Source organism: Lepus europaeus, chromosome 8 (assembly GCF_033115175.1).
Source record: "Lepus europaeus isolate LE1 chromosome 8, mLepTim1.pri, whole genome shotgun sequence".
Taxonomy (NCBI): domain Eukaryota; kingdom Metazoa; phylum Chordata; class Mammalia; order Lagomorpha; family Leporidae; genus Lepus; species Lepus europaeus.
The window spans coordinates 107,665,892-107,730,339 of NC_084834.1; the positions used below are offsets into that span (position 1 = coordinate 107,665,892).

General features: G+C 36.5%; 1 protein-coding gene across 5 annotated transcripts; it reads left to right on the forward strand.

Annotated features, from left to right (window-relative positions):
* Nucleotides 1–3,331: 3,331 nt before the first annotated feature.
* Nucleotides 3,332–56,775, forward strand: LOC133765125 (UDP-glucuronosyltransferase 2A1). 5 transcript variants are annotated; one of them, XM_062198740.1, is made up of 7 exons: nt 3,332–4,045; nt 10,998–11,628; nt 44,020–44,168; nt 47,301–47,432; nt 50,104–50,191; nt 51,015–51,234; nt 55,637–56,775. In XM_062198740.1, the coding sequence occupies exons 1-7, from the start codon at nt 3,332–3,334 to the stop codon at nt 55,914–55,916; spliced, it is 2,214 nt and encodes a 737-aa protein (XP_062054724.1). In that variant the 3' UTR covers nt 55,917–56,775. The 5 variants fall into 5 exon arrangements, with proteins under 5 accessions (XP_062054724.1, XP_062054727.1, XP_062054725.1 ...); XM_062198743.1 differs by lacking the exon at nt 10,998–11,628 and having other exon boundaries at nt 3,332–4,046; XM_062198741.1 differs by lacking the exon at nt 47,301–47,432.
* The last annotated feature ends 7,673 nt before the right edge of the window (nt 56,776–64,448 follow it).

Below are 64,448 nucleotides of genomic sequence, written 5' to 3' on the forward strand. Positions count from 1 at the left end.
CTGCTATGGTCTGTAAGATGACATGAATGTAAGAAAATCCCTGATGCTAATCTTTGGTGCTACTTTTTTTCCTCGATAAATGTACAAATACTTATATTTAAAATTTATACACCTTATATACATATTGAATACATCTTCTGCAATGTCAAATTTATTTATCAAAAGACGACATAGGAAACTATGCTTCTCTAAATAACATTCTGTTGTGAATGCATTAACCAACTTTAGTAATATAAATATTATGCCTGCTCCCTTTGTGTGCAGCTAAGCAAAGTACTTCTTTTATTATCAGTGTTTGTGATTAAAATATTTGAATATGCTAGCTTATTCTCAAATATATTAGTTTTTTTCTTGGAACTCATCAGATTTCATAAATATATTAAGTGCAATTCAAGTTAAAGTCCCATTCAGAAATTTTCTGGAAAGAGCATTTGAGTTCTTCAATAATCTCCTGGGTGGAGTAATTAAAATCACAAGAGCAGACTCTCTCTTTTGGCAAAATATGCTTCACAATCACTGTAAAACTTTCTTGTAAGCATAATCTCTTCATTTAGTTTCCATTAAATTCAAAAATACAAATAAATATGACATATCACCTTAGGTTTTCTAAATAGTCTTAATACTTTTCCTATTTCGGAGGCTTTTAAAAAGTCAGTTTATTTTTGGCATAACACTGGTTGTCTTTATGCACCATTTATCACTTCCCTACCCTCCACCCTTCCCACAGCATCCTTCAAAAGCTAGAAGCCATCTCAACACTGTGGGGCTCTGAAAACCCTTTAGCTGTGTCATTTCATGCATGCCATCTCATCTGAAGGCTCTCATCATTTTCTTTTAATAGGAGAAAGACAAGAGATTGCATGAGAAAGATACTAAAATTTAAATATCTCTTGTACATTCTAGTAGATTTGTTGCTTAATAAATAAAATTATACTTTCACTTATTTAAATTCATAATTTCATGTTGTATGCATCATTATGTAACAATTCATGGTATTCACTGCATATATGTTCATTTTTCATGTATTAGCCAATATTTTGTTTATTGTATCATTACTTTATGCTTACAACAGCATCACAAGCTATCTTTTTAAATTTGAGAAGCAGAGAGATGAGAGCTTCCTTCTGTGATTTCATTCTTTAGATGAGTTCAACAGCCCCACATAGGACAGATGCTGGCAGCTGGGACTCAATGCAGCTCTCCTGTCAGGGTGACAGGAACCCAATTAATTAAGTCATCACTGCTGCCTCCCAGGGTCTGCATTAGCAGGAAGCTGGAGTCAAGAATCAGGATGGATGTTGAACCACCAATGTGGGAAATTGATATCTTAACTGGCATTTTAAACACTAATACAAATGCCCACCCTGTCATTTATTTTTAATTTCCATTTTACAGATAAGAAAACTTAGTCTCACAAGTGTTAAGGAACATGATATTAAACTTTCCTTCTTGGCCTAAGTAATTCTTAAATTTAGGTTATTTTTATAATATCATGGCAAATTCTAATATACTATGCTGGTTTTTATTATATATACACATATATGTGTATACATGCATATATATATATATATATTCTTACCTTCTGTAGACTATAAAATGGATATGAGAGTGATGCCTTGGATACATCTTCCATCAAACAGGGAGTGCAGTGTATAGTTGGTACCTACTAAACATGTAGTAACTGAATAAAGGACTATATTTGAGATCCCTAATACTGGACCTGATTTCCTGCTAGAACATAGAATGAATAAAATGATAACAGTAAATCATGATCAGTTGCCCATTCTACTGGATCAATACAACTACTTTAAATTCTCCTCCCAAATAAACATGAACCAGGCTGACATCAACAGGCAGACATTTTTTTCATGCCATAAACTTTTCTTCAGAGAGCCTTGAATGGAGACCCATCCACAGGAATTATATGGATCAGTCTGCTAAATTTTGAAGAGTATAATGTAAAAGTAACAGTTTTAGTGAGATAGCCAATGTTTCACTTACAGATCATCTTTGATGATAAGAGAGCTCAGAAGACTTTCTATGACATTGCTAAAAATACAGAATTTCTAATTTCTGCCAATTTATTAACAAAAAAATCATCTCCTTGTAATCATAGAACCATGCAGGTATATTCACAAGCTTCACAGAGACAATTTTACTTAGAGAGCATGATCCTATATTATCCAACGTGTGTTACAATTTCACATTGTGTCGGCATGTTTCTGGCAGTCTGTGGTTCATTCAGATGTCAAACAGTTGATACATTCTGAGGGACTATCTATCCTAATGGATAGTACAATAGACAATGACACACAAAGATCCTTAATGTTTTTTCCACCGATTTGTTTTCTATCTTGCTGAATAAATTTGACAAGTTACTCAATCTTTTTGGGCAGTGATTCCTTCCTCGTTGATGGGGGAATAATTTGCCTACCTAATTTGTTTTTTTTAAAATGAGAAAGTAATGAGATTAATGCATGTGAAACACTTTGCATAATGTCTGATTATACGAGTAGCCAGGGCTTAATAAATGCCAACAGTTGTTAAACACTAAATCTACAGGTAATACCGTTGTTATTCACACAGACTAGTTGGTTTTGAGCAGCACTAAAACAAACTGTGCTTGAATTAGCTATCCTTTTCATGGAGTCCTATTCACTTGTAACATTATTGATCATCTCTTCCATATATTACTTCACACATTTTCTTCATCTACTTAAAATGTTTCTCTCAGTGATTAACATTACTTTCCTAGACATACTATTAAATTCATAATAGATATACTTACTATATATGTTTGTACTTCACATTTTAATAACTATATCATGTTTTTATTTGTTAATAATCATTATAGTAACATTTTAAAAATTACTTGTGGAGCTATATGAATGCATTAAATATAAAACAAAAAACTGATAGCATCATCATGCCTACATTTTTGAGTTATTCTAGTCCTATCTAAAGTCTTCTAGTCCTATCTAAAGTCTGAAAGGGTAGGCCTGCATGTACACTTGAGATACACAGCAGCTTCAAGAAACTCAATGGTAAAAATTTAACGGTTATAAGATATAGAGGAAAGGTTGAAAGATCAAATTGAAGAGAAGAGTCAGAAGACAGTACTCAAAGCTCAAGCATTAGTTTGAATGGTAAGACTCAATATCTCCAAATCTATAAAATATGGCACTGCTATAACTAAGAACATTTGGTGGAGAGAAGATTCTTAAGAGTAAAGTGGATTTCACTGAAACTGAAAAATATTTTTATCTTTCCTTTTTGCTTGAAAAAGATATTTGTTTCACTTCTCATCAAATCTTCTGCACCAAGCCACATCATGTTAAGCAACATTCTACTATTGTCTCTTCAGATAAGTCTCCTAGGAACCACTCTTGGTGGGAATGTTCTGATTTGGCCAATGGAAGGCAGTCATTGGCTAAATGTTAAGATAATTATAGATGAACTAATTAGAAAAGAGCATAATGTGACTGTGCTAATGGCCTCTGGTGCACTTTTCATCACACCGACCATTAACCCATCTCTGTCATTTGAAATATACAAAGTACCCTTTAACAAAGAGAGAATAGAAGGAGTGATCAAGAACTTTGTTTTGACATGGCTGGATCACAGACCATATCCTTCAACAATTTGGAGATTCTATCAGGAAATGGCCAAAGTCATTGAGGACTTCCACATGGTGTCCAGAGAGATCTGCGATGGTGTTCTGAAAAACCAAAAGCTGATGGAAAAACTGAACAAAAGCAAGTTTGAAGTCCTGGTATCAGATCCAGTGTTTCCCTGTGGTGATATAGTAGCTCTAAAACTGGGAATTCCATTTATGTATTCCTTGAGATTTTCTCCAGCCTCAACAGTGGAAAAGCATTGTGGAAAGGTCCCATACCCTCCCTCGTACGTTCCTGCTGTTTTATCAGAACTCACCGACCAAATGTCTTTTGCTGACAGAGTGAGAAATTTCATTTCCTACCGTCTACAAGATTACATGTTTGAAACACTTTGGAAATCATGGGATTCCTACTATAGTATAGCTTTAGGTATGTATCTATCTATTATTGATTGCTTAAGTATTTGAATTTGAACAAACAAAATTTTGAATTAATTTGTCTTTAATTCCTTATGCCTATTCAATTTCAATTGTACATATTGTTGTAATTTCTATTGCTTTGATGACCGGAAAAAAGATAAAATATATTATACTTTCTGTTGGCCATTTGGCACAGGGGTTAAAATGTCACTTGGACTGTCCACCACCAGTGTTGGGTTTTAATGACAGCTCCACTGCCAGTTCTATCTCCCTGTTACTGTACTCCCTGGAAAGCAGCAAATGTTTGCTCATATACTTGGGTACCTATGACCTTTGTGGAATACCTGGATTGAGTTCCTGACTCCAGGCTTCATCCTGGCCCAGTTGAATATCCATCAAGCAGGTGTAGACATTTGGGAGTGAACCAGTATATGGACGATTTGTCCCCTTATCTCTATTTTTCTGTCTTTCAAATAAATTCAAAAGGGGCTGGCGCTGTGGTGCCAGCATCCCATATGGGTGCCAGTTAGTGTCCCTGCTACTCCACTCCCAATCCAGCTCTCTGCTATGACCTGGGAAAGCAGTGGAAGTTGGCCCAAGTCCTTGGACTCCTGCACCCACATGGGAGACCCGGAAGAGGCTCCTGGCTCTTGGCTTCAGATAGGCTCAGCTTCAGTTGTTGCGGAAGACCTTTCTATCTCTCCCTCTCTCTCTCTGTAACACTACCTCTCAAATAAATAAAGAAAATCTTTAAATAAAAAAAAGTAAAAATATTAAAGTTATACTTCAGAATCACATTTTGTTGTTTTCTAATCTTAGGGATTTAAAAAAAGTAACTAAGTTCTTTTATGAATAAAATATAATGACAAATACTTATGTTTAAAAATAGGATTGGATCTACTTTAGCTATTACACTGAAAATAGTGCATTGAAACTATGGTGATGTGTGGAAAAGACTTAAAGAGATTAAACTATCTCTGCAAGTCTATAATTTATATAAACATTTGAATCTGTGTATTTTAATAATATGCATATATATATGAATAATCTCTGGTCATTGCTTAATGCAGATTAATGTTAAAAGATAAACCAAAAAAACCTTGAAAGATTTATCATCTTTATTTTTTAGACATGAACTTAAGAGAAAAAGCATCATTGATTAAGATGATTAACCATGTTAAACTTCTTTGAATTCCTTAAGCATAATAGTGTTTACATGATGAAGACAATGTAATCAATAGTTATTAACATCAATGTATGTTGATCATATTGATATATTTATGAATGTATTGGTCAGAAAATCATATGTACTTTTTTCCATTTTCATGTTTTTGAATAATATTATTTATTTTTAACTAAGTATAATTTTCCTAACTTCTACTAGACATTCTTTTAAATAGAGGGGCTTACTGTAATCACTGATAGGAAATCCTCAACTTCAAAGATTTCAGTCATGATGGAAAACCAGATATGGAAAGGAACACTTACCAGGTGAATGATGTGGGAATTATATGTAAAAATTGTGAGGCTAATTCAGAGGAGATAGGCATTATGTGAAAAAGAGAGAAAAATATACTGAAAACATTCAAAGTCCTGATATTGCATAAGGAAATGTTTGAACAGTGAATACGCATTTTCCTGCAAAGTTATGTGGGGAAAAAATGATATGCCCAAATATAGAGACTTGAAATAGCATAGTTGTGCTAGGTATTACTGATGATTTAATGTTTCTGAAGGTCAAAGTATAAGGTGAGGAATTGTGGGAAAAACACTGATGATGTCAGGATTATTAAGAATGAATTAAATTAATATTTTCAAAGACTATTTTATGACATACTAAGTAGTTAAGTTTTTATCTAATATAAAATCAGGAACTATTTAAAGGGACATATTGTGACTAGATTTGCAATTCATAAAAAAGAGGGGGACTGTTATGAAAACAGAATAGGGGATGCGATGAGGCTACTACATTACTATAGGAAAGATATAGTAAGAAATATACTATGAAAGTAGCCTATAAATAGAGAAAAGTTAAGCAACTAGAGACTATGTATTAACACGATTAAGAGGGCAGGCTCCAGACAATTTTGGTTTACTATTGTGTGACTATGGAAAAGTAATGCAGTTTCATTTCACCTGTATTTCATTTATTTCCTCTCATTTAATAGGGTACTATAAGGAACGTATTTGTTAACCAACATAAGGGAGGGATTTTGGATTCATGTGTGAGGATCCAATTGGTGTTATCTGTTTATAGAGCATAATCAAGTAAAGCTGATGGTTGCTTGATGATGACTGTTAAGAAGGATGAAGAAGAGATAAAAATGATTTCAAGATTTCTGACTTCAATATGATAGTCAGCTTAGACAACGAGTATGGGGGAAAGTCACCATGTCCTCTAGGTGTGTTAACTAGACGCCTCTGATTTCAAAAATGTGTTTATCTCCTGGAATGTAAAGGGAGACCTAGAGATTCTATTATTCCAAGAAAACAAAGGTAACTACAATAATTATATAAAAATGCAAATGTCTATGAAGAGAGAAACGAGAGGGCAACATCATTGGGTTATAACTGGATCTTCATAAATATGAAATATGAAGAGGAATAAATGGAAATTGTGTAATGCAATGGAGCCATCGAGATGGCAAAAACTCCTCATGGCATCTTACATGTAGTAAACTAACAAAGACATGAATATGTGCGACATTTTAGTTAATGTAAGAGCAAAACATACACGGAGAGTTTCTTTCCAGGATGTATGTTTCTATTTTTATTCTATCTCTTGTATTTTTATCAACTCAACCATAGAATTATACTTTTCATGATGATGATGCTCTTCATTTTTATTTGTGAGACTTCTCTTCTCCAGGCTAGCAGTCTCAGAATCACATGCTCCATTGTATTTTGCCTGTAAGATAATTCGGAAAATAAAGCTCACTGTTTTCCCAGGCTTAAAACATGAGACTAATCGTTCTTAACAATTTGTTCAAGGGGACATAATGAAAATGTATAAAGATGTCCTTATCCTCTGATTTTGATAAACAGTATCATGTTTCTAATTGAATTACACTCTTCCGACTTTGAATGACTATTTAAGTTTGCCTTTACCAAAAAACAATATTCTTAATGATGTTGGAGATGTGACCACCTACATTCAAAAAACCAGGTAAGAAGTGAAAATACTGACTAGATGGAGTAATTCATTGTGTAAGACTGTATATGTGGAATGATAAATTAGAGTGACAAATGGGACTGACTTGTAAAATACATGTCTTTCCGAATTGTAAATTTGAATTTATATTCTACTCTTGTTTAAATGCTCTCATAAAAATCATTGCAATGAATCTATATTCACTCAGGTTTCCATTTGTCACACCTAAGGAAATAAATACACCAACTTTCTGTAAGGTTACTTCTCTGCAGTGGAATGCAATAAGAACCGGAGAGGGAGTCTTTAATCTCTGCTAATTGCCAGTAACTAAATATTACAATGTTGAGTTTACTGGTTTGTTTTGAGTCATGGATATTTGGCTCTAATACATGGATATTATCATAGTCATCACAGTTAGCATTTATTGATATATTCTTGTCTACTAGATAATGTGATAAGTACTTCACATATATTTTTCTTGATCTTTACAAATGAACTGCAAATATTATCAAAGTTGAAAATATTGAGACCTGGAAAGATTATACGTGCTAAAATAAAATCATACAGCTAGTATGTGAAAAAATAGTATTCATACTAAAATCTATCTCATACTAAAATTTTTATTCCTTATTTCCTAGCTCAAGAATTTTTTTAATCTCCTTTTAAAATTTTAAGGGGAAATCAATACATTATTGAGAATATATTGGGTTTAAAATTTCTTGGCTTCTTTCCATCGTTTCAGTATATTAATTTTGAAATCTGCTCTTCCATTTCTTGCCTGATTTTATTTTGCTGAGTGGAGACTAACAGGGCCATGTTATCCCTAGGGAGCTTATGATCCCTTAAGGCATAGGTCTCCATGTGACCCTGCTGCCTGGGTTGTATTGCGTCATTATTTCTTTCCAGCTGTACGAGAGCTTCATAAGCAACCTGTGTGTGAAAGTAAGAAAAGGCACTTTTTAAAATTGTATAAGGTAAATTTTATTTTTATTTTCATAGTAACAAAAAAGTTGCCAAAATTGTGGACACATTTAAGGAGAAAGTAGTGTAACACTTTCATGAGAGCAGAAATATTCATAATCCATAAATACTATTATCCATAGTTTTACTCTTTGAACATTATAGAAATAAGAGGGCTTTTCAAGGGGTAATTTTAATCTATTAGATTTATATATAGTCAAGTTATATAAATGAAATTTACATAATATACAAAATCTATAATATTACATTATTATACATGAATAATTTCTAAGACCTAATGCCATCAGTAATAACAATAGACTAGCTTAGAAAAGAATGCCCACATTATCCAGATCTTTGCATGAACTGTGCCCTCACTCAGCACAAATAATTAACAAAATGAAGTGCTAGAAATGAAAGACATTTGAATGGTGCCTGATTTCCAGTCTTAATATTAAAGAAGAAAAAAATACATTGAAGTTGCTTTCCATAAGAGTAAAAGATTTCTAGTTTTTTTTTTTTTTTGTAATTAATCTTTATTGGTTAGAATCTTTCAAAGACTCTTCTGGTAGTATTCTCTTTTCTACAGTGACTTATAAGCAGGATGACAGCCACAGACATCACATGGGAAATGGATTAGCGGTGGAACATTGCAAATTCCTAGGGATTGGCCGCACTCTGTATTTTTGCATCTGCTTTTAAAAACCATTAGAGTGAAAGAGAGTGTTTATTTTTATGCATAAAATTGTGAGCTTTCTATGAGTTTAATTTTGGACTAAACTATACGTGAACTTTGGTATCAGTAAATTCTTCAATATATTTCAGTACAGATCATTTGTGATATGCCACAAGGCTAAGCTTGACTGACTAAATATTACTAAGCATGACTCTTGTAGTACAACTCACAATGTTCAGGAAATTTTTAACCAAAGTGTCCCAGGTTGCCTGTGCAGGAGGTAGGAAAAGGAGGTGATTCAAAGTGACGAGATCTGCTTAATTTGATCATGTGAAAGTAAGATTCTCTCTCCGCAGTATATTGAACATATTTTGTGATAGGGTGCTATTCTGAATGACTGACAGGTATTATGTCGCTCAGCCCTCACAACTGTAGGAAATAGGTATTTCCATCCTCATCACCTCGAGAAGGCTGAGTTTCTTGCCTGAAATTATAAGCTAGGAGGTAGTGAATTATTTGATGCCAAATTGTGCTAAATAGAAAGCACTAGGAGAGATCTGAGTTTCTATGCCAAAAAGGATTAAAATGAAAGAGAATTTACATTTAAACTTTCAAAGAAGTAAATCCCCATAAAAGAACTGAAATGAAGTAGAAGTACTGTTGTCAGACTACAACTGAAGGGGACTAAAGTGTAACTGCTCCTGTTCCTGAAGGCTAGGAAGGCCAGCTTCAGGGTTTTTATAGCTTCTGGGACCACCGAACAAGGACACAGCGTGATTAACTCTGGGCCACCTAGTGCAATGCTTTAGGATCAACAGGAAAACAACAGTGGGCAGGGCATGTCTCTGGGTGAATATTTTCTAAGGAAACTTCACACAAATATGTTGTTTCAAGGATTCTCACTTCAAACTAATAGGATTATCAGCAAATTAATCAACTTTAGTGCTTACTTAATTTTATGTAGATAAACTAGAAATTCTCCAGGAAGTGTTATATACAAAATCTTATTAAAGGTGACTCTGAGAATTTTATCTCAGTTTTATTATCTTTTGGAATCATCTCTTTCAAAGTAACAGATTGGAGACAAAATGAGAACCAGAGTTAGAATATGAAGACAGTATTCAAACTGGTACAAATTTTTCTATGATTGACATTTTTCAACCATGGTCTTTTGCCTTGATGTTTCTTAAACATTTAAACATTATTATTTGTGAATCCCTAGCATCTTTAGTTATATTTAAGATTATGTTATCAAATATTCACATTTATTAATTCTAATGTTTTTATTGTTATAAAATGTACCTCAACTATTTGAAATAGAAGTAGAACAAGGAAGAAAGAATGATGGACAGGACCAGGAAACTCCTGTAAACATCCAATCTGACCCTGCCTGTGAGGAGATCACTTAGAACTCCTTTGACCCATTTCTTGCCTATCAGATGATGGGGATGGACAAGCTGGACCTCGGCTCTCTTCAGAGAGGCAACCTCTCTCTGTTGTCCTTCAAAACTTAGAATGACTATAAGTGAACTTATAATGTCAACAAATATTTGATAATTTAGATTACTAAATTTCATTTTGTCATTAAATCAGGCGTATTTGCCATGAGCTACTATTTTTCCTTTTATTAAAATTTAAATACAATAGCTACATATGTCCCCAAGTATAATTTTTAAGTATTCTTAGAGTTTTTGAATGTGTGATTCTGAAACATTTTAGGCATACAGGAAACCAAAGGATGAATATAATAGGTACCTACAACACCACCACGATGGTTTCCTTTAACATTGAAGTATAATTTTTAAAACTAGATAAACCACCTTTTAGTTGGTTACATTTACTATTACTTTTCACTAAATTAGATCAATATTTTATTGTCCTGTAGAGATCACATAAGAGTGGCAAATTGACTCTTGGAACTTTTTCATTTTTTTAAATTCCAGGTAAATTAGGAGTGTCTAAAATACATTTGTAAACATCATACCAAATATTATTTTATTTGAAAAAATTTGAAAAATAAACATACTTTGAAGGATTCATCTTCATTTTAAAAGCTCTACAGTAGGATGATTTCCATGGATACCACAGTGCCTAAAAAGTTTGTCCAGCTTCTTGCTTTTAATTTGACTCTGGCTGGAATTGTTCTAAGTGGAAATGTGCTAATTTGGCCTACTGATGGTAGCCATTGGTTAAATATTAAGAACATTCTGGAAGAGGTGATTCAAAGAAACCACAATGTGACTGTACTGGCTTCACCAGCAACACTATTCATCAACATCAATGCAAATTCTTCAGTGAATTTTGAAGTGATACCTGTTTCCTACAAGAAGAGCAACATAGATTCTTTAATTGAACACATGATAATGCTGTGGATAGACCACAGACCAACTCCTCTCACAATGTGGACCTTCTACAAAGAACTAGGAAAACTCCTAGATACTTTCTTTCGAATTAATGTACAAATATGTGATGGTGTATTAAACAATCCCCAGCTAATGGCAAGGCTTCAGGAAAGTGCTTTTGATGTGTTGGTAGCAGACCCAGTAACAATCTGTGGTGATCTAGTTGCTCTGAAGTTAGGAATTCCTTTCGTGTACACATTGAGGTTCTCTCCAGCCTCAACAGTGGAGAGACACTGTGGGAAGATCCCAGCACCAGTCTCCTATGTGCCTGCAGCCTTGTCAGAGCTCACTGACCAGATGACCTTTGGTGAGAGGGTTAAAAATACCATATCTTATTCTCTGCAAGACTACATATTTCAATCCTACTGGGGAGAATGGAATTCATACTACAGCAAAGTTCTAGGTAAGTCTATCAAATTTCCTGTTATATCTTTATTCTTATTGCTCACTAAGTAAAATATTTCTATTCCATTGCATGTGTAAAATTGAAGTAAATGTAATTAAAATATACCAGCATAATTCCTTGAATATTCTGTTTGGATAAATTCCTAAAAAATGAAAAGCAGTTTTAACTTGTATGCTACTGTCTCCTAATGCAAATAATTTTGTGCCTGTTTAGGCAATAAATGTTTGATGCATAAATTAATCTTCAAGTATTGGTTTAAATAGCAGTATATATCTTACATATATATGACACAGTCAAAAAACTCTTAAATATTTTGAGGAAATGCATGATTTATTTTTACTACCTTCTTTTCTAATTTTTATTGTGATATTAACATAAAGAGAATAGATTTTATGTAGTCCATAGACACAATTCTAATATACTGATACTGCCTTCCTCCTTCCCGTCCTCTTTCTCTCTTCCTTTCTTCTTTCTCCCTTTTTTCCTTCTTTTTTCTTCTATTTTAACTTTTGCATATTTTTAATTTATATTATTGTCAAAGGCTTATTATTCACCTTTTTCTTTGTTTGCAAAATGTTTAAAAAACCTAGACATATGAACGAAAACCCTCCTTCTCTATGCTTAGGTTTCTCTGAACACTTGGGCTAGCATCATCATTCAACTTTTTTGCTTCCTTCAGCAAGCTTCACATTTTCCTTGTCTCACAATTTAATTATAAGAATCAAACAAAATGACACAAACTGTCAAGGCCAATTCTGATTACTTGTATTACTTCTCTTTCTGACTCTAATAGTCTTGCTTTATTTTTCTATTTTCTTTCTCCTGATTTGCTGTCCTCAGTTGTGTCAGTTATATCCAGGGGGCATTAATTAACACCTGGGGTTCACAAATGATGCTATAAATTGTAGCATATGCAAACAACTTTTGTTTTACACAGTTTTCAGCTTCTCTCTCTCTGTCCCTCTCTTCTTCCCTCTTGTCTTCCTTCCTTCCTTCCTACCTATCTTCCTTCCTTCCTACTCTCCTCTCTTCTTTCCCTCTTGCTTTTTGTGTAAAAAAAAATATCCATTGGACACCAATACAATGTCTGCTGTTTTTCTAGGTATTAGGAATACAATGAGCAAATTAAATCAAAATCCCAACTTTAACCTCATAGAAGTTACATCCTAAAGAGAAAACTCAGATATTAAATAAAATAAATACTTAAATATATATATTAGACTTTGACATATGCTATAATATTGTGGTAAAATAAGAAGAATGAATAGTTCTGGGAAGAAGGATCTGGGAAGGCCTCAAATGAAAGGGGGGCATTTGAACAAAGACCTGAGGGAACTGAGTGTGAGATCCAAGGGGATTCCTGGAGGGTAAGCGTTTCAGGTAGAGGTCAGAACAAGTACAATGACCTATGGCAAGGCATAGATGTGTGAACATCTGTACTCTAACCTGTCTTTAATCTTACCTTTCACAAGCAAATTTTGTGTTTTTTTTCTTTTGGTGTTAGAATAGTCTTTATCAAATTTCTATCACTTAAACTTTTAAACTTCTTCATATAATTGGTCTAGAGAGAAGATAGTGAACATGCAATAGATATAAAAATATAAGATATTAACATTTTCATATGGTTTTGATGATTGCATAATTGAAATTCTGTAAGTAAAAAAATCTGTGTTTTTATATTTTATTGTGTAATTGAACCATGTATTCTATTTTCCTGGATTTCAAATTTCACATGACTCAACAAAATCTCCTTTTTGCTTTAAATTAGATATTATTCACACAATTATTTCTTTGAAATATTTTCTGTAACCACTATCATAGCCCATGTGCACAGCACACTGACTGTTGAAGGTATGAAATGAAACTATAGCTTTTGTTCCTTAGGTAAGAGGATTATGAAATATTTGCTATAAAAACAATCACAGCCAATGTGCATAGCACACTGACAACTGAAGGTATAAAATGAGATCATAGCCTTTGTTCCTTAGGTAAGAGGATTACAAAAATAAGATAATGAAGGGCCTTGGAAAGCACATGAGGTTCTGGTTTCAGGCTGTACTTGCCAACTGTGCTCTTTTGCAAGTAGCTTAAATGCTGAGTCACAGTGTTTGCTCCTCTTTCAAATGGGGTTCATCATTTCACTACTCTAACAAGCTCATAGAACACCATCTGTGCAGATATACCAGGACAAAGATAAAAAAGTTTTAATCATAACAAGTATTATTTAAACCAACCAACTCAGAAGCTATGTGATGACAAAGCCATGAATACACTATCATAGAACTTTGTGGATAGGCAGTAGTCAATAAATGCCTGTAAAAATAAATGGCTCTGGTAGGTACTAAATCTTCTTTCCCAAAGAAAGCCACAATGAGTTATATAATGTGTGAAAAAGCCTTTGTAAAGCAAAAACTTCCCAATGTCTCATATTTCCAAGATAATAATCCAGTTTCAAATCTCACCTTGTGAGAAATTAAATAGCTTATTTAGTTAAATCCTTAATGCTCACGTTAGTAAACATATCAAAACAATGAATAATCTCACTATTTTATTTCAAATGAAGGTAAAAATCAAATTGTTCTTTTTTTGCAATTACTTTCTTAAAGTATTAAGAACATCTGGTGACTGTAAATTGATACTAAAATAGGGACGGTACCTTATACTTTATATTAATTATATTTCAACACGGCGGATTTAATAATAGGACAGATTTCTGTGGACTGTCCACTACAAAACTCTTTTTCCGTTAGGTGTGGAAAAAAATAGACAGGACAAATTGCACACTGATCTGTTGTAATGAAAAACCCAAATATGAAGAAATCTTAAATATTACAGTTAAAGTAAATAAAAAGAATCATTTTTCCCAAAAGACTCATAATTTTTAATTGATAATAAAGTAAAGCAATGTAGTGTTCTGAAATAATATTCTATTTATGACATAGGCAAGGAGGCCCTGAGGTGTTGGGGGCATATTCAGAGACAATACTTAGGGAATACAGATGTCTATAAAGTCAAAAGCAATCTCATTTTTAAATATGTTTCACAGCTAATGGAACAGGGATATCAAGGAATATGAAAATCATTGGTACCCACATCTAGGAGTGAATCTATTAATACATCTTGTCCAGGCCAAGTGTTCTGCATGGACCCTTCAAATTGTACTAGACACCATCCTCAACTTCTGAGAGACCTGCTGGACAGCATGCAGATAGTTCTCATGGGAGTGGGAGGAGGGGCTAGCCTTAGCTAAAGCTATTGGAAGGATAGACATTGAACGCTGTAGTGAAAATGGAGAAACAGGTGACTGGATGGCTCTGTTTTGCCTGTGCCTTTAGGTTTCCAGGCTGTTTCTGTCTTTCTCAGTGCACTGCACAACAGGGGAGCAGAAAGCTCAGCCTCCATCTATACACCACCTGGTCAGTGCAGCATGCGTTTACATGTCAGTACGGTCTTGATCCCTCTTTCCCTGCTGATAAATATTAGGTGGATTCCTTGAATAGTGTTACTTTTACTCAGCCCAGGAAAGGGAAGAAGTGCCCTAATATTCTAATATTCTCCCTCCTGCCTGCAACTGCCTGCAACTGAACTGTATCAATCACATTCCCTTTCCCTCCCTCCTTTCCTACCTCCCTCCTTCCCTCTCTTCCTCTCTCTCTCTCTCTTTCACTCTCTCGCTCTCGCTCTCTCTTCTGTTCTTGTATGATTTATGGTTCCAGAGTTTTGTTGATTGGTATTCTCCATACCTCATCTCCACTTTAATTCACACTTGCACTTCACGCACTTATCCCAGAAAACTTGAGCTGTGTGAGTGTGATAATCTTAGCTCATGTAAGATTTCTAATTCCTTCTTAAATGCAGCTCCCCTTCAGTTAGTGCCATGGCTTTAAAAAACTGAGGAACATTTCCTTGAAGTAAAACATCCATCATAAATGTGACAGCCCACTGAAGTTTCACAAAGTGAACACACCCATATAAACAGCACCCAATTAGGGAGCAAAGCATTATTAGTTAAGCCTATAATTTCTCATTCCTGTTAAAAGTCTGCATAACCCCCATCCAAGGGCAATCACTTTTTTGACTTCTAATAGGTTAATATTGGCTGACGTTCAACTTTGTATGAATCACATTCATGGATTAGATTGTAAAGACTCGTAGACTGATTTTTTAAAAAAGCTTTATTTATTTATTTGAAAGGCAGAGTTACAGAGAGAGAGAGGGAGAATCAGAGAGATCTTCCATCTCCCAGTTCACTCCCTAAATGGCCTCAATGGCTGGAGCTAGGCAAATCCAAAGCTACGAGCCAGGAGCTTCTTCCAGGTCTCCCAGGTAGGTTCAGGGCCCCAAGTACTTGGGCTGTCTTCCGCTGCTTTCTCAGGTGCATTAGAGGGGAACTGGATTGAAATTGGTGCAGCAAGGACTTGAATTGGCACCCATGTAGGATGCCAGACTGCAAGCAACGGCTTAACACATTATGCCACAGCTCCAGCCCCTAAAAGACTGATTTTAAACTCTGTACAAATCACATGTTATGATGTTTTTGTATTTTACTTTTTTACATAATATCATTTTGATTTTTTTCAAGTTGTTGCAAGTAGGTACAGTTTGTTCATTCTTTGAGCTATATAGATTCTATTGAATTAATATATCACACTTTACTTTTTATCCTATTCTTGAAGGATATTCAAACTGTCTTGGTATTGGTTGTTTCTGTTAAACACTACCATGAATTTTCTTATGCATGTATTTAAGTGAATCAATGTATACCATAGTATTGGCTATGTAAATGAAAGTAGAACTGGTAAGTCGTAGCGTATGTGTATATGGAGTTCAAAATCATTAGTACCCATAACTGAGAGTGAATCTATTAATACATCTTGTCCAGGTCAAATGTTCTGCTTGGCAACTTTAAATTGCACTAGACTTGACCCTCCACTTCTGAGAGACCTGCCGCACAACACACAGATAATTCTCATTTTAATGGGACTGGGTGTTAGCCTTAGCTACAGCAACTGGAGAACTAGAGCTTGAACACTGTAGTGAAAATGGTTAAACAGGCAACTGGATGGAAAATGTAGATCATGAAAAAAAAATGTGTGGATTTGAAAACATTTTTTGCACCAAAATAAGCCTATCTTCTCATTCATTTTGTTTCAGTCTTTTTGAAGTACTCATACAGCTAGCTTTACTAGATTCTACTAAAGTTTGGTTTCCCAAGAATTTATGCCAAATAATAATCCCAATAGAGTTCTATTTTTCCCCATTATAACCAGTACTTGGGATTATTTGCAGTGTAACCACTTTGTTGATGAATATTACTATCATTATTTTTTATTCAGGGGCAGTTTTTGTATAACCAAGCATATAAAATGTACAGTGTAGTTTGTTTTGTCAAATGTGTGCGCTTAGTTAATTATCACATCAAGCAATCTCTGGCATCCCTTTCTAACAAGATCACTCACCAGACCTTCCCAGACTTAAACTCCCACTATTTACTTCTCACTTTTCATTCTTATTCACTTTCCTTTTTCTACTGCAGGCCACTGAAAATATCCTCTAGTCATTTTAACCTTAAAAGTAGGATGACTGATTATGTTGCCATACATGTTCAGTTTCATATCCATCAAACATCTCTGGTCTAGTTTTCTATTCAGTTATTTTGCAGCTGCCATTTTGCTTATTGTGCCATCTTCACTGTTAGCTTATTAAATAATTATTCTTATTAAGGACCTACTTGATTCCTGGGGCTTTGACAGCTAGATTGCAGAGGTTACCGGTAATCTACACACAAAAAGATCATTACCCACATTTACACATGAGGCATCAGAAACTCAAAAAGCTGGTAACTTTGCTGAGCTTACAAAATATTTAATTTAGCAAAATAAGAACCCAAACACATGTAGTATACCCCCTATAGAAATATGTGAGTCTTAGATATAAGTCATTCTACTTCTTCCAGGATTTCGATTAAATATATAGGGCAGAGGAAAAAATGTAACCAGAGGGGTGATGGTTTCCTTTATTAGAAAAAAAATCACTTCCTTTCCTTTGGACTACTCCCCTTTTAACACAGATTCCTTGGTTAAAATAACTTGAACGAGTTCAAAACTGTGTGTGGTTCTCCAGGTAAAAGTGTTTTTGTAGTCTTCCCAAATGTTGATGTTGAGTGTATGAGAAAGTCATTGTTAGTATCTATTTTATGTTGCCAAACTTCATTATCTAGATACACAATGATGTATTTCATAGAATGACATTCATCTACTATTAGCATTGGAGAGCAAATTCTGGCAGCAAATCATGGATTTTGATAAGAGCACAATTTGGAGCAAATAACATTTGCCAGGCAAGATTGTTGAAGTGCCCCATTGGACAATTTATGCAAAAGTGTTTTGGAACTATAGACCTGTACATGGAAGGTAAACTATTAGAGGAAATATTTTACTTTTTCTAGATATGCTTTTGGGAAAAAGATATTTAAGTGAAGCTAGATTATTGATGATATGGATATTAATATGGATTTTATAGATCAAAGGCACATATATGTACAGGTAAATTTATAAATATTTTTCATTAAAAGAAATATTAACATACGTTCATATTATTAAAAGAAACATAGAAACTTTAATTTCTCTGTTTCCCTTTTGCTCTGGAGACTACATTGACTTACAAATCAGGACAAGCAGCAGACAAAGACTTTTTATTGTTTGAGCAAAAAAGATACATAATCCTTATTTGATTCCTTGAGAATGATGAACAGACCAGCTCCCAGACACATTCGGTGTTAATATTAAGTTCATGAAGAGATGATATCATTATAAGCTACATGGCCTGCTTTTTATATATCAGAAGGGTAAAACGAGCTTGAACAAAACATTTTGAAAATACTGCCCAAAAAGGAATCACCTTTGAAATGCACTGCCAGAGATAACATTAGTTAACAATGATAAAGAAATCCAAGATCCCTTTTATAAAAGCAATTTTCCCACTCCTCCCCCAGCTTCTCCTCTACCTCCTATTCCTCATCTTCCTTCTGTTCTTGCTTTTTTTCTCATTATTACAAACAAATAATAACACTTTATCTCATAAAGTGACTTTCTCAATAAATCCAGATGGGAAAATATTGGCATTCTTTTGCAAATTAAGTTGACAAAGCTGTAACATTTCTAAATATTAAATTTTTTGTTCACAAATATTTAATCTAACAGCACACATCATTCCCCAGTAGTCATGAAAAGGATTACAGTTTTTTAGTTTACTTAGATAATACTCAGGTACAGTAGCTTTCCTTACATAAACATTATTAAATGAGTGATCAATTATTGTTTGATTAAGAAATACTCTAGTCCTCATAAAAACTTGTTAGCATTTTTTTTTACAAAATGACTAAATTTGTGGTACTTTAAAATACTATTTGACGCTTTGAAAGACAACATTTATCTACTAGACCCCTGGTTGAAAGGGAAACAATGATAAAGTATAATGTATAGTTTAAAAGATGCTATTTATTAAAACATTTAATGTATTTGAAATAGGTCAAACATTCACTTGCAACTCTTAGTACTTTGTTAAATAGCTGAAATTGTTTAGAAATAATTTTAAAAGTATCAATTTCATAAAGTACAACTCGAGTACTTTTTACATATTTTGAGGCACTGAAACATCAAGAAAAGAAGAATACTTCATTAGGTCAGGTCAATTTCCTCTATGCAGTAAAATAAAGGATAAATAAAAAAAGATTGTGTGTTCTACATTATCTAGAGATACCCTTCTGCATGAACACTTTGAAACACAACTTTATCCAATAAGTGAAAATTTGTATTAAAACTCATTAGTGGAGTAGTCTTGATTCCTTGTTCTGTGAAGGCAAGTTCTTACTTTTGATAAGAAATCAAATTATCTTTTCAATTTTTTATTAAAATATTTATCATATATATATATATCACCTTGCCTTAAAATTCTTCACATTTATTAAGTTCATTTACTGTATTCTTTTCTGCATAGCTAACATGTCAAAAATATATCATAGAAATTTCATTTTCTTGTTTTCTGCTGTATTCCTTTTTATTGTTACTTTCTTTCTTTTTTTAATTTTTTTTTATTTTTTTATTTAGTAAATATAAATTTCCAAAGTACAGTTTATGGATTACATTGGCTTCTCTGCCCCCCCATAATTTCCCTCCCACTTGCACCCTTCCCATCTCCTGCTCCCTCTCCCATTCCATTCACATCAAGATTCATTTTCAATTATCTTTATATAGAGAAGAGAGAATCAGCATATATTAAGTAAAGATTTCATCAGTTTGCACCCACACAGAAACACAAAGTGTAAAAATACTGTTTCAGTACTAGTTATAGCATTACTTCACATTGGACAACACATTAAGGACAGATCCCACATGAGATGTAAGTACACAGTGACTCCTGTTGTTGACTTAACAATTTGACACTCTTGTTTATGGCGTCAGTAATCTCCCTAGGCTCTAGTCTTGAGTTGCCAAGGCTATGGAAGCCTTTTGAGTTCTCCGACTTCGATCTTATTCTGACAGGGTCATAGTCAAAGTGGAAGTTCTCTCCTCCCTTCAGAGAAAGGTACCTCCTTCTTTGATGGCCCCATTCTTTCCACTGGGATCTCACTCACAGAGATCTTTCATTTAGGTCTTTTTTATTTTTTTTTTCCAGAGTGACTTGGCTTTCCATGCCTAAAATACTCTCATGGGCTCTTGAGCCAGATCTGAGTGCCTTAAGGGCTGATTCTGAGGCGAGAGTGCTATTTAGGACATCTGCCATTCTATGAGTCTGCTGTGTATCCCGCTTCCCATGATGGATCGTTCTCTCCCTTTTTGATTCCATCAGTTATTATTAGCAGACACTAGTCTTGTTTGTGTGATCCCTTTGACTCTTAGACCTATCAGTGTGATCAATTGTGAACTAAATTGATCACTTGGACTTGTGCGATGGCATTCGTACATGCCACCTTGATGGGATTGTATTGGAATCCCCTGGCACGATTCTAACTCCACCATTTGAGGCAAGTCTGATTGAACATGTCCCGAATTGTACATCTCCTCCCTCTCTTATTCCCACTCTTATATTTAACAGGGATCACTTTTCAGTTAAAATTTAAACACCTAAGAATAATTGTGTGCTAATTACAGAGTTCAACCATTAGTACTAGAACAAAACAAAGAAAAAATACTAAAAAGGATAAAGTATTACATTGTACATCAACAGTCAGGACAAGGGCTGATCAAGTCATTGTTTGTCATAGTGTCCATTTCACTTCAACAGGTTTCCCCTTTGGTTCTCAGTTAGTTGTCACTGATCAGGGAAAACAAATGATAGTTGTCTGTTTGGGACTGGCTTAATTCACTTAGCATGATGTTTCCAGATTCCTCCATGTTGTTGCAAATGACCGGGTTTCATTGTTTCTTACTGCCGTATAGTATTCTATAGAGTACATGTCCCATAATTTTGTTATCCAGTCTACTGTTGATGGGCAGGGTTGGTTCCAGGTCTTAGCTATTGTGAAGTGAGCTACAATAAACATTAATGTGCAGACAGCTTTTTTGTTTGCCAATTAAATTTCCTTTGGGTAAATTCCAAGGAGTGGGATGGCTGGATTGTATGGTAGGGTTATATTCAGGTTTCTGAGGAATCTTCAGACTGACTTCCATAGTGGCTTAACTAGTTTGCATTCCCACCAACAGTGGGTTAGTGTCCCTTTTCCCCCACATCCTTGCCAACATCTATCGTTGGTAGATTTCTGAATGTGAGCCATTCTCACCGGGGTGAGGTGAAACCTCATTGTGGTTTTGATTTGCATTTCCCTGATTGCTAGTGATCTTGAACATTTTTTCATGTGTCTGTTGGCTGTTTGAATTTCCTCTTCTGAAAAATGTCTATTGAGGTCCTTGGCCCATCTCTTAAGTGGGTTGTTTGTTTTGTTGTTGTGGAGTTTCTTGATTTCTTTGTAGATTCTGGTTATCAACCCTTTATCTGTTGCGTAGTTTGCAAATATTTTTCCCATTCTTTTGGTTGCCTCTTCACTCTCCTGACTGTTTCTTTTGCAGTACAGAAACTTCTAAATTCGATGCAATCCCAATAGTTAATTTTGGCTTTGACTGCCTGCGCCTCCAGGGTCTTTTCTAGGAAGTTTTTTCCGGTACCTATATCTTGCAGGGTTTCTCAAATGCTCTCTAATAATTTGATTGTGTCAGGTTGTTGATTTAAGTCTTTAATCCATGTTGAGTGGATTTTTGTGTAAGGTGAAAGGTATGGGTCTTGCTTCAAGCTTCTGCACGTGGAAATCCAATTTTTCCAGCACCATTTATTGAATAGGCTGTCCTTACTTCAGCAATTGGTTTTAGATCCTTGATCAAATATAAGTTAGCTGTAGATGTTTGGATTGATTTCTGGTGTTTCTATTCTGTTCCACTGGGCTATCCATCTGTTTCTGTACCATTGCCATGCTGTTTTGAAAACAACTGCACTGTAGTATGTCCTGAAATTTGGTACTGTGATGCCTCCGGCTTTGTTTTTGTTGTACAAGATTACTTTAGCTATTCGAGTTCTCCTGTGTCACCATATGAATGTTAGCATCATTTTTTCCAGATCTGAGAAGAATGTCTTTGGTATTTTGATTGTTATTGTATTAAATCTGTAAATTGTTTTTGGGAGAATAGACATTTTGATGATATTGATTCTTCCAATCCATGAGCATGGAAGATTTTTCCATTTTTTGGTATCTTTTTCTATTTCTTTCTTTAAGTTTCTGTAATTTTCATCGTAGAGATCTTTAACGTCCTTGGTTAAGTTTATTCCAAAGTATTTGATTATTTTTGTAGCTATTGTGAATGGGATTGATCTTAGAAGTTCTTGCTCAGCCATGGCATTGCCTGTGTATACAAAGACTGTTGTTTTTTGTGCATTGATTTTATATTCTGCTACTTTGCCATCTCTTTTATGTGTTCCAATAGTCTCTTAGTACAGTTCTTTGGATCCCCTAAATAAAGACTCATATCATCTGCAGAGAGGGATAGTTTGAGTTCTTCCTTCCCAATTTGTATCCCTTTAATTTCTTTTTCTTGCCTAATAGCTCTAGCTAAACCTCCCAGAACTATATTGAATAGCAGTGGTGAGAGTGGGCATCCCTGTCTGGTACTAGATCTCAGTGGAAATGCTTCCAACTTTTCCCCATTCAATAGGATGTTGGCCGTGGGTTTTTCATAAATCGCTTTGATTGTATTGAGGAATGTTCCTTCCATACCCAGTTTGCTTAGAGTTTTCATCATGGAAGGGTATTGTATTTTATCAAATGCTTTCTCTGCATCTATTGAGATAATCATATGGTTTTTCTTCTGCAGTCTGTTAATGTGGTGTATCACGTTGATTGTTTTGCGAACATTGAACCATCCCTGCATACCAGGGATAAATCCCACCTGGTCTGGGTGGATGATCTTTCTAATGTGTTGTTGCAATCTATTGGTGAGAATTTTATTGAGGATTTTTGCATCTATGTTCATCAGTGATATTGGTCTGTAATTCTCTTTCAATGCTGCATCTTTTTCCGGCTTAGGAATTAAGACGATGCTGGCTTCATAAAAAGAATTTGGAAGGAAGACCTTTCTCTATGTTTCTTTCTCTCACTGTCTAACTCTGCCTATCAGAAAAAAAATTCAGAAAAAATTTCATCTGTACTGAACATATGAGACTTTTTTCTCAAAACAGCTGTTTACATATAATTTACATTGTTTTAGTTATAAGCAATCTAGATATGATTTAAAGTATACGCAAAGATGTGTATGATATATGCAGATCGTATGCTATTTGTGTCATAGAACCAACTGACAGATTGAAGTTGTCAACAATAGATATTCAACAAAGGAATAAGCAGAGACCAAAACACATGTGATCAAATGCATAAATCATGTATTTTTGAGGATTCTTATGGTATAACAAGGGTAAGGAAGAAACAGTAATCCACAGCTGTGTGTTTTTGTATCTCTTCCTATAATTTACTTAAAATAAGTGGCAAGGGTTGATCACAAACATATTAATATTCAGTTTTCAGGATGTGTAAAAACAAAACAACAATTCAAAACACACTGAGCCATTTATTAGAAGTATGTAAGCTTTTCCATCTCCAATTGTTTTTGGAATATCTGGGATTAGATAGGACATTATGAGCTGGGGCTTTGAAGTAAAATGGATGTAAATTTGAAGATGGGTCTGCCAGTAATGATTTTGTGACCTTTGGAAAGTCATATGAATTCTCATAACTTCAGTTTGCTTGTCCTTATTTATTTATTTATTTATTTATTTATTTTTATTTTTAAAGGCAGAGTGGACAGTGAGAGAGAGAGAGAGAGACAGAGAGAAAGGTCTTCCTTTGCCATTGGTTCACCCTACAATGGCCACCGCGGCCAGTGCTCTGCTGCTGGCTCACTGCGCTAATACAAATGCAGGAGCCAGGTGCTACTCCTGGTCTCCCATGGGGTGCAGGGCCCAAGCACTTGGGCCATCCTCCACTGCACTCCCTGGCCATAGCAGAGAGCTGGGCTGGAAGAGGGGCAACCGGGACAGAATCCGGCGCCCAGACTGGACTAGAACCCGGTGTGCCGGCTCTGCAAGGCAGAGGATTAGCCTGTTGAGCCACAGCACTGGCCAATTTGCTTGTCTTTAAAACTGAGCCAATAACATCTGTTTCACAGTGTACTGTTAGTATTAAATCAGATTCAGTACAGGAGCATTTGTTGCATCCATATCTAAACTAAGGGGATACTTGAAAAAGTTCATGGAATTAAAAGACAATTTTGGGGACCAGCGCTTTGCCATGATAAGCTAAGCCTCTGCCTGTGGTGCCAGCATCCCATATGGGTACCGGTTCATGTCCTGGCTGCACCTCTTTCAATCCAGCTCTCTGTTTATGGCATGGAAAGCAGTAGGAAATGGCCCAAGTGCCTGGGCCCCTGCACCCATGTGGGAGACCTGGAAGAAGCTCCTGGCTCCTGGCTTCCGATCAGCCCAACCCCATCCATTGAAGCCATTTGGGGAGTAAACCAGCAGATGGAAGACCTTTATCTTTGTCTCTCCCTCTCTCTGTCTGAAATTCTGCCTTTGAAATTAATAAATAAAGTATTTAAAAAAGATTTTCGAACATTGAACCATTCCTATATACCAGGGATAAATCCCACCTGGTCTGGGTGGATGACCTTTCTGATGTATTGTTGCATTCTATTGGCGAGAATTTTATTGAGGATTTTTGCATCTATGTTCATTAGGGATATTGGTCTGTAATTCTCTTTCAATGCTGCATCTTTTTCTGGCTTAGGAATTAAGGTGATGCTGGCTTCATAGAAAGAATTTGGGAGGATTCCCTCTTTTTTGATTGTTCTGAATAGTTTGAGAAGAGTTGGAGTTAGTTCTTCTTTAAATGTCTGGTAGAATTCAGCAGTGAGTCCATCTGGTCCTGGGCTTTTCTTTGTTGGGAGGGCCTTTATTACTGTTTCAATTTCTGTGTCAGTTATGGGTCTGTTTAGGTTTTCTATGTCTTCCTGGCTCAATTTAAATAGGTTGCATGTGTCCAGGAATCTATCCATTTCTGATAGATTTCCCTGTTGGCTGCCATACAACTCTGTAGTAATTTCTGATGATTCTTTTTATTTCTGTGGTGTCTGTTGTTATGTTTACTTTTTCATCTCTGATTTTATTGTTTTGGGTCTTTTCTCTTCTTTTTTTAGTTAGTTGAGCCAATGGGGTGTCAATTTTGTTTATTTTTTCAAAAAACCAGCTCCTCATTTGGCTGATTTTTTGTAATTTTTTTTTTTTTGGATTCAATCCTGTTGATTTCTTCTCTGATTTTTAATTATTTCTCTTCTCCTACTAGATTTGGGTCTGGTTTGCTGCAGATTTTCTAGATCCTTGAGCTGCATTGAAAGCTCATCTATTTGGTGCCTTTCCAATTTTTTGATGTAGGCCCCTATTGATATAAACTTTCCTCTTAACACTGCTTTTGCTGTATCCCATAAGTTTTGATATGTTGTGCTGTTACCCTCATTTACTTCCAGAAAGTTTTTGATTTATCTTTTAATTTCTTCTATGACCCATTGTTCATTCAGGAGCATGTTTTTCAGTCTCCATGTGTTTGTATATGCTCTAGGGATTCCTGAGTTTCTAATTTCCAACTTCATTCCCCTATGGTCTGAGAAGCTGCATGGTATGATTCTAATTCTTTTGAATTTGCTGAGACTTGCTTTATGGCCTAGCATGTGGTCAATCCTAGAGAAGGTTCCATGTACTGCTGAGAAGAATGTAAATGCTTTATGTGTAGGATGAAAAGTTCTGTAAATATCTGTTAGATCCATTTGGGCTATAGTGTCATTTAAATCTATTGTCTCCTTGTTGATCTTCTGTCCTGATGATCTGTCTATTTCTGAGAGTGGAGTATTGAAGTCCCCTAGTACTATAGTATTGGGGTCTAAGTCTCCCTTTAAGTCCCTTAACAAATCTTTTAAATAAACTGGTGCCCTGTAATTAGGTGCATATACATTCATAATCGTTATATCTTCCTGTTGAATGGATCCCTTAATCATTACATAGTGCCCCTCTTTGTCTCTCTTAACAGATTTGTGTTAAAGTTTATGTTGTCCAATATTAAGATGGCTACGCCTGCCCTTTTTTCATTTCTGTTGGCATGGTATATCTTTTTCCAGCCTTTCACTTTCAGTCTGTATGCATCTTTGTTGGAAAGATGTGTTTCTTGTAAGCAGCAAAAAGATGGGTTTTGTTCCTTAACCCAATCAGCCAATTGCTGTTTTTTAACTGGACAGTTCAGGCCATTAACGTTCAATGTGACTATTGATAAGTGGTAACTTTGCCCTGCCATTTGCCAAAGATATTTTCTAATATATGCTTTGAATTCTCTGTGATCTTTTGCTGTGAGGTTTCCTTCCTTTACCTTCTTTCATATTGCTGACCGTGTTTCTGTGTTTCTGTGTGTAGCACATCTTTAAGCATCTTTTGCATGTCTGGGCAAGTGGAGACAAATTCTTTCAATTTCTGTTTGCTATGAAAAGTCTTTATTTCACCTTCATTCACAAATGAGAGCTTTGCAGGATATAATATTCTGGGCTGGCAGTTTTTCTCTCTTAGTACCTGGGCTGTGTCCCACCATTCCCTTCTAGCTTGTAGGGTTTCTGATGAGAAGTCTGCTGTGAGTCTAATTGGAGATCCTCTGAGAGTAATCTGACATTCCTCACTTGTGCATTCTAAGATCTTTTCTTTATGTTTCACTGTGGTGAGTTTAATTACAATGTGTCATGGTGAGGATCTCTTTTGGTCATGTTTATTAGGGGTTCTATGAGCTTCCTGCACTAGGATGTCTCTGTCCTTCTCCAGACCCGGGAAGTTTTTTGTAAGTATCTCACTAAAAAGGCCTTCTAATCCTTTCTCCCTCTCCATGCCTTCAGGAACTCCTAGAATCTAAATATTGGGTTTTTTAATAGTATCCTGTGGATTCCCAACAATATTTTTTAGATTTCTAATTTCTTCTTCTTTTCTTTGGTATGACTGTATACTTTCCTGTGCTCTGTCTTCTAAGTCCGATATTCTCTCTTCTGCTTCACCCATTCTGTTTTTAAGGCTCTCTAATGTGTTTGTCATTTGATCTATTGAATTCTTCATTTCATTATGATTTCTCGTCACTATCACAGTTTCTTGTTCTACCAGTTGTTTCATTTCATTTTGATTCCTCCTTAATATTTCATTTTTGCAAGAGAGATTTTCTATCTTGTCCATTAAGGATTTCTGTAGTTCAAGAATTTGTTTTTGAGAACTTCTTAATGTTCTTAACAATTTTTGAGATCTACTTCTTGCATTTCTTCTATCACGTCATCTTCATAATCTTGCATTGGTGTGTCTTTATCATTTCGAAAGGGGCGTCGAAGTGTCTTCCTTGTTCTTGTTACCTCGGTTTCTGCGTTTGTTTGGCATTGTGGAGATATTCTTTGCTTTCTTTGCTGTGGTGTTTTTTCTCATTATACTATGACTCTAGATTAAGTGCACTGTCTGCTTTTGATGGAGCCTTGGAGGCTTGAGATTGGTGTGCCCTAAGAGCTCTCTTTGGTTCCTCAGGCTTAAGGTTGTAGCAAAGGTGACACTCCCAGGTTAGGCGTGGTAAATCTCTCTCTCTTTCTTTCTTTTTTTTTTATTCAAAAGGGAAGTAATTCCACACAGCTGAATGGAATTGGAGGTATTTAGCAGGCGAATAATATACCCACAGGAGCCAGAGATCGGAAGCTCTTTCCCAAGGACCACACAGGGAATCTGTGCTGCCCTCAGTGTGGGCTCCATTTCCCCTGCAGTCTCCCTCTGGGTTGCCAAGGTTACCGAATTGTAGCGTCTCTGGAGAGTACTCACGTGAATTCTGTGAGTTCTCTCCCCTACCTCCTCTTTTCTGACAGTCTCAGTTCATTAGCACCACACATTCACTAGGTCCTAATCTCCTGTTATTTTACCCCCCCCCCCCGGCTGAGTCAGGTTTTTCTGCTAGGCTCAGGGCCGATGCAGGCCTTAGGTCGCCCTGCTTATGGCATATGTCCAAAATGGCGCCTGCTCTTTGTCTTGCTCGCCTTTGAGAGGTGAGCAGAGAGAGAGAAACTCATGTCCATATCGGTCACTTTTTCTTTTTTTCCTCTCTCTTCTAGTTAGCCTGGTGAACTTTTCCCCACAGGTTTTCAAGCCTCGTTCCCTGTAGTCTCCTCTTTCCGCTTTCCCGCTGTCGTGTCAGGCTATTGAGGTTCGGCTCACTTCGCGTTCCAGCGCTGGTGTGTTAAGTCTGCCGCTAGTGTCCCGAACTGTGGGCTCCCACGCTCTCTACGCAGGTCCACTGTGAATCACTAGTTCCGGAAGAGTTTCCTCTGCTGTTTCTTCCCCTACTCTTCCTTGAAACTGCAGTATTTCCACTTTTATTAAACTGTCTCTTCCAGGACTATCAGTGTGCTCCCTTCCTATTCTGCCATCTTCTATTTTCTTCTTTTTTTTCTTTTTTTTTTTTTAATTTATTTGACAGAGCTAGACCGTGAGAGAGAGAGAGACAGAGAGAAAGTTCTTCCTTCCCTTGGCTCACTCCCCAAATGGCCGCTACTGCCAGAGCTACGCCGATCCAAGGCTAGGAGCCAGATGCTTCCTCCTGGTCTCCCATGCAGGTGCAATGGCCTAAGCACTTGAGCCATCACCTACTGCCTTCCTGGGCCACAGCAGATAGCAAGACTGGAAGAGGAGCAACTGGGACTAGGACTTGGAGCCCATATGGGATGCTGGCGCCGCAGGCGGAAGATTAACCAAGTGAGCCATGGCACTGGTCCCCATTCTGTATTCCATTTAATAATTTTTTTTCTTTATCAATACAACGTTAATTATTATTGGTTGATTATTGCCATCCAGGCATCTGATTTAGATTGTTGTTTTTTGAGTTTAATGTTAAACAGAAGTTGGCATTTAAAGACAATCTCGTCTTTTATTTCTTCTACTTGAGATGTCTATTTTGGTGATTTCATTTTATTTTTTTAAAAGAATTATTTATTTGAAAGACAGTGACAGAAAGATTTTCTATCAGTTGGTTCACTCCCCAAATGGTTACAATACCTGTGGCTGGGCCAAATTAAATCCAAGACCCTGGAACTCCACCAGATCTCCAATGTGGGCACCAGGAGCACAAGGCATGGCCCATCGTCAGCTGCTTTCCCAGGTACAGTAACTGGGAGCTGGTTGGAAGCAGAACAGCTGGGATCCTAACTGGTGTTCATATGGAATGCTGGTGTCATGGCAGTGGCTTAATCTACTTTGCCAAAACCCCAGCCTCGATCACTTATTTTTAAAAATACATTCTAGAAAAGTTATATAAATTTCACTTAAGCACTGTTTCTAAATTGTATGGAGTTGTGTTGACAATTTCAAATTAGGAATAATTTTTAATGTTATCACATTTTATAGATATAAACATAAGTATTTTCCCATTTATTTACTGTCTTCAATTTAGTTTCATAATTTTCTGCAGGCTGGTTCACATAATTTGCACTTTTAAAAATACTTTTCTGCCAGATATGTGTCAATGATACCTTTAGTACCACTCTCTACCCTGTCTGTAATATGCCCTTGGGGCTTGATTTACTGGAATTACTAACAAGACTCAGATAAAAGGGATAGAGATTAAAACAAGGAGGAGGAAAAGTTATATGGAAGGAAGCCCAAACAACAATACATACAAGCTTCCAGAGTTCCCCTTCTAGTAGATTTGTACAGCATGTGCTAATTGTCCGAGCAATGATGTGTGGTGATGATATGAAATGTTGTCAATGAGGGGAGCTCATCTGAACCTTGGTGTGTAAGATTTTTTAAATGATTTTTCTTAATTTATTTGAGAGATAGAGTTATAGACAGAAGAAAAGACAAAGAGAGAGAGAGAGAGGGGTCTCCCCAAATGGCCACAACTGCCAGAGCTGAACTGATCCAAAACCAGGAGCCAGGGGTGTCTTCTAGGCCTCCCACCTGAGTGCAGGGGCACAAGCACTTGGGTCATCTTCTACTGCTTTCTCAGACAATAAGCAGAGAGCTGGATTTGAAAAGGAGCAGCCAGGACTAGAACTGGTGCCCATAAGGAATGCCAGACTTGCAGGCGGACTTGCAGCCTACCAAGCAATGGCATGGGCCCTAGTGTGTAAGATTTTGGTAAGGCATGAACTACATAAGCGTCCAGTGTCTATGTATCTGTCTTCAGCTGCTTGGACTTCAGGCTCTCAGAGCAAAATCTGATGATCATCTTAAATTAAATTGGCAGCACAAACTATCTGGTCAAACAGATGTGGGCCAAGGCCATGAACATACAAAAACATTCTCATCAGACTGTATGTTCCGAGGGATCAGAGTTCATCAACCAAGAGTGAGTTAAGACTGGGTGTTAACACAGGACTCTCTTGAGAAAGCACAGAGTTTGAGTAAGCTTGACCTCCAGTTAGTGCGTTCCAGGTCAGCTTCTGAAGGAAGTCAGCTCAGGGACCCAGGAGGCCATCTTTTACTAACTTTCCCACTGGCAACCGCTGAGATTCACTTAATCAGTTCACTTTGCAGACTGAAATTCAGGGAAGTTGAAAACTTCACTTCTTTTGTGTAGAGCTATAACTTCGTAGTAAAATCCCTTTGATTCTCAATAGAGAAAACATGTGCAAGTTAGGGCAATCTTATATTGTTCTTTACAGTTCTTACAAATTCCATATATATTTCTTGTTTTATTGTGCTGGTTAACACTTTCCACCTACTAGTAAATAAAATTGGGATTCTAGTACATTCTTACATTTGCTTTAGAAGAGAATGTATTTATTTGTATCTTGTTTAAAATTATGTGGAGTATACAACCATTGATATTAACTTAAAGAACTTTCACTGTCTCTCTTTTAAGGATTTATTTTGATAAAATGTATGGCTTAAGATAACATTCCAATTTAACTTATTGTATATGGATATCCAGGTTCCTAATACAGTTTATTAGAAAAGTATTTTTTTCCTCACAGTGTATTATTGGCAATCTACCATAAATGGATGTGTTTATTTCTGGGCTTCCTATTTTGTTCCATTGATCTATATATTGACTTCAATGATACTATCATACTGATTTGATTACCATTCATTTGTAATATATTTTGAAATCCAGAGTGTTGTTGCCTCCAGATTTATTCTTAGTCAAAATTTTCTTGGCTACTTGGGCTTTTTTTCTGGAACCATATGAATTTTGGTATTATTTTCTCCACTTCTATAAATAAATACCAATAAGATTTTGATACGGATTCATTGAATTTCTAGATTGATTTTAGTAGTATGGACATTTTAACAACTCAAAAGGATTAAAGGCTAAAGCATAAAACCAGAAAACTAAAACTCTTAGAAGAAAGCAAGAACATGGTTTTGACTTTTGTCTAGAAAATGATTTCTTAGATATGACACCAAAAGCCAAGAGGACAAAGAGAAAAATAGACAAGTGTTATTGCATAAAATTAAAAAAAGGATTTTCTACAGCAAATTAATAATCAATAAGATGAAAGGACAATTTGTGGAAACTACTTGTAATATTATTTATCTGTAATATTTCTCTTTATTATATCTAATAAAGTTTTAATCTACAAATATATAAATAACTCTTAATAGAAAATGGCATAATTAAAAATAATAAAAGGAGCAGAATAGATATTTCTCCAACAGAAATATAAAAGTGACCATAGATACATGAAAAGCTTCTCAGCATTAATAATTGCTAGAGAAATGAGACTCAAAACCACAGTGAGATATCACCTCAGACCTGTTGGAATGGATGTCATTGAAGCAACAAAAGATAAGAAATGTAGGTGAGGGTGTGGAGCAAAGGAACCCTATACACTTGGCTGTGATTGTAAATTGGTGCAGCCACTATGGAAAACAGTACAAAGGTTCTTCAAAAAATTGAAAGCAGAACTACCAGAGTATGTATTTAGTCTGACAGTTAGCTGGAGCACTAGTTAGGAGACCTGCATTCCACTTTGGAGTGCCTGGGTTCCATTCCTGGCTCTAGCTCCTGATTGTAGTTTCCCGCTTATTGTGATCCTGAGGGACAGCAGTGATAGCTCAAGTCGTTGTAGTCATGTAGGGAGAGCCTGGATTGAGTTCACAGCTCCCCAGCTTCAGCTTCTGAGCCATTGTCAGTGTTTGGGGAATGAACCAATAGATGGGAGCTTGCTCTGTCTGTTTATGCTTTTCTGTCTCCCTATGATAAGTAAACCAAAATTTAAGTAATAATACTTATCATATTATCCAGTAATTCTAATACTAGGTATCTTTCCAAAGAATTTCAACAGTAGGATCTGGAAGACATAGTTGTGTTCCCAATGTTGCATTATCACAATAGACAGGAAACAGAAGGAACTCGAATGTTGGTATATTGTGGAGATGAGTGGATAAAGAAAATGTGGCATATAACTAAAGTGGAATATTGTTCAGCCTTTAAAAAGAACAAAAGCCTATCATTGCCACAACATGGATAACACTGGTGGTCATTGTGCCAAGTGGAATGAATCAGACACAGAAGGGCAACTACTGCATGGTATTACTTATAAATCTAATGCACTCAACTTCCAGAGAGAGAGAGAGGAATGGTGGTTGCCAATTGAGGGGTGAGGGAAAAAGGGAGTTATTGAATGCAAATTTTCAGTTATGCAAGATGAGTAGTCCTAGCGATCCACTACACAGCACAGTCTAGTAGTTAACACAACTGCACTGTGATTTCTACAATGTGATAAGTGGGTAGATCTGATGATAAATGTTCTTATCACAAGAAAATGAGAACAACAACCATAATAATTATATGGCCATGGAACCTTAAATGAGTGTTTTTGGCATTGACTGTGGGGATGGTTTCATGGGTATACACTAACCTCCAGTGTCATCAGTTTGTATTCATTCAATACACTAATTCTTTGAGTGTCAGTCATGTCTCAAAGAAAGTGGTTCAAAATAAAGGTGAGTTCTGCCAATTTTTTGAATACATTAATGAGATTTTGGTGTTTTCTTTCTTTTCAAATGTGCTGCTGTTGTACATGACATTTATAAATTATCTATTAAGCCTTGATTTCAAGTTTTGGGCAGGGAAAATAGACGTTGAACCTAAAACATCTGTGGAACCAGGAAGTAAAAAATGCTGAGAAAGGATGGGGCCACATGGAACAGCAAAGAAATCAATGTGGATATTTTTCCAAACATGGTTCTCAGGAACCATGTTTTTCTTACAAGTCAAGATAGGCAATTTTTCTCGCTGTGAACTTCCACGGAGTGGAGTTTGTTTATAAGCATGAGGGTAGATCTTGGGAGTCCAGTAACCTGCAAATTATGTGTGAAGTAAGGAGGCATTGGGCAAGTTTCTAGATTTCCTACTCTCCCAACACATACTTTGTAGCCTTCAAAAGAATAGCTCAAGGTTTGGTAAATGCTTGTACTTCTGGGATCCACTTTTTTTTTTTTTAACTTTGGGAATCTGCTGATTTTTGTCTTGCTGATTCAAAAACTGAGTTTTAAAGAAGAAATTTTATATTGTACCCAGCATTTTAAGTGTTTCAGTTGCCATACAGGAAAATTTGTGGATATTTATTTTCAAATTTATTTACATTAATCCTACTATGTAACCAGTGCTACTCCTTAGTTTTCTCAGATAAAATAACTTAGAGGTGTTTCTTAAGTAATACACATAATTGAGGTGAATTTCCACATGATATGAAATAGTTGCTCTTTGTCTTTTTAAATTGTTTTATAATGTATCATGAACTTTGCCACAGTGAAGATAAGTTTATTAGATTTTTTCTTTTTATTGCTTCCACTTTATATATACTGTATAAAATTTCATCTTCTAAGACTGTACCATTATTGTTTTTTATTTTTTTTTCTTTCTTGGCTTTTTTTGCTGACCTTAGCATATATTCCTAATTCCTTTGGCTGTTTTGTACCTAGATATTTAAATGAGTCTTGCCTTCTTCATAACAAACATCATCAGCCTGGTAAACATTGATAACCTTCTCTGTGCAGGAGTTCTTTCCTGTCTAAAAGTTAATATTTAATTTGTTCCACCTCTAATTGCCATTTCCAATCTGTGTCCGGCAAACGCTTACACATTGCAGAGCAGTGCGGGAGCTGCTACCATGAGGTGTGAGAAGTGGGTCTCAGGAATTCTGGTGCTGCAGCTTTGCTGTGCTGGCTGTGTTCTCTGTGGGAATGTCCTGGTGTGGCCCTGTGACATGAGCCATTGGCTCAACATGAAGACTATCCTGGAGAAACTCACCGAGAGAGGTCATTATGTGATGGTGTTGATTTCTTCACACACTTTCCTGGTTGATTACAGCGAATCTTCTGCTCTGAACTTTGAGGTGGTTTCTGTGCCATACGACAAAGATAACGCTCTGGATATACTAGATGACTTTTTAGAACTAGCTGTGAATGTCTTGCCAACACTGTCACTCTGGCAATCAGCAACAAAACTGCAAGAGTTCCTTGCTAATACGACAGAAAACATGAAACTTCTCTGTGAGAGTGTTGTCTACAATCAGACACTCATGAAGAAGCTCCAGGAAACCAAGTATGACGTCATGGTTATAGACCCTGTAATTCCTTGTGGGGAGCTGGTGGCCGAGTTGCTTGCAATCCCCTTTGTGAACACACTAAGGTTCTCCATGGGCGACATTGTGGAAAAATACTGTGGGCAACTTCCAGTTCCACTTTCCTATGTGCCTGTCTCCATGGGGGCACTGACTGACAGAATGACCTTTATGGAAAGATTGAAAAATGTAATACTTTCGATTTTCTTTAACTTTTGGCTGCATCAATATGATTTTAAGGTCTGGGATCAGTTGTACAGTGAAGCATTAGGTAAGAGACTGCTTTTCATGCTAAGCTAGTTATGAAAACACATTTAAGTTTAAGAAAATTCTAGAAAAATGTATATTTTCAAAAACTTTGCCACATTAAACTCGGTTGCCAGTAACTAATTGGAAAGGGAAGACAAGAATTGCCTTGCTATGGCTCTCCATTTTTTAGAGAGAGATTATTTATTTTATCTGAAAATCAGGGAGAGAGAGAAAGAGAGAGAGAGAGGGAGAGGAGATTTTCCAACCACTGGTTCCCTCTGCAAATGGCAGCAACAACAATGGTTAGGCAAGGCTGGTCCTGGATGTGAGTTCAGGGGCCCAGAGATTGGGCTGTCTTCTGCTTCTTTCCCTGGTGTATTATCAGGGGGCTCAGTAGAAAGAGGAATAGCTGGGAATTTCTCTGCCGCACCACAAAGGTGACTCTGCTGTATTTGTTTTGTAGTCATTAATCCATTTTGTAAGATATCTTGAAACTTAATAGTGTTATAAAAAAAATCAAACCAAAAACCACATGTAAACAAATGTCAAAATAAGACAAGATGTAATTTTGTGTGATATAGTATATTTCAAATACTTCTAAGGGGACGTTTGACCTGTTACTGTAAAACAGAGTAAATTTTCTTAAACAGTAAGAAAATCTACTTGCCTAATATCAGTAATAAATTATAACTTTTTTTAGAATCACTGATCATTTCTCTCACATTTTTGCCATACTTCTGTTGGACCAGCGTATCTATCATTGTTAATCTGTCTCATAAGTTAAGGATGACACTTCAGTTAGTCCAGTATGGATGGTTCTCCTATGGTAAGTCATACTGAAAAGTTTCTAGGATGCTTGATGCTTCAAGGAGTCTTATGCTGAAAGCTGAAAGCTTAAATCTAGTTCTAAAAGAATTTAAATCCTGAGGGATTGAAAGGTAGTAAATTTTTACTTCACTATAACATTTATTCATCTTGTTTTTAATTGTTTGCCAGTTCTGCAAACAGGTGGTATTTGCTTTGTAAAGTTCATAAATATCGTTCCCATCTGAATCCATTAACAAAGGCAAGCTTCCATTCTAATTACTACTAAGAATCTTAAGGATATGAGGCCTAACAAACAACAGATCATAAAGGGGCATTAAATATTAGCTCAATTAACTCCCTGACTGTATTAAATTTTAGGACTACTGTAATTAAATCCCGTATGCTGACTGGCTTAAGCAACATTATTTTCTCACAGCTCTGTAGGATAAAAGCTCTAGATGAAGGGTTTCCAGAGTGGGTTTCTTGTGAGGCTTCTCTTTTGGACCATGGTCTTTTAAAATGTGCATCTCTGATGTCTCTCTCTTTTCAGGACACTGATCATATTGGATTTGGGCTCTGCCATTGAAAGTCATTTAACTTTAACCACCCTTAAAGACTTTTTTAGATGCAGTCAGCCTTCAAAGTATAAATTTTGCCGAATCACAATCTATTTCCTAACATTGATTTTCTAATGGCTAGATTGTTTCATAGAACTAAAGGCAGAGGATTCTGATTTAAAAATCCTTAGCTTTAGACATGCTTTTTTTTTTTGACAGGCAGAGTGGATAGTGAGAGAGAGAGAGAGAGACAGAGAGAAAGGTCTTCCTTTTTGCCGTTGGTTCACCCTCCAATGGCCGCTGCAGCCGGCGCATCTCACTGATCCGAAGCCAGGAGCCAGGTGCTTCTCCTGGTCTCCCATGCAGGTGCAGGGCCCAAGGACTTGGGCCGTCCTCCACTGCCTTCCCGGGCCATAGCAGAGAGCTGGCCTGGAAGAGGGGCAACCGGGATAGAATCCGGCGCCCCGACCGGGACTAGAACCCAGTGTGCCGGCGCCACAGGTGGAGGATTAGCCTGTTAAGCCACGGCGCAGGCAGGACATGCTTTTGAAGTCCTACTACCTTGTTCTCAGAGCCAGGTGAGCAGTCTATTAGGCTCTTTGGACTTAAAAAAAAAATAGATTCTTGCCCTCAATATTTTTCCTTAAGAGACAGAGCCACAGATACATCACCGTGAACCTTTGGTACATAGTGATATGAATAAAGCTCTCTGAGAGCATACAACCTGAAAATGAGCAGAAGCACAAGTGCTCTCATAGGACAGTAAAGGGGGAAAGCACCCTCCACTAAGCAGAGCGTGTGTGTTGAAAGTGGCACTCATCTGTGCGTGCTCGAAGTATCTTTTCATAGCAAAGATTTGGTGATTTTATTCCTTTGAAGAAAAGATAAGCATGGCTTTTCGTTTTCTCCATGCCTTTGTAGTGGTTTTGACCTTTGATACTCTTGTTCTTTTCACTATAGTCTCTCGTTACATAATCATGTATTTAATAATATGTATTCACTGCTTCTGGATTCCTAATTTTGATCTGTAGTCTCCTAATTAATCTTGTTCTTTTTAACCACACTGACCTAAAATGTCATCCTTCTATAAAGAAATTCATTGAGTATCTATTTCATACATATTGAAGCATGCTAGATTACATCAAACCCAGGAGCGAAAAGTTAAAAATAAAATAGTGAACATTCTTTTCTCCTAAAAAATATCTGTACCAAAGGCAATAGATTTCACTATGGCCATAAATTTTACACTGACTCCTGCTTCCTGTTATGTTTTAGTGACATTCTGTCCTCATTTTACTTGAATCACATTGTACAGTAAGTGTTGTATACTCTACTAGCCCGCATAAGCAATTAACTTCTCTATAGCCACTATTTCTTTTTTTTCTTTTTTTTTTTTTTTTGATAGGCAGAGTGGACAGTGAGAGAGAGACAGAGAGAAAGGTCTTCCTTTGCCGTTGGTTCACCCTCCAATGGCCGCCGCGGTAGCGCGCTGCGGCTGGCGCACCACGCTGATCCGATGGCAGGAGCAGGTGCTTCTCCTGGTCTCCCATGCGGGTGCAGGGCCCAAGGACTTGGGCCATCCTCCACTGCACTCCCTGGCCACAGCAGAGAGCTGGCCTGGAAGAGGGGCAACTCCCGGATCGTGCCCCTACCGGGACTAGAACCCGGTGTGCCAGCGCCGCAAGGTGGAGTATTAGCCTACTGAGCCACAGCGCCGGCTGTACTCCATTGTCTTCCTTGCTTTACTTCATATTATCTAAATGAATCCCTTTATGTCTCTTCATCAGTATCTTGACTACTCTTGCCCTTTTGCTTTTCCATACCCGTTAGAAACACATGTGGGGCTGGTGCCGCGGCACACTAGGTTAATCCTCCGCCTGAGGCACCGGAGTCCCATGTGGGCGCCGGTTCTAGTCCCAGTTGCTTCTCTTCTGGTCCAGCTCGGTGCTGTGGCCTGGGATAACAGCGGAGAATGGACCAGGTGCTTGGGCCTTTGGGCCTCCTTGGGAGACATGGATGAAGCACCTGGCTCCTGACTTTGGATCAGCACAGTTCCGGTTATTGTGGCCATTTGGGGAGTGAACCAACAGAGGGAGGACATTTGTCTCTGTCTCTCTTTCACTGTCTATAACTCTACTTGTCAAAAATAAATAAAATCTTTAAAGAAAATTACATGTAAAATTCTACAAAAATTTACAAATTTCTGAAACTTGTGATTTTCAAGCTTTAATAAATTTTACAATAAATTTGTTAATTGATTTAGGAGAATGGACCCCTTTGTAAAATTTGATCCCCCTGTACATAACAGTATTAGCGCTATTCACATTTCTAAGTTTAATAAGATTTTATAATTCTAAATGTAAATAGTTTCTACAAGTTTTAGAAAATTATTCATACTTTCTAAGTTTAAATATATATAATTATATTTTCCTCTAATTGTGCACAGAAACTGCAGTTGTTATTCCATAATTTTTTCAATGAACCAAATCTTCAGACTGTAATATTCATTCAAAATATTTATATGTGTACTCTTTTGGACTTGCTGAATAAAAGAATAACATCATATAGTTGGATACATAGATTTTTTCTTGTTGAACTTAAGTAGTATAAAATATCATTGAACCAAGGCTGTCATTAGTACAGGCCTATCCTGAAAAACATAATCAATATTTTATCATAAATAATAATTTTTTAAGTGTTTGTCTTGAGGGAGATGACTTTGTTGGTATAAAATAACTTTTTAAAGGGCCAGCACTATGATAGTGGGTAAAATAACTTTTTTCTTATAACTGATTTTAATGGCTTCTAAAATTATAGGAAAAGAGGAAATGCTCAAGTATTATTTAACTATTAGAATGTGGAAAAAGTAAATAGGTTAAAATAAAAGTCATTCATATGAACTGCTGCATGGAATTAGCTAATTTTTTAAAAATTTAATTTCCATTTCATTTTTGCCTTGGGGGAAAATACGCTTTGTGTAACAGAAATTCTTTGATATTTTTTGATAATAGCTTGAAAATATGTGGTTGGTTTTCAGTCATGTTCATATGCAGAATGTTCATAAACAGAAATGTTTATGTACAGATGTGCTACAGTTGTGACATCAGTTTATGAGCAATCTGCTACAAATCTATCTCAGTTATGGAGAAAATTTAAATTTCTTTGTAACTCTGACAATGTTGGCCTTTTAAAGTTTGGTATATATTGGTATGTTTAGAATTGTTATAGTTTCTGAGGAAATTAAGTTTGTTCTTTGTTTATCTGTGACCTTTGTACTTTTTATTCAATGTAAGTTGATACTTTTAATGTTAATATAGTTACACTTATATTCTTTGCTAAGGATATTTGCAATACATTTTTCTATTAATTTACATTACTTTTATATTTACCAAGATGTGATTTTTTTTACTTAAAATATAATGAGGTAATTTTAATAGAATGTTTTCTCTTATTTGTAGCAGATTTGTTATATATGTATTTTTATTTTGAAAAATAATATATTACATTTCAGGCCGACACCGTGGCTTAACAGGCTAATCCTCCGCCTTGCGGCGCCGGCACACCGGGTTCTAGTCCCGGTTGGGGCGCCAGATTCTATCCCGGTGGCCCCTCTTCCAGGCCAGCTCTCTGCTATGGCCCGGGAAGGCAGTGGAGGATGGCCCAAGTCCTTGGGCCCTGCACCCGCATGGGAGACCAGGAGAAGCACCTGGCTCCTGGCTTTGGATCAGCTAGATGCACTGGCTGCAGCAGCCATTGGAGGGTGAACCAACGGCAAAAAGGAAGACCTTTCTCTCTCTCTCTCTCACTATCCACTCTGCCTGTCAAATATATATATATATATATATATATATATATATATATATATATTACATTTCAAACATCTTTTTGTGAGTTTTCTATTTCTTCACTATTTCCTCCATGCTTATTGTGCTTTTATAACTAGTTGAGTGATTTATACGCTTTATTTTGATTACTTTTTTCTTTACTTACTTAAAGTTAAATGTTATATAATACTTCAATGTGATTCCTGTTAGCAGTATAAAACTGAACTTTTAAAACCCTAACAGTAATTCCCTGCCTTAATTGGAATTTTAAAAAAAAGACTTGTTTTTTTTATTTGAAAGTCAGTGATGGGGCCAGCACTGTGGTGTAGAGGGTAAAGCCGATGCATGCAGTGCCCGCATCCTATTTTAAGCACTGGTTTGACTCCTGGCTGCTCCATTTCCAATCCAGCTTCTTACTAATGCAGCTGGGAAAGCAGCAGAAGATGGCCTGAGTCCTTGGGCACCTGCACCCATGTGGGAAACCTGTAAAGAAGCTCCTGGCTCCTGGCTTTAGATTGTCCCAGCTCCAGCCATTATGACCATTTGGGGAATGAACCAGCAGATGGAAGATCTTTCTCTCTCTCTCTCTCTCTCTCTCTCTCTCTCTCTCTCTAACTCTGCTTCTTTGTAGCACTGCCTTTCTAATAAATAAATAAATAACTTTTAAAAGAAAGTCAATGTTACAGAAAGAGAGAGAGAGAGATAGATCTTCCATCTGCTGGTTCACTCCCCAGATGGCCCCAAAGGTCAGGACTGGGCCAGGCAGAAGCCAGGAGCCAGGAGCTTCTTCTGGGTCTCCTACATGGGTAGCAGGGACCCAAACACTTGGGTCATCTTCTACTGCTTTTCCCAGGCATATTAGCAGGAAACTGGATCAGAAGTGGAGCATCTGAAACACAAACCAGCAGCCATATGGATGTCGGAATTGCAGAACGTGGCTTTACCCACTGTGCCCCAACACTGTCCCCAACTTGGAATTTTTACCCATGTATTTATTTAATTAACTGATCTATGTTATTTTTGTAATGGTTTTATATGCTTCCTATTTGCTGATGTTTTCCATTTCGTTCATTTTGTTTTTTTCCCAGTATTTACAACTAGATGTTTTCCCTAATTTTTGTGCTTTCTTTCTATTTGTAAGGCTGTTAAACATTTGTCTATTATTTTACTGAATATTCAGATAAACTCTGAAGTTAACAGATATCTTTACTGTATAACTTAATAGTATAAAACTTTTAATGATTATCTATATGTAATTAAATATATTAGAAGTGTCATAGTTTTATCAGTCCTTCAAATTCACTGTAAATAGCCAGCCCTTTGATGTCATCCAATTAAATGATTTTCATTGCTATTTCTGTTCTGATGACCCACAAATTTGCATTTCTTGATGTCCTGTTTCCCATGTGTTGTCCACTTGTGTGTTCAATTTTTCTTTATATTATACTTCAAATGATCATTTGTATTTCAAAAGTTTCTCATTTAATCTGAGTTTCTGTTCAGCTGATACCAACCATATTCTGGAAATTTTGTCTATTCTTTTTGATAGAAGTGTTCTTCCAGTGACTTAGATAAAAAATAACCTGGATAATACAACTCTTTTTCACACTACATAAACGACCTGACAGGAAATTCTGTCAGTAAGACCCTCAAAATATTACTAGTATTTCCCATTCCTGTTATCTATTGTCATTATTGTTTTTCAAGCTATCATCAGTTAACACCTACTATAAAAAATTGACTCCATAGTAGTATGAAAAAAAGAAACAACCAAACATAATGCTGTAAAGGCTCAGAAGTTTATTTCTCTCTAATCTATCTACAAGAAGAAAGTAAGTTCTATTCGCTGAATAATCAATCCAAGTATTAAGAAACTAACTGTTTTATTGCTCTTGAATTCCTTAAAATGTTGCTATTTTCCAAATAATTGAGCAAGGACACCTGTGTACTGGCTTGAGGGAAGTTGAAGGTGAAATGAAAAATGTGTATTTTTACTTTTAAAAAATGATCCAAAAATTGTATATGCTACTTTTCTCACATGCTATTGGAAAGAACTTAATACATAAGAAGCCTAGAGGAATTATCTATAGACACCAGCCTAACTAAATGACTTCCCCCTGAGAGACTGGCAATTATCATTCACTAAATTTCCCCCCTGTCTTCATGAACTACAGTAAGGCATTTGGTCATAAATTCAAGCTACCTCCAGTAATTCTCAAATTTAACAATTTTATGAACCCTATATTAAATATTTAACCATTATGCTTATAAACTATTTTACGTGTATAATATAATTGTAAGGAAATGTTTGATGATAAATTTTAATGCAGTGTTTTCATTTCATCATTCCTCCACATCACCTTTAAAATGTCATTTAGAAGGCATAATGTTTGATGTGAAAGGTGTGAGCTGAGGTTTAAATCAAAGCTCTGGTAATTTCATGATGAGCGCCCTTCAGTGCTTCTCACATGAAATTAAGACATTGGTTTCCGTGACATATCTGCAAACACTATTAAGTACTGACTCTAATACATGCTGTGCACCTGGGAAGTGTGAGCAGCGGTTCTGGCTGGAATACCTAATAAGAGAATTCACATTTGAGCCTTTATTTTCTCAATTTTAAAATATAATTTTATGCAAAGAAATGCTTTGTTGATTGCTTGTACCCACTCAAGGTTCTCCACAAAACTACTAAAGTTAATACTTGCAATCAGTCCCTTAAAACATATTTAAAGGTAATTAATTTGTAATTTTTTTAAAAAAAAGATTTATTTATTTATTTAAAAGAGTTACACAGAGGAAGAGGGAAAGGCAGAGGCAGAGAAGGAGGAGAGAGAGAGAGAGAGAGAGAGAGAGAGAGAGAGAGAGAGAGGTCTTCTATCCTCTGGTTTACTCACCAACTGGCTGCAATGGCCTCGACTGGGCCAGGCTGAAGCCACGAGCCGGGAGCTTCATCTGGGTCTCCCCCGTGGATGCGGGCACCCTAGGACCTAGACCACATTCTACTGCTTTCCAAGCACATTAGCAGGGAGCTGGATTGAAAGTGGATTAGCCAGGACTGGAACCTTCTCCCATGTAGAATTCCGTCATTGCAGGTGGTGGATTTACTTACAACAATGCTGGCACCATATTTTGGGATTTTGTTGATATCTACAAGTGTATCTCAAATCCTCAAGATGGGTTACATTGATGGTGAATTAATCAGGGAATTATTTTTAGAAAATAATGACAATGTAAGTGAGGGGATTTGACTCAGGAAGGAAGTCTGAACTGAGGCTGGTGGTATCTTTCAACGACATGTGTGAACCAGAGACTGTAATAAGCTGTAAAACAAAGACGTCTTCCTGACAGAACACTTGAAAAGCACTGGTAGGTCACTGAATGTTGAAGTTCTGGAGGTGGTCTATCACCAGCCACTTAATTCTAGAGAAAAACAAACATTAAATTCATTACTGGTTGGAGTTAGAGCAAAATGCCTCAGTTTAGATATAGTTGTGAAATGACACAAATTACTTTTTTTATTGTTCAAAAATCCTCATTTTTCTGTTTTCCAATATCTCTTCATTCTCTCAATCCCCCATCCCTCCCTCCTTAACTCCACTTTCTCGTTCGTTCTTCCATCCTCCTTCTCTCTCTCTCTGTCTCTTTCTCTCTCATAACCTACAGTTATGTTGAGTGTTCTAGATGACTTAAATTTTTCCTTTACAGTATATCAGAATAGTAGTGACACATTTTTTTCTCATAAAACATATATATTAACTTCTTGAACCCAACTTTCTTAATTTCCTCTAGGAAGACCCACCACATTATGTGAGACTATGGGGAAAGCTGAAATTTGGCTAATTCGGACATACTGGGATTTTGAATTTCCTCGCCCATACTTGCCTAATTTTGAGTTTGTTGGTGGATTGCACTGCAAACCGGCCAAACCTTTACCTGAGGTATGTCTATGACAGCAAAGGATTTTATGCACCTTATAATAAAATGTTTTATTTTTCTTAAAATTTATAGCCTTGATAACAGAAATATGTTGATTAGTATCATTAGTTTTCCACTCAAAATCGATTTTCATCATCACAGGGATCTCTTTGAGTGATATAAGGACATTATCAGTGTGGGATGGGCATTTGTGGCACAGCTGGTTAAATCACTGGTTTGGATGCCTACATTCCATATGGGCGTGCCTGGCTCAGGATCTTGCTACTCTGCACTTCTGCTCCAGCTGCCTGCTAATACACCTGGGAGCAGCAGATGATGGTCTAAAACCTTTGGTTCCTTCCACCCATCTGAATGATCGGATGAAGTTTCTAGCCCTGGCTTTTGCTGGCATTTGGGGAGTAAACCGCAGATGGAAGATCTCTTTAGATCTCTCTCTCTCTCTCCCTTCCCCTCTCCACATCTCTTTATTTTTAAAAGAAATATATAGATCTTTTAAAAAAAATCAATATGTGTATGGCATGGCTACTGGATTGGAGGGATAGGAAATCAGACCCATGGTAATCACCAATGCTTTAGCTGTTAACCACCCTGAGAGTATGGACAGGCACGTTTATTAAATAATTCCACAAGTATGCTGTCATAAGAACTCTTTTGTGCTTTGCACAGGATTTGATTAGTGCCAGGGAGTAAGTCTTGAAGGAACACATAGTATTTGGCATTTTTGTCCTAGCTTGTAAACTTAGGGGTATATTTGATAGTGGTGACATTTACTGTAATAGGAAACAATTGGTGGAAAAAGCCCTTTGAGTTGAACATGATGACCTACTTTATGTAACTTTGTTGCTGAACTATTCACTTTAAGGAGCCAAAGGGATTTTCAGGTGATTCCTAGAAATCATCTGAGTGATGTATTCTCGATCTCAGCCGAGGGCATTACAAATCTGTTGAGAATCAGCAGCATAAAGTAGACAGAGCCAATATTGTATGGGTTACCAATGAGAGAAAGTCAAGTTAAAAATTTAGATCATTGTGGCAGTTCTGTGTGTGTCATTTTACTGAATCAACATCTGTTTGGGAGATGAATCAAAATGCTGGAACATCGATTCTTGGGACTTCAGAAATCTTCTCTAGACATTAAACTGAAAATAGAAATCTGTTTTCACTTAAGACATCATCTTCCTTAACATTCTTTTGGGCCCTAGATTAAAAAATATTATGATTTGAGAGCAACCACAAATAGTTGAGCAGAGAATGCAAGGCACATCCCTAGAAGGCAGCAGTCAAATAAATTATTATGTGAAAGGCTTTAATCCCTGATTTTGCATTGGCCAATTTGTGAAACTCTGAAGTGTTGACTCACAGATTTTTATTTGTGGAGGAATTTGTATGTTATCTCTGCTCTAAGGGTCAAACTTAAAGAATCTGGCTAAAACCACACTCTGACTTTTTTTTTTTTTTTTTTTTTTGACAGGCAGAGTGGATAGTGAGAGAGAGAACAGAGAGAAAGGTCTTCCCTTTGCCGTCGGTTCACCCTCCAATGGCCGCCGCGGTTGGCGCGCTGCGGCCGGCGCAACGCGCTGATCCGATGGCAGGAGCCAGGTGCTTCTCCTGGTCTCCCATGGGGTGCAGGGCCCAAGGACTTGGGCCATCCTCCACTGCACTCCCTGGCCACGCAGAGAGCTGGCCTGGAAAGGGGCAACTGGGACAGGATCGGTGCCCCGACCGGGACTAGAACCCGGTGTGCCGGCGCCGCAAGGCGGAGGATTAGCCTAGTGAGCCACGGCGCCGGCCCACACTCAACGTATTTTAGAAGAAGAGGAACCACTTAATGTTTTCTAATAACAATGGCATTTATATGACATTGCTTCTTGCTTTCCACACTCTGACTTTTAAATGAGGAAAGCAAGAAGCAATGTCATATAAATGCCATTGTTATTAGAAAACATTAAGTGGTTCCTCTTCTTCTAAAATACGTTATTATATGTCACATCTCTTACATATCTCTTCATAACAGAAGAAATCAGTGAAGGAAAAGATGAGAAAAAATGATTTTGAATACCAGTGTAACAGGAAATCAATTTATCAATAATTTATTGGTTATAACTGGCATACCAATATTTTTAAAGGTTTATTTATTTATTTGAAAGTCAGAGCTACAGAGAGAGAAGGAGAGGCAGAGAAAGAGAGAGAGAGAGAGAGAGAGTGAGAGAGAGAGAGAGAGAGAGAAGAGGTCTTCCATCTGATGGTTCACTCCCCAACTGTCCACAACGGCTAGAGCTGAGCTGATCCGAAGCCAGGATCCAGGAGCTTCTTTCTGTTCTCCCACGCGGGTGCAGGGGCCCAAGGACCTGGGCCATTTTCCACTGCTTTCCCAGGCCACAGCAGAGAGCTGGATCAGCAGTAAAGCAGCTGGGCCTCAAACCAGTGCCCACATGGGATGCCGGTGCTGCAGGCCAGGGTATTAACCCACTGTGCCACAGCGCCATTCTCGGCCTACTAATATTTTTTAAAGGCTGGCCTGGACCTTTTTTCTCACATTTCCTCTTATGGAATAATGATTCCATGTACTCCGAGAAGACCTGCTCCTTACTGCTTGTTCATTTCTATCATGACCTGTTTCAGTGTTTTCTCATAAGACCATAGGTTATAAATTTAAATACAGGCTTCAGAATCATATTTTCTCTTCAAGAAACTGGATGGTTCCATGTGTCAGAAAATAACCAGTCCAACAATTTGTCTTGACTCTTCCTATGTAGAAGTGCAAGTGAAAATTTTTAATTAAAAATAATTATTTTCTTTGAGAGAGAGAGAGAGAGAGAGATCTCCCACCTGTTGGCTCCTTACCCCAATGCCCACAGCAGCCAGGGCTGGCCAGGAGCCGGGAATTCAATCAGGGTATTCTTAGTGGAAGACAGGACCTGGCTCCCAGAGCCACCACCACCTGCTGCCCTCTGTGTAGTAACAGCGTGCAGGAACTGGGGCCAGAGCCATGACATGAGCTGCCATGAACCCAGGCACTCTGATATGGGATGACGATGTCTCAAGCACTGCAATAATGGTACCCTCACTCCCCCACTTTTTCCCTTATGTTGCTGCATTGTAGAATAAGGATAATTTAAATTTTATCTCTACAGGAAATGGAAGAGTTTGTCCAGAGTTCAGGTGAAGATGGTGTCGTGGTATTTTCACTGGGTTCAATGGTCAAAAACCTCTCAGAAGCCAAGGCCAATCTGATTGCATCAGCCCTGGCCCAGATTCCACAGAAGGTCAGTGTCACCTGTGATCCCGGTGAACAGAATTCTTCTATTTGAAGTGAGTGTGACTGAAGCTGCCCAGTAGGCTGGGGGTCTGTGGGCCCCTCAGCTCCAGGTAGAATGTCCTTCACAAGCAGGCTGCCAGCTGTGGCTGGAAAGCTTGTTTCCAGACCCGCCAGCATCTCCCCACTATAGCTTCTTGTGCTGCATGTGTGACCTTGTGGTTTTAAATCACATCCTGAAGTGGAAATCTTCACCCAGAGCTCATAGAGGAGAGGGCTGAGCCCCTAAGAATGGAGCTGTCTCCGTGAGCCCCCCGCCAATCAACACAGTATAAGAAATTCCCCCACTCCAAGGGAACCCCCATAGAATGACCCAATGACAAGATAGTGATCCTTCAAAACGCTGGCACTTCCTGAAAGTCAATGTCCCGTTCGGGCACTCCGCCTGGTCTCCTATTGGACCAGATGATTTTCTGTCTCATGCCAATCAAATTAAAGTTTCTGCTTCTTTACAAATTTTTTGCCAGCTATTTATTTCTACACTGAGCTGAAAGACCCATAAAACTCGCTCTGGCAACCACTCTCCTCTCCTACAGTGACTGGTGGTGCTTTTCCAAATGAATGTTCAAACTCATTTTTTACCAAGCATAGCTGACACTAGTTTTAAGTAAAAAAAATTGGTAAAAGATGAAGGTAATATATTTTGGCATGCTACTTGCTTTCTAAACCTTGACATCTCTATGGAAAATATTTTTGTAGGAATTGATTCCTCCTGGAATAAAGATGAAAATGTTAAGCCCCACTTTTATTCCTGAAAACATTTCGGCCTGTTTTAGCTACTCCAAAAGTTCTGATGTGCATTAGCTTTGTAGTTCAGAACAAGAGCTTAGACACAAGATAGAGAAAATTCAGTTCAAAAATGCACTCCAAATTTCTGGACTTAATTAAGAATCTGAGAGTGAAGTTGATTTAGAAATAGAATATTGCATTTAGCTAGTTTATTTAAATTGAGTAGTCTACAGGTGAAAATAAATCTAACATTATGGTGAAAATATACATTTTCTTATCTAGAAGATACAAGTAACTTTACTTTTTAAAATGTAATTGTATATTTATAAATTTATAAACTATTATTGAAGTATTCTATGATGGCTTATGTTTATATGTATTTTAAAAGATTTATTGAGAGAGAGAGAGAGAGAGAGAGAGAGAGAGAGAAACAGAGAGAAAGACCTAGACCTTCCCCTACTGGTTCACTCCCCAGATGGCCATGACAGCCATGGACTGGGTCAGGCTCAAGTCACGAGCCAAGAGCTTCACTGAGGTCTCACATGTGGGTGCAGGGGCCCAAGCACTTGTGCCATCTTCTGCTAATTTCTCAGATGTATTAGCAGGAAGCTGGATTAGAAGCAGAGTGCTGGGACTCAAATTGGCAGCAATAAGGGATGCCAGTGTTGCAGGTGGTGTCTTAACCCACTGCACCACAGTGCCAGCACCTACATATTTGTTAAAATACATAAAATGTATAATTGTTATGCTTGAAGATTTGGTATGTTAAAATTTTTACTTTTCATTTCCAAACTTGTCTGTTACAAATTTTCCACCCTTAAGTTTTTTTTTTTCTTTTTTTTTACAGGCAGAGTGGACAGTGAGAGAGAGACAGAGAGAAAGGTCTTCCTTTTTGCCGTTGGTTCAACCTCCAATGGCCGCCGTGGTAGGCGCACTGCGGCCGGCGCACCGCGCTGATCTGATGGCAGGAGCCAGGTGCTTCTCCTGGTCTCCCATGGGGTGCAGGGCCCAAGCACTTGGGCCATCCTCCACTGCACTCCCTGGCCACAGCAGAGAGCTGGCCTGGAAGAGGGGCAACCGGGACAGGATCGGTGCCCCGACCGGGACTAGAACCCGGTGTGCCGGCACCGCAAGGTGGAGGATTAGCCTAGTGAGCCCCGGTGCCGGCCCACCCTTTAGTTTTTATTGTGAAATTCATATTAATTTTCCCAAAGAAAGAATATTATGTAAAATAAATGATTAAACTCCTAAAAACTTACCTCATGGAAAAATGTAATACAGCCTCCATCTTGTCCTCCCTCAAAAAGATAAATAGAAAAAGAAGGAAGGAATGGAGGGATGGAGGGAGGAAAGAAAAGAAGGAAAATTAGAGAGAAGAGAAAGAGAAGGAAGGGAAGAAAGTAACTGAGAAGAAAGGAAGGAAATGGAAAGAAAAGAAAAGCATTAACACAAAAACATTACAAAATCTCAGCTAATTGTATTTCTGGAAAAAAATTACATTTAGAACATGACAGCTATGCTGGCCCAATATCATGACATAAATTAGCAAAATATTCTTATTTCTCTGAATGATTTTTAACTCTCAATTCTGATTAGTGAAAATAGCCCTGTTTATTTTCTATTTTTTCACATGTAATCTCACTCCTAAAAACATTTAAGTGATAAATATAAAAATGATAGTATTTTAATAGAATATTAGCACAAGCTTTTCCAAAAAGGCAGATGTAAACAGTCCTACTGTATATCATAGTGTCTGCAAACTATCATTGATATACCACTCTCTCAAACACAACCTAAATGTGGGTGGTTATGTGATTATAAATAAGTCTACAGCCTTAAAAATACCCTCACTGTGGTTTTACTTGAAAAATTAAAGCATCATTTTTCCACAGGTCTTATGGCGATACAAAGGAAAAACACCAGCCACACTAGGATCCAATACTCGGCTCTATGATTGGATACCCCAGAATGATCTTCTTGGTAAGAAAACTTTGAGGGAGATAAACTATACAGGCGGACAGCAGACTAGTTAAATAACTGTTTAACAAAAAGTAAATTTAACAAATGTCTCATAGTTTAAAAATTTCACATTTGACTTCCAGTTATAAAGCACATATAATTAAATAAATGACCATGAAGTTAACAGATTCATGCTTCTTCGGGTTCACAAATAAGCATCTTCAGTTAAGATTCTCATCACACTTAGAATTTCTATCTCAGTTCATGTATCACCTCCTCAGTTATAAGATCCCTGAAAATGAAGAAGGAATTAATTCCTCTCTTTCCAGGAATTATACTTTTCTGTGATAGCAATACTTTATGTGTTCAGTTTTTGTAGAAAATACTACCTTCAGGAGCGTGAATTTGGTAAAGCATTCAACATGCTACTTGAGATAGCAGCATCCTACGACAGAGGGCTTGGGTTCAAGTCCTGGCTTGGCTTCCAGTTCCCAATCCTACTAATGAGACCTCTGTGAAGCAGCAGTGATGACACGGTAGCTGAATCCCTGCCATCCGTGTGGCTAACCTGTACTGAATTCTCAGCTTCAGGCTTTGGCCTATCTCAGCTTTGGGTGTTGCAGGCATCGAGGAAGTAAATCAGTAGATGGGAGCTCTCTGTCTCTCTTTCTCTTACTCACCCTCTCCTACTCTGCCTCAAAAGCAAATACATTTTTTTGAAATTAAAGAAACAACTGCTTTGTTTAGTGAATTACACTGTTTTCTTTCCCCCTTCTGTCTCTGAAATTTTGTTAATGTATAACAATGAAATCTTCATTTCTTTCTTACCCAATTGCAAAACTAGGTCATCCCAAAACCAAAGCTTTCATTACTCATGGTGGAACTAATGGGATCTATGAAGCGATTTACCATGGGGTCCCCATGGTGGGAGTCCCCATGTTTGCCGATCAGCCTGACAACATTGCTCACATGAAGGCCAAAGGAGCAGCTGTGGAGGTGAACATGAACACAATGACAAGTGCAGATTGGCTGAGTGCCTTGAGAACTGTCATTAATGATCCTTCGTAAGTACCACAGCTTCCATCGGTTTTGTTATCCAGCATACCAGGAGAAGCCTGATGCTTCAGGCTTTTGAAACAGATTCATCTTTAAATGAAAAAACTTGATCAAGAGAGAAATCACCTACTTCATTCACCAAATTACTGAAATGATTACTGAAACAGGAAGAGAAGCAACAATGATTGCAAATACCCTACTGTTCTCAAAATAAATGATGTGATTGCATGGATTCTTAGACGATTTCTGAATATCTGCTGACTTTTTAAAATCAATAAATATTCAAATATTATAAATCATTAAGTATAAAATGGAAGGGATACTGTATCCAGTATTATCCTTCAGAGTTAAGTATTACTTAACAAAAGTACTTTTGACAACATTGCAAACACTTTCTGTTTAGAAGTAATCTGATTTCCAATTTGTAGTATTAATATTTTAACTTTAATAACTATGCCATTTCCTCATTTTACTTTCATATTTATTGTATCTTTTTACTAAAGATTCTACTGTACTACACTGGATGGCAATTGATATTCAAAATTGACTAGGAGGATCTTTATACCAAAATATTTTGGATTCATTTCTTAACTGATTGAATTTTCTTTAAATGAAGATGCTGAAGGCTGAATCCCTAAAATCATATTTAACATTATACACTCATTAGTTTATTATGAGAATAACTTATGCCTGAATAACTTACATCTTTCTTAGCTTCAGCTTTTGAAAATATTGCTCATTGTCTTCTAACTATAAATGCTGTTATAGGATTTATCAGTCTTGTCTGATCATTTTCTCTTTTTAAATATTTTCTTTTCAGGCTGGAAATAAGCATTACTGTTTGAAATTTAGAAACTTAATTATGATGTGTCCTTATAAATTCTTTTAGACATCCCCCTCAATTAATCCTTACCAAGTTGTTAATCTAGGGAGAAAAATTCAGATTTTCCTTTCAGGAATTAATTTTTATTTTTTGATTGGATATGTTTTAATTCCATATTTCAACTCTAATTTGGATACATCAGGTTTTAGTGTTACTTATATTAAAATGCTTTACTTTCCTGTTTTCAATTCACTAAAATTGCTTTGAACAATCCTTAAGTTAGCAGATTCACTTTTATTTTTGCCACGAGTGTGGTTTGCTATTTATAATTATTTTATGAATTCTTTGATAACTTACTTCAATTGCTCATATATCTCTTATCACATTCTCTTGGCTTATAATCTGATTTTTGATCCCTTGATAATTATCATCACATTCTTATTATATTTCAAATCTCTTCTTTTTACTACTTGCCATGCTGATTATATTCTTATTTTTTATGTTGAATTTATTTTTTGTTTCCAAATATATGATACAAGGTATCTTCAAAGTGTTCTTGAAAAAATGTATATTATGAAAAAACTGAAAGGAATTTGAAATTTCCTTGCAACAAAATAAACAGCTTTTAATTCTATTTTTCCTGAGCATTTTGAGGTACCTTCATATGTACATGTGATTGTCAAGCAATGTTTTTAATTTATTCTCTTAGTAGTTGCTTTGCATTTGTATAGATACCTTACAATTAAATTTGTCTCCACATAATATCCAATTAAATTATTTTTACACATAAACCCTCCACTTTTCTGAAGGCTGAAATTCAACAAGTAGAACTCAGATGGGATTTGGTGGACCTTTATTTTAATGGAACTATCCTGATTCATGTGTTCAAAGCCCTCATGCCAGGATTTGTAGACAAAGTGGTCAGTGTATTCATTTCCCAATGGGAAGTCACTCAAAACTTAGCTTAGATCACAAGAATGAGTCATCTGAAGTTGATTATTTCCCCTCTCAACATTTTGATAAACTGACTTTTATTAATATGTATACATGGTACAGGGTACTTCTAAGAATTCATGGAAAATTCATGTTGTCAAAAATTATGCATGCATTTCAAAATGTTGTTGGACCAAAATAAACTTATTTTTAATATTTTTCATGAACTTTTAACGTTTTTTCATTTTAGTTTTTAATTCATTTTTAACAGATGCAATGTGATTTGTAGACACAATTCTAAGAACATAATGATATTCCCTTCCTTCTTCCCTCCTCTCATCTCCCTCTTACTGTCTTTTTTTCCTTCTCTCTTTTTTTCCAGTTTTTGAGATAACATATTTTAAATTTAAATTACAGTAAAAAAGCTTAATACCTCACTGAATGAGAAGCTTAACAAGAAGTAAGCAAAAAGACCCTAATTTAGTGGGAATATAGGCAATGACTCTATGCCTTTGCATAGGTGGATTTCAAATTTTAAAAACTTTGTACGTCAGGAAAGTCTTGAGCAGCAATTTGATCTAGAGAAAAAGTCGTCTATAGTTTGCCTAAATTGTATCAGGATAAGCCTGATCATTAATTCACTCCAGTTGAAAGACTGGATGACTATTCTTTTTCAATATACACACACACACAGACACACACACACACATGGGTAAATAATTAAATAATCCCCTGCTGCTATATCCAGTGCCCATGTTAGTTTGTGAATGATAACCAGCTTTCTGCACCAGGATACTTCTTCACAAACCACTTTCTTTTACTTCATTTCCATGAACTCAACTGGAATCTTTACTTAAATACAACTTTAAAATGAAGCCTCCAAACAGTGGCTCAACCACTAGAAGGTTTGAAAAGACACCACATGTCTTCAAAATGTATAGATCTCCATTTGTATGTCTTCTTTTCAGAAATGTCTATTCAGATCCCTATTCACCTTTTGTCAGATGTGTAGTTTACAAATATGTTCTTCCATTCTGTAGGTTGTCTCTTAGTTTTGTTTATTGTTTCCTTGGCTGTGTAGAAGGTTTTTAGATTGATGTAGTCCCATTTCTCACTCATCATCAGGTAAATGCAAATCAAAACCATATCACGTCAGCTGGTATGACTATAATAATAATAAAAGTAATAAATCAGGGAATGGGAAAATTCATATTTTTATACAGTTTTGGTGGGAATGCAAATCAGTACAACCATTGTGTAAAATAATATGGAGGATCTCCAGCAAATTAAAAATAGAAATACCATAGCATCCAGTAATCCCGCTATTGGAAACCTACCCAAAACAAATGAAATTAGGAAGTCAAAGTGATACCTTCATTTTCATGTTTATTGCATCATCACTTACTTAATTAGTATATGTAATCAACAGACTGATGTTAAGAGACAATCTACAAAATAGAATATCCAGCTATTAAAAACGCATGCAGTTCTATCATTCGTGACACCCATTGTGGATGGACCTGGTTAATATTATATTAAGTCAGGCACAAAGAGACAAACACCACAAAATCTTATTAGTGTCTGGGATATAAAATGTTGATCCAATAGTGATTGAAAGTACAACAGTGGTTATTCGATTTTGAGGAAAAGGATGGAGGGAGGGGACAGGCTAGTCGTTGGAATCAGTTAGATAGGAGATCAAATTTCTGGTATTTTATAGCAGAATAGGGTTAATACAGTTCACAATAACGCATTGTATATCTTGAAATAGAAGCCAGGACTTTTATCATAATCACCATAAAATGCAATAACAGCATAAGGGGTTGGATATGCTAATTAACATATTTTGATTATTACTGAGGTTATACATTAATTCAAAAGTCACATTGTGCATTATAAACATCTATAAATACTATGTCAGTTAAAAATGAAATAAAAACAAATAAATAAATGTACAAACCTCCACCTATGTTGTCTGAGAGAACACAAGGGCTGTTAACTCTGATGTGTGCTACTGTGATTTAAAATGGATCAGGGAATCTAATTCTAGAGTGATATTTTTCTCTTCCTTAAAAACTCAAGATCCATGTACTGGGATATGCCACTTAATAAACTATTCCAGTATCTTTTTCCAATATTGTTATCCCTAAGAAAAACTGTGTCCTTTTCATCAAAAACTTAAATGAATGCAAAGATATAATTATCATGCTAAAATCTCAGAAGTGTTAAAAGGACTCACTAATGAGGACTTCTTATGTCTGTCATATGAACTAGCCAGACATTAGCAGCTATGAGAATGTGTGCTTTAACTATTCCACAGTAATGAGTTATTCAGCATTCTGGTCTTAAGTAGTCCTGGATAATAGTTTTTAAAAATATAAATTCTTGGAAAATATAAGGTATATATTCACAAATAGCTTTTTCCTTTGTTTTTCTGTGTTTTCATTTGCTCACATTTTGTTAGGAATATATTTCTGACATTAGCTGAGCTTTGTCATTCTTAAACTCCTATGTAACTGACAAAGGTCATGAGAGAATTAAATTTTTCTCATCATAGTTACAGCCTTTGGCTTGTGTAACATGTATTAATTACTTCAATAAAAGCAAAATCTAAAATTAAAACTAAAATTTCCGTCTGTATATTTGCCTTCTAGATACAAAGAAAATGCCATGAGGTTATCAAGAATTCACCATGATCAGCCAATGAAGCCCCTGGACCGAGCAGTCTTCTGGATTGAGTTTGTCATGCGCCACAAAGGAGCCAAACATCTTCGGGTTGCAGCCCACGACCTCACCTGGTACCAGTACCACTCTCTGGATGTGATTGGGTTCCTGTTGGCCTGCATTGCAACAACTATAATCTTGGTCACACAATGCTGTTTGTGTGTTTATCATAAATTTGGGAAGACAGGAAAGAAGAAAAAGAGGGAATAGATCTAAGTCACAGTATTTGAAATGGGGCAAGTTTAATAATTTCATTCACAAGGAACTTAACAGAAATATAACTTTATTTAATCAAATATCCCATTGTTTCTTAGTCTAAAGTCCAAAACTCAAAAAATTGTGAACTAGTGAGTGTATTCCATTCTTTTTTTTTCTCTTTCCCCATGTAACTTCATCTTTTGCTTAGTTTCCTGATAGAGAAACCCAATTGTTTTTAAATATGTTCTATTCATAATATCACTTCTTATGAATTCTAACCTTAAGGTATATGCTGACAATAATTACCCTGGATCCTGAAGAATGCACAAACTATAAACAGAATCTGAGGGATGTAGGAAATTCAGAAGAGTCAACTGCACAATTTCCCTTAGAGTACACATCAGGGAACTACCCTGGAAGATTAATGTGTTATGAGAGACTAGTGATTTCCTTAAAAATCTATTCTGTTTGCTTAATGTTACAAAGATTAAAATGTAGATTTAAAAGCAGTAGTGTATCATAGTAGGAAATATTTATAAAATTTCCATTGAACAAAGTTAGATAATCATGGTCAACCTTCATGCATTTCTTCCTCAAATATTGCTGTGGCCTTTAATGGAATTTGCCCTCACAAAAAGTAAATCAATTGAGTTATTTTTTTCTGAATTAGTAATATGTTAAAGAGGAACAGATAATTTTAAGAGAAAGTCATAACATGAAATGTAGAAGAAATTTAGTATTTACATGAAATTTTTAATTGTTAGTGCAAATATCAGTTCATTATATCTAAAAATCACTAATGCTGACAATCTACAGTCATTATAATCAAATGTAATTTTCTGTCAAAATATAAATAAATTTTGGAATTTGAGATCACTGTATTATTGTTCAGTCTTTATCTTCTACATATTTCAATGTGTCGATTGTTTTGCTAAGTATATTTTAGTCTGCCATCTTTACCAATATTTTGATCAAGTATTTATTAATGCATATTAATAATTAAAGAAAATATGAATATATCAATTAGTTTTGTGTGCCTTTCATGGGACTATTCTTTATCCTAGTGATAACTATTTAGAAAAGAGTCACAAGGGTGTCCTCCAGTACAAACAAGTTTCCTGTGAGAACACCTGATCAAAGTCAGACATTTATACATAATACTGATCACTCTTTCCTGACCAATTTGTTCCCAAAAATATAGCCACTCTATAGGAATGCTCTGTTCTGGAAAGAAGATAGATTCCACTGTGTTGATTAAGAGAGGGAAAGAGGAGGCAACCAAACAAAACACTTAAGACAACAGAGCTTCCTCTGGATGTTCCCATGTGGGTACAGAGGCCCAAGGACTTGGGCCATCTTCTGCTGCTTTCCCAGGCCAGAGCAGAAAGCTGGATAGGAAGTAGAGCAGCTGAGACTTGAACTCGTGCCCATATGGGATGCTAGCACTGCAGGCGATGGCTTAACTCACTAGGCCACAGGGCTGGCCCGCATAAATAGCATTTTAAATCTAACAATCTGAGACTACAAATTCTTAGGGAAATATCATTTGCTTTGCAAGTTTAATGTTCATTGAGGAATTAAGAAATCCAACATTGTCAGAAAAAGAAACTTCAGCCTTCTAGCCCTAAAAAATTAAAATACACAAAAGGAATATTGATATAGAGATTAGTTATGAAAAATAAATTATCAACTATTACATTTCATTTACTTTACACACACAAACTATCAGACAGCACATATATTCTGCACAGTATAGTGGATTGTGGCAAATGGTTTTGGAATGCAAATTTTCACATATCAAATAATACAATTTGACCCTTATGTCACAAAATAATACAATCTTTTATTTCACATTTTTATACAAAAATCCACTTATAATGAATTAAAAACTTAGTGTTGAGGCCAGCATTGTGGTATAGCAGGTAAAGCTGCCTCATGTGATGCCAGCATCCTAAATGGGAACCAGTTTGAGTTCATGCTGCTCCACTTTGATCAGCTCCCTGAATATTTGCCTCGGAGAGTAGCAGGGGTTGGTCCAAGTACTTGGGCCCTGCCACCCTCTAGGAAGACCTGGAAGAAGTTCCTGGCTCCTGGTTTTAGATCAGCCAGTTCTGGCCTTTCAGTGGATGGCGGATCTCTCTCTCTCTAGGTCTCTCCTTCTCTCTCATTCAAATAAATAAATAAATTCATTTTTAATACAAAACAAAAAACAACTTTAATATGTGAAACATAAAACTATCAAGAAGAAATACAGGAAAGAATATTTTTGACACTGGTCTGGCCAATGACATTTTTATTTATTCAAGAGACAGAGATAGAGAGAGACAGGGAAGGGAAGAGATCCCATATACTCATTCATTCCCCAAATGTCTGCAATGCTTGGGATAAGGAGGGGGCTGGACAAATCTGTGAATGCAATTTAAATCTGCAAAATGGATGGCAGTAATCCAAGTACTTGATGCATCAAGTGTCTGCATTGGTTTCCAGTGTCTACATTGGTTCAAACTTGGAATCAGGAGCTGGGCTCAGGAATCAAACCTAGGCACTACAACATGGGATATGGGTTTATTATCTGGTATTTTTTCACCAGTCCAAATCCCTGCCCCTATGCAATGGTTTTGTTTTAATGTGATCTCTAAAGCATGGATGACCAGAGCTAAAAAGGACAAATGGAATTACATCCATCTTTAAAGCTTCTGCACAGCAAAGGAAATATTCAACAGGTGAAGACAATTATGGAATGGGAGAAAACATTTGAAAATCATAATGTGATAAAAGGCTAAAATTTCAAATAAAAGGAACCAAAACAACTCAATAGCAAGAAAATAGCCAGATTTTAAAAAATGTGAAAGGCAAGTTGCTTAGTTTGATTGGTTTATGATGATGAACAAATGAAAGATTGTTTATACTCCATAAATATGTATACATATTTAATGATAATCAAAAATTTTAAATACTATTGATTTCAAAAATTTTTAAATGAGTAAAAGATTTGAGTAAGTATTTCTCAAAAATATGAAAAAATTTTCAACATCAGTTGTTATCAGGGAATTGCAAATGAAAACCATACTAAAATATCTTCTTACATTTGTTAGAATGCCTATTATTAGAAAAAAAAAAACTTGTTGGTAAGGCGTAGAGAAAAGCTACCATTTGTATGGAGTTGATGAGAAATTAAATTTGTATAACCATTATTGGAATCAGTATAGTAGCTCCTCAAAAATTTAAAATGGAGCTAACATATGATCTAGTAATTCCACTTCTGGGTATATATCTGAAGAAATTCAAATCAATATCTCAATTAGATAGCTATGTTTCTAAGTTCATTGGTAAATTATTCAAATTGCCCACATACAAAATCAAACCACCAAGTGTCCATTGATGTTTGGAGGTAGAGAGAAAATGTGTGGGTGTGTGTATATGTGTGTGTAATGAAATACTATTAAGCTTTACAAAATAAATCATAACATCTTCCTTACAGGCAGAATACAAAACAGTCTAACTTAGAAGAGAAGGTAGAATGAATGGTGGTTGCTAGGGCTAAGGTAGGAGGAAATAGAGGAGATGTAGATATATTTCGACACCATGACTTTACTATGCCCGCCCCTTTTGAACTACGAAGTTTATGCAGAGAAATGACTGATAGTGTTAGGAGTCTTCTTGTATGTGCTGAGTTATTATCTCTTTTTACTTCCCCTCTTATTTTTTGTCTATGGCTCTTTTTAGAATTTGAATATTATGTCTCAGTGTAGATTTCCTGGGGTCATTCTATTTGTTATCCTTTGGACTTCTTGAATCTGGTTGTTCACTACCCTTCTGAGGTTGAGGATGTTTTAAACATTATTTATATAATAAGTTTCTCTTTCTGACTCTCTCTTTCCCTTCCTTTCATGAAACTTCTGTAATGTATGTATTTTTAAGGATTTATTTTTTATTTGAAATAGAGTAGTGAAGAGCGAGAGAGAAAGAGAGAGATAGAGGGAGAGAGAATCTTCCATCCACTGGTTCATAGCCCAAATGGCTGCAATGTCCTGGACTTGACTTTACTGAAACCTGGAGCCCAGAACTCCAACTGAGTCTGCAACATTGGTGGCAAGGGCCCAAATATTTGGGCCATCATTTGCTGCCTTCCCAGGTCTACTAGCAGAGAGCTGGATCAGAAGTGAGGCAGTCAGAACTTGAACTGGTATGAGGATATGGGATGCTGAAGTTGAAAACAGTGGCTTGTACTGCTGCACCATGAGCAAGCCCCATGTAATGTCTATATTTGCTTATTTGATGGTATTATATAACTCCTACAATCTTCTTTCACTGTTTTCATTCATTTATTTCTCTTTACTCCTCTGAACATATAGTTCCAAGTCTTTTTTTACTAGTATTTTTTAAAATTTTATTTGCTATAAAAATTTCACATAGTTCATAAATATAGATTTAATAATATAATGACACTTCTACTTTCCCTCCTGCCCACACTGCAATGCTTTCTCCTCATCCCTCTCCCATTCCCATAATTTTTAAAAAGATCTATTATTAGTTTAATTAATGATTGTACAGTTCATCTCACACTAAGTAAAAGAGTTAAAAAAATAGTATGAAGAAAAAACACTATTCCTCAACAGAAGAGACAAGGGCTATAAACAAAATGTCCATCTCACTCTGATACATTACATTTTAGGTACTCTGTTAGTTACCTCAGTTCAGGGAAAATCTGATATCTGTCCCATTGTTGATGGGAATGTAAACTGGTGCAGCCACTGTGAAAGACAGTTTAGAGATACCTCAAAAATCTGAATATGGACCTACCATATGATCCAGCCATCTGACTCCTGGGAATTTATCCAAACCAAAAGAAAGCAGCATATGAAAGAATTATCTGTATCCCCATGTTCACTGGAGCACAATTCACAATAGCTAAGATATGGAATCAACCCAGATGTCCATCATCTGTTGACTGGATAAAGAAATTATGATACATACACACATACACAAATACACACACACATTATGGGGTACTACTCATGTAGGAAAAAAATGAAATCCTGTTTTTTGCAACAAGATTTACACAATTGGAAACTGTCCTTCTTAGTGAAATAAGACAGTCCCAAAACTTTTTATTTTTGAGTTCAGTAATTCTTCTGCCTGATCTATTTTGTTGATGCTGTCTGTTGAATTTTTCAGTTCCATTATTGTCGGAGGCCACCCGACAAACCACACGGAGACGCAGCACTCAGTCAATTCATCACCACGTTTATTGCCTCGTCGCGTTCCAGGCCAAAGTAGGGGGCCCGGCAATGAGGGACTGGAGGCCATCTCCCTGGGGAAACTCTTCAGCCTCCAGCCGTGAGCACCAAGAAACACAAGGATATATACCCCAGGCCCCATACAGATAACATTCATTGTGTGCAATCATGCATAGCACAGGAAAGAAACAAGTTTACAAGGTAGCAAAGATCAGGGTACAAGCTCTGCTGATAGAGCAAAGAACATCATACACCTTCATCAGAAGTCACATCCTGCCTGCAGGAATGTGCCTTCAGCCTTCAGAACAATAAGCGCAGGAAACAGGATTAGATAAGGGACAGCCTCAGCCTGCTGCATCTCATGTCCGGCCAGGGCCACTAGCCCCGACATCTCCCCATTCTTGTTTGTACAAGAATGGCCTGGTGTTTATGGTAACTGGTGTCTACACTGTCCAGAGGGCCGCGGGGGAGGATCCATCCCCCACAAGTCCCTTGCGTTAAACGCTGAACAGCGTGGACTCCTGCCTGTCTTAGGTGCCCCGCAGCGCTTACTCTGCTTACCCGTCATCAAGGATACAGGAAGCATGTCCTGTTCTCTGTCTTAGGTCGCTAGAGAAGCCCGCGAGTGCTTACCCATCGTTGACTACCGGTCCACCCTAAGAACAGTGTAGGAGCAAGCGGTCAATGAGGCAGTTAGGAAGAGAGAGACCAAGGCTTCCACGGCATATCACATACTGCAGCCCCCTGTTTTAGAGTGTCCTTGAGGGTATGTACTGTCCTTTTGATAGCCTCTCTGTTTGCGCACATTGGAACGGTGGGAACGTTTGGTTGTTTTACTTCACATTAGTCTACAGGCAGGGCTAGGCAGGCAGGCAGAAGACAGAAGTTATGGGGGCCGGCTCCCCACACATTATGGTATTTATTCTTCAGTTCTAGAATTTATTCTATTTTGTAGTTTCTCTCTCTTTGTCGATATTCCAATTGTGCTTATGTTTTTTTTTTTATTTTGTTCAGTTGTCTTTTTATCTTGCTATAATTTTTGAAATTTTATTTAAAGTAAACAAACTTCATGTAATTAATATATAAATACATAGGAACATAGTGATACTTCCCATCCTACCCTCCCTCCCACCCACACTGCCACTCTTCCCCTTCTTTTATTATTCTCTCTGTATTTTGACAATGATCTACTTTCAGTCTACATCATACTCACAAGATTAACCCTACACTAAGTAAGGAGTTCAACAAATAGTAAGAAGGGAAAAATATTGCTCCTCAGCAGTAGAGGCATAGGCTGTAAGCAATAAGTGAATCTCAAAATGTTTTATCTTGTGCTTTATTGAACTTTCTTAAAATTCTCTGTCATAGATCTCCATTATATTATGGTCAATTACCAAATATTTCTTTTCTTCAGTTGGTAGTGTCATATTTCCTTGATTTTTCATGGTTCTTGTGGCTTTTTGTGTATGTCTTGTGCACTTGTGGAATCAACTACTACTTCTAGTCTTTTTTTTAACTTTTATTTTATAAATGTAAATTTCCAAAGTACAGCTTTTGGATTACAGTGGCTTCCTCCCCCCACCCATAAGTTGCTTTTATAGGAAAATACCTTCCTGAATTAGTCCAATAGAGATTCTAGGAATCTTTCAATTTTTTTGTTGTTGTATAATCTCTATATTTCTCCTTCCATCTAGTAGAGAAATCTCACAATACTCTTCCTGGTGCTGCAAATTTTCACTTTAACAGCAAATTAGACATCCTGATTCTTGGTCTATGTTGTGTGTAATTCATTATTTTTTTTGTCTGTGTTACAATACATTAACTAAGAGAAATGGGACTTTGAAATTATTTCATATCAGGAAATGTGTAAAATGTGATAAATAGAAATGCCAGTTAATAACCAACTGACATCAGGGAAACATTTTGAACAAGTCAGTACTTTGTTTCTTTCGAATCACCAAAGAGATAATAATTTGGCCATATAGTTAAAGACTTGCTTAAGTATATCATGGGACCTGAACACTATGCTTATCAATACTCAATGAGTTTTTGCTCCTAGATGACTGGGATGGTAGACTTTAGTTCTTCATGTAAATTATTGGGTAATATTACAGACACTTTAACCTTTAGGTTAATATGAGTTCATGAGACAAAATTACTGAAAACCTACATTTTTATTTTTGATTCAGGATTCAACGTTATAGAAAAGTAAGTGTGCAAGACAAAATTTCCTCCAAAACAGTATGAACTGGATGTTTCCAAGTTAAAGGGATAGGATCTTGCTATTCAAAGAATGAAAAATACACATGGGTTTGTATATATACCACCATTTCTTTATCCATTCATCAGTTTATGGACATCTGAGTTGATTCCAAATCTTAGCTATTATGTGTTGAGTTTCTATAAATATAAGGGTATGGATAACTCTTCCATATGCTGATTTCATTTCCTTTGGGTAAATTGGATTGGCTGGGTCATATGGTAGATCTATTTTTCAGGTTTCTGAGGAATCTCCATATTGTTTCCATAATGGTTGTAGTAGTTTACATTCCCACCAACAGTGTATTAAGATACTTTTCCCAACACATCATGACCAGTATTTGTTATTTTTTGATTTCTGGATGACAGCTGTTCTAACATACTAACAATTTTTAAATGAAGGCATTATTCCTTTTATGTAATCTTTATTAAGGAGTAAAGACAAAATGCACCCACTTTATATATAAAGCCAAAAGATTATTTACATACGTGTATATTGGAGTTAAAACCATCATCAATTCACTAGTATCTTGATTTTCAATGTTCAAATTTGTGTATACGTTACAGAATTTGAGTAGCAGTCATATCTGGGCAAAAGATGCTTATCATTTTTTTCAGAAATATTTTTTGGTTTGTAAGCACAAGTGCACTTACTGATACAATAACCTTTTCTTTTGTATATATCTTGGGCATTCGTATTCACACAAAGAAATATTTGTTTCAGGGTAAATAATGGGGATTTTAAATCCATAGCCAAAATTGGACCATGTTTTCCTTGAACAAAGCACCAGTTACATGTTTGTCTATAGCAGAGCCTGTTACTACAATTACACATTTTGTGTAAAAGAGATAGCTTACATAGCATTTTGCTGTTTTTTCTCTAGTTGCTTCTTTCTGATATTTGCAAATGTACTTGACCAAATGCATCAGAAATAAATATCCTGAACTCTTCAGCTGAGCTTATAACCAGAATCCAGAACAACAACAGAACTGGAGCAGGATTCAGGAGCAAAGACGCTAAGTCATGTTTATAAATAGTGCTCTT

What these genes read in the sequence shown, in the direction of transcription:
- LOC133765125 (XM_062198740.1), top strand. Translation starts at nt 3,332, where the DNA reads ATGTTAAGCAACATTCTACTATTGTCTCTTCAGATAAGTCTCCTAGGA. An exon ending in TGGCCCAGATTCCACAGAAG is followed by an intron (nt 47,433 to 50,103) that starts GTCAGTGTCACC and finishes ATTTTTCCACAG; the next exon opens with GTCTTATGGCGATACAAAGG. An exon ending in ACCCCAGAATGATCTTCTTG is followed by an intron (nt 50,192 to 51,014) that starts GTAAGAAAACTT and finishes TTGCAAAACTAG; the next exon opens with GTCATCCCAAAACCAAAGCT.